This window comes from Vigna unguiculata, chromosome 11 (genome assembly GCF_004118075.2).
Source record: "Vigna unguiculata cultivar IT97K-499-35 chromosome 11, ASM411807v1, whole genome shotgun sequence".
NCBI classification, from domain to species: Eukaryota; Viridiplantae; Streptophyta; class Magnoliopsida; order Fabales; family Fabaceae; genus Vigna; species Vigna unguiculata.
In genome coordinates, this window is record NC_040289.1 from 34,101,662 (window position 1) to 34,166,957 (window position 65,296).

The 65,296-nt window shown below is 30.7% G+C and overlaps 6 protein-coding genes and 1 long non-coding RNA gene across 19 annotated transcripts in view; 3 read left to right on the forward strand and 4 right to left on the reverse strand.

The window, feature by feature from the left end:
- Window positions 1-2,096: 2,096 nt before the first annotated feature.
- Window positions 2,097-4,618, reverse strand: LOC114168681 (GDSL esterase/lipase At5g22810-like). 3 transcript variants are annotated; one of them, XM_028053584.1, is made up of 6 exons: window positions 4,543-4,618; window positions 3,553-3,951; window positions 3,307-3,437; window positions 2,956-3,189; window positions 2,613-2,868; window positions 2,097-2,434 (listed from the first exon to the last, which is right to left on the reverse strand). In XM_028053584.1, the coding sequence occupies exons 2-6, from the start codon at window positions 3,830-3,832 to the stop codon at window positions 2,241-2,243; spliced, it is 1,095 nt and encodes a 364-aa protein (XP_027909385.1). In that variant the 5' UTR covers window positions 3,833-3,951; window positions 4,543-4,618; the 3' UTR covers window positions 2,097-2,240. The 3 variants fall into 3 exon arrangements, with proteins under 3 accessions (XP_027909385.1, XP_027909386.1, XP_027909387.1); XM_028053585.1 differs by lacking the exon at window positions 4,543-4,618 and adding an exon at window positions 4,430-4,521; XM_028053586.1 differs by lacking the exon at window positions 4,543-4,618 and adding an exon at window positions 4,452-4,468.
- A 5,126-nt stretch (window positions 4,619-9,744) lies between these two features.
- LOC114170710 (GDSL esterase/lipase At5g22810-like) lies at window positions 9,745-11,332 on the forward strand. The gene is made up of 5 exons (XM_028056250.1): window positions 9,745-9,982; window positions 10,091-10,221; window positions 10,327-10,560; window positions 10,654-10,909; window positions 11,057-11,332. The coding sequence occupies exons 1-5, from the start codon at window positions 9,745-9,747 to the stop codon at window positions 11,248-11,250; spliced, it is 1,053 nt and encodes a 350-aa protein (XP_027912051.1). The 3' UTR covers window positions 11,251-11,332.
- Window positions 11,333-11,648: 316 nt separating this feature from the next.
- On the forward strand, window positions 11,649-13,067 carry LOC114169984 (recQ-mediated genome instability protein 2). Its single transcript, XM_028055411.1, has 4 exons — window positions 11,649-11,819; window positions 11,897-12,005; window positions 12,445-12,506; window positions 12,600-13,067. Exons 1-4 carry the CDS (start codon window positions 11,700-11,702, stop codon window positions 12,711-12,713), a joined length of 405 nt encoding a protein of 134 aa, XP_027911212.1. The 5' UTR covers window positions 11,649-11,699; the 3' UTR covers window positions 12,714-13,067.
- A 603-nt stretch (window positions 13,068-13,670) lies between these two features.
- Window positions 13,671-17,663, reverse strand: LOC114170664 (SRSF protein kinase 3-like). Its single transcript, XM_028056188.1, has 4 exons — window positions 17,354-17,663; window positions 15,659-16,633; window positions 14,589-14,636; window positions 13,671-14,335 (listed from the first exon to the last, which is right to left on the reverse strand). Exons 1-4 carry the CDS (start codon window positions 17,528-17,530, stop codon window positions 13,922-13,924), a joined length of 1,614 nt encoding a protein of 537 aa, XP_027911989.1. The 5' UTR covers window positions 17,531-17,663; the 3' UTR covers window positions 13,671-13,921.
- A 25,492-nt stretch (window positions 17,664-43,155) lies between these two features.
- LOC114169274 (aspartic proteinase-like protein 2) lies at window positions 43,156-46,002 on the forward strand. Of its 2 annotated transcripts, none has more exons than XM_028054346.1 (6): window positions 43,156-43,659; window positions 43,956-44,085; window positions 44,227-44,477; window positions 44,835-45,056; window positions 45,417-45,593; window positions 45,727-46,002. In XM_028054346.1, exons 1-6 carry the CDS (start codon window positions 43,436-43,438, stop codon window positions 45,788-45,790), a joined length of 1,068 nt encoding a protein of 355 aa, XP_027910147.1. In that variant the 5' UTR covers window positions 43,156-43,435; the 3' UTR covers window positions 45,791-46,002. The 2 variants fall into 2 exon arrangements, with proteins under 2 accessions (XP_027910147.1, XP_027910146.1); XM_028054345.1 differs by having other exon boundaries at window positions 45,417-45,579.
- A 717-nt stretch (window positions 46,003-46,719) lies between these two features.
- Window positions 46,720-52,638, reverse strand: LOC114169273 (protein argonaute 5). The gene is made up of 22 exons (XM_028054344.1): window positions 51,983-52,638; window positions 51,636-51,859; window positions 51,359-51,514; window positions 51,138-51,271; window positions 50,947-51,053; window positions 50,551-50,654; window positions 50,235-50,370; window positions 50,013-50,129; window positions 49,825-49,932; window positions 49,676-49,747; window positions 49,232-49,354; window positions 48,995-49,145; window positions 48,800-48,921; window positions 48,531-48,668; window positions 48,309-48,445; window positions 48,175-48,237; window positions 48,029-48,092; window positions 47,711-47,846; window positions 47,550-47,623; window positions 47,354-47,448; window positions 47,226-47,257; window positions 46,720-47,146 (listed from the first exon to the last, which is right to left on the reverse strand). Exons 1-22 carry the CDS (start codon window positions 52,481-52,483, stop codon window positions 46,977-46,979), a joined length of 2,964 nt encoding a protein of 987 aa, XP_027910145.1. The 5' UTR covers window positions 52,484-52,638; the 3' UTR covers window positions 46,720-46,976.
- A 10,508-nt stretch (window positions 52,639-63,146) lies between these two features.
- The window catches only part of LOC114168812, a 3,454-nt gene continuing 1,304 nt past the window's right edge, over window positions 63,147-65,296 (reverse strand). For 7 of the 10 annotated variants that reach the window (XR_003600760.1, XR_003600767.1, XR_003600766.1 and 4 more), the window contains 4 exons: window positions 64,745-65,296; window positions 64,185-64,284; window positions 64,024-64,085; window positions 63,147-63,695 (listed from right to left, as the gene is read on the reverse strand). The exon at window positions 64,745-65,296 is cut by the window's right edge. This is a non-coding gene — a long non-coding RNA (uncharacterized LOC114168812). The remainder of the gene's footprint in view (window positions 63,696-64,023; window positions 64,086-64,184; window positions 64,285-64,744) is intronic. The other 3 variants (XR_003600762.1, XR_003600759.1, XR_003600764.1) reach the window with 2 other exon arrangements.

Below are 65,296 nucleotides of genomic sequence, written 5' to 3' on the forward strand. Positions count from 1 at the left end.
CTGCCCAAATAGACATTGAAATTTTATTTTATGAAACTCTCGTAACTTCAGTATACCAACTTTGTTGTTCACTTTTATTTTAATATCTATCATCCAAAAAATTATTTGATTTCATATATTTGTTATTAAAAACACTTTTTCTTTTCTTTACATTTTTATATCTATTTTATTCTTCTACAATTTATTATATACAATAAAATTTTAACTTCTTTATTCAATTTAATATTATTAGAACCAAATAATTTTTTTTACAATAATACTATTCAACTAAAGTCTTGCCATTATGGAAAGACTTATAAATTCACACTGAAATCGTGTTATTATGACAAAACTTCTCTTATAGTCCAATACACTGAAGTCATGCCATTATGACATGACTTTCTTTGTAAATGAAGTCGTCTCATTTTGGCAAGACTTTGCTTCCCTAAAATCGTATCATTACTTTGATTATTTTGATAATCAACTTAAATGAAGTCATCTCAATCTCTAACGACTTCTACCAACTATATTGTCTTTTTTTTTAATTTGGCACGACTTCAATTCCGCTTAACTAAAATCATCCTATTTTCGTACGACTTTTTTAATTAACTCATCCCATTTTCAGATAACTTATCTCTGTTCAGAATTTAAGAAAAGGTACAGTAGTTTGAAAAATAAGGTTTCAAATTGCACGATTCTCATATAAAAACCAACTTTGAAAGCACCCTGTTACCATATGTATTTAGATGGCTAAAGGATGTATTTTATATCTCAAATAAAATAGATACATAAAATTTTAATTTAAACTATTATCACCCTCAGCCGGCATCACCAGCATCACCGCCATTACCTCCAGGAGCACCAGACCGCCATCACCACCGCAACGACCGCTATTAAGCATGTTTGAAATATCATTGAAAATATGTATTTATGTGCACTTAATACTTCTTCTACCATCGAGTTCCATGAACCAACCACATCTTAATAATTTGCATTTGGATTTTGTAATGATTTTTTTTTTTTATTTATGTCTTGTCTTCAAAATATACAATGGTCATTAATTTAAAATTTTAAAATATATTAAAATGATTTGTAAAGTACTAAAAGAATGTATTTTTAATGTTTAGAAAAGATATAAATAGTACTGTCCTCATCACACGTCTCCTCTACCTGCACTATGTTGTTTCCCTTTTGCATCATGAATCCACATATTCTAGTATGGTATCAGATGACCCCTTGTTCTACGGTTCTTTCTTGATTCTTCGATCTTGTTTTTCTTCTCCTTTTCTTGCTTTTTTTTTTCTTTGCTTTACCATGGCTGACGAAAATACTTCTGCAAGTTTTGTTTATCTTCACCCCAACGAGAATCCTCCAGCTTCCCCTGTTTCTCCCGTTCTTGATCCCACCAACTATCATACATGGAGTAGATCTATTCTGACAGCCCTAAGTGCCAAGAACAAGATTCAGTTTGTTCTTGGCACTGCGCCTCAACCATCCGCTGAATCAAAAGACCTCTCTGCTTGCAATTCAAAACTCTTAACAAATAAAAGAAGATAGTTCAGAAGATGAAAAAGAAGATAGTTGGTCACAAAATGGTGTTTATTCTGTGGATGGTGATGCGAGTGTTCTCACTGTAAGCTCAGGATTGGCATGGAAGAACTCGGTTCAATCCATCTGGCTTGGCTACCTATGCAAGAGAGTATCAGATCAAACAAAGAGACAGTTTTATTGATAGGAATTCCAACATTGTGAGAAATGTTGCCTTGATTGAAGATGTTTTACTAGTAGCTGCTGGAGCTACAGGAGTAGAAATTGGAGGTGATAGGATATAACTATGTTTAATGATTGAATTTTCTTGAATTATAAGAGATTGAGGAAAATGCGAGGCTAATGTAGAAATAGGGTGATCACTAACAAAGGTATGTAGGTGGAATTTGATGACAAATTGTGTAAGTAACAACCATATGCATCAAGAGAACTTCATCATATGATGCCTCATTATGTTTAAATCTTTCTAAATTGATCTCAATAAGAAATCTGCACTTAGCAACCAGTCAAAAAGAGGTAGATGAATTGAGAAGATTTTGCTATACAAAATCTGAAGCATAGAGACATGATTAACAAGGAACATAAAAGCATACATTTTTAATTAAGCAATTTAACATACAAAATATCCTTTAGTCTTTTACATAAGCCATCTTCATACAACTCCAGCAACCGCAAGTTTAGAAAATCCAGAGTATGAACTGTGAAGTTTTTGATTAGGATATGAGAGAGATTCCAGCAGCAATCAAACTATCAGCCAAAACCTTGTTAGCAGCTTCTGTGGGATGAAAACTATCCCAGAATACATACTCAGATGCATTGGCACATGTTCCTATGGACTTCCTATTGCATAATATAGATGTCTCTATCAACCCCGTTCCACAACAAGCCTTCCTTGCTTCAAAAAATCCTGTGATGACACAATGCATCACACACATGGGAATAGATCAGATAAAACTTAGATGCAGAATTAGAGTTTTTGATTAAGTGGTGATTTATGTTAATGATCATTTGATGCTTCATGCAAACTTTTTTGCCAGAAGCATCTAAAGAACTATATCTAAATTTTATCTATTTATATGCTGTACCATTTTCAGAAGGCTTGGTGACCAAGTCATAGAGAGGTTGGTAGATATCAAAGATAACCAAATTGAGGCCTGGAAGCATGTTTTGCAGGTTATTAGATGTGGTGTTGAGCTTTTCATTGAAGCTAATTGCATCACTGTTTAAACTGGCCACACATTCGTTGCTGCTAAAACCAAAGAGAGTGATGGCTCCAGGTAAACAACCTATTGGAGGCAATGATGTCACACCAATCCTCCTTGCTCCCAGTGCATGTAAACTCTGTTAAAGCCATGATTACAAATGCAGATCATAATCACCAAAACAAGTTTTATTTTAATCAATGGCAAGGTTCAGAGAAGTGCATGCCTGGATGAAGTCTGAATAGAATCTCAAGAGGGTGTCTGAGAATTGATCAATTGTGTAAAACTTGTTAAGCAAAGGATTTATGTAGTAGTTCTGAATGAAATCACTGGTTCCAGCACTGACAAGATATATGGCATCAGTTATAATTGATGAAGCATTTGATTGTCCTGCTGCTTCCACCAATTTGTTCTGGCATTCCTTGTAGTATTGCAGCTGCTGGCTCAATGGAATTGCATTCTACATCCATGAAAAAACACAAAAGCATTTACCAATTATATGAAGAAGAAGAAGAAGAAGAAGAGAAAAACAATGAGATTGAGCCTAAATCTTCTAGAAACTTCTAAGAGTGTTTACATATAGTTTGGCTGTGGGTTCATAGTAACCAGAAGCAGCTGAGGCAAAGTTGGCACCATTCAAGAGGTTATTTCCTTTGGTGTTCAAGTTAAGGTAAGCTGGGGGATAAGAGGTAAATCCAAGAACTTCAGCTGCAGTGAATGAATCAATGAAACAGATATCAAATCTAAGTTCAGAAACTGAGTAACAGAGCTTTAGGATTAAGATATTTAGCAAAATGGGAATTGGTAAAAAGAGAAAAGGTACCTGTGAAGTCTGTGGCAAGCTTTCCATTGCAGAACCTTCCTGTTGGATAGTGATTCTCAAAGTCTCTTCCATAAGGAGGAAAGTTTGCTTTTATAACAGTTAATTTGTGATTATTATTGCCCACATCAACAACCGAATCCCCAAATATGAACAATGCAGGTACCAGAGGCTGGCCATTGGTCACATTAAGCAACAAAGCAAGAAGAAGAAAAGCCAAGAAGGAGCTTGAATACCCCATACTCTTCAATTTCCCTTCAGCAAAGGCCTTCTTTTTGTTCATGCAAAAAGACACAACAGAAAAAGCAACTCTGAAGATGGGTTACAGTTTTGGGAACTGAGAATCTGACTCTATTCGTTTGCTTTGAATCTGGTGCACACAGTGTAGCTGGTTTAGAAAGGCTGCATTTCCAAGAACTTCATTAATGATCAAACTTAAGTAAAGGGTATTGTATAACATAAGTCAACATAGAAAATACTGTATCTGCCACTGTCCAAATTCCTCTAACTTCAAAAACACTATTTGCATTATTAGTTTCAGGAATTTAGAAAAGAGGTTGCATGCTTGAATAATGATGCCAAAATTTACTGTTGAGATGGAATTACTTAGGTGGCAACATGATAGCCTCAACTATCTTAGCTGTATCCTCTTAATATGCCTCAATTCAAGGAAAAGTTAACTCACTCTCAATTCTCAAATGAAACCATAAACATGTGCTTAGTCTAATAGAATCATAAAGAGCCATAAGTGAGAGCACAGTTAAGACTGAAGATGAGTGTATTGATGGATGCATACTCTCCATGCTGAATCATTTCTAAAAAAAATCATAATTTTCTGAAAACATGACAGAATTGAACTATTGACACATGATGTCTTCACCTGTTAATGATCCTAAACTTACTATTTTTCAACCATACCAAATGGATACAATACAACAGAATACAACATGAACTAAAGCAGAAAACCGAAAATGAAAAGGAGAAAGAAATTACAGAGATAGAGAGAGGGTGGTGGTAGAAACTCGTAGTGTCCATGTTAATGCGGTTGGTGACCACTTAGTTTTGTATTGCGTGCCTTATTTATTCAAGTGGCAGCACCATTTTAATCACAACCTTTAGGTGTCTTTTCCTCACTTCAACACAGGATACTGTTGCAATATTTTTTTCTGAAAAAGTTTACATCCAGATTATTTTTTTAGTTTTGATTGCAATATGTGAAATGAAAGATTCATTGAATAATCATTGCGTATTCCAAGGTGACATTCTAAATGTGATTGGAAAACAATAGTTTACTACTTGTAAGATGAATATACAATAATTAAACATCTAAGTTGTAAAACAACAATATATTTTTGTCGAGCAATCTTAATTATAAACAGGCAAAATTTTGTAGGTTTTTTCATATTGGTAAATCCACTGTCTTTATTAAAATGAATGAAAGGGTGCGAGATATTTTGATTTGTGTTGCATTATAGTGATGAAAAAATAAAGAGTGTTTGAATTGGATGTTGAATGTCTTGTTTAGTTACTTTCAAGTTTTTCAAAGGTCAAATACAAAAGCAACTAATAATTGAAATTATTATTATTAGTATAATTACTAATTAGTAATATATAAATTAATTTTAATCTATAACAAGAAATTAGTTTCAATCTGGTTTTATTTGAAATTATTATTATTATTAAATAAATATCTATTATTTCCAATGTTATTCTATATATTTTTAAATTAAATTAAAACTATTATTATAATTTATTTTATTAGTTAATTACTTTCTTTTGGTAGGAAATTATAATTATATTTGTGATTTTTATTTTATTTTCTTCGTAAATTATTAATTGACATTATTATTAACAGTATAACTAATAATTAGAAATATATAAATTAGTTTTAATCTATAATAGGAAATTAGTTTTAGTGTAGTTTTATTTGAATTAAATTATTAGTAAATACATATCTATTATCTCCAACTTTATTATAATTTTTTCTATGAATAAATAAAAACTATTATTACAAAGTTTGACATTCTTAAATTAATTATATAGTTCATAAGCTAATTTTACTTTATGAAAAAAGTTATTTTCAATAATTTGTTATCCAAACAAAATTTGACTCGTGCCAAAATTTAAGAAATGTAGTGAAAGTTTGAAATATGTGTTTGGAAAATTTTATCTAAAATTTTTTAAAAATACAAAACTAAATATTATTTTATAAATTCAATTAATATAGTTTTAGATAACTTAAATGTGAAAAACTCACTTATTTTGTTGTATAAAAATAACAATAAAAAAACTAGGCAGTTTCTTTCTACACCTCATTAAATTTCTTGTCACCCCATCAAAGCTTTCGGAAAAATTTTATCCTGAATAAGATTGTGATGAGTGTCTTCCGAAAAAAATATTTCAGAATAGATTTAATGTGTTCTGGAAAGTAAAAATTGGAATTAAAGGGGTGTAGGAAGAAGTAGGCATGTTTTGATTCATTTATTTTGTGCTGGGTTTTCAACAATTTTATTAGGTTATTACTTCTTGCACCCCATACTTTCTAACTGTATCCCCGTGCTTTCTAATTCTCTTCTAAGTTATAGCCTCCAGCACAACACAATGTCTTCCATGAAAAATACTGTTTGAAATTAAAAACAGAAGGATAAAACAGGAATTTGGTATGATGTTTGGGTGCAGGTAGAACTTGGAGGGGTGCGGGAAGTATCTGCCCTTTATTATAGTATGGAAATGGAGCTGGGCTTCACTAGATTTAAAAAAAAAAAATCTTATTTTTATTTATTTATTTTTAAGGGAATAGAATAGAAACGTGATTAGAATACAGCATAGGAAAGAAAGAGGTTTAAGTATAGAATAATCGAATATACATACAAAAAAGTGTCTATTCAACATGTTTCTCAGCTATGCATAAATTTACAAGTTTAGGTCTTATTCATTTACTTAGGAGTAAATTAAACAAATATTTCTTCGGCTTTTTTGAATTACACCGAGATCCCAAATTTAAAAAAAAAAAATCACTTGTTTTAAAAATATTGCCAGATATTTTTTTTATTTTACACCCCCTATTTGATATTATACACCATTTGAGGCGGAAGATCATGTAATAATGCAAAATAAATAATATAAATGTAATTTGAGGAAAAAACAAAAAATCTCAACGTATTTTATTCTTTCACTTTATTTCAAACAAAATAGATAATACATAACACTTTATTTTAATTCCATAAAGTTTTAGTTTTGATATTATTTCTATAAAATTTAAATTTCAATTATAAGAATTAAGTAAAATAAATTTTGAAATCTCTAATATTTTATATCAGTTTCATATTAAACTTACCAAAACATCACATGTTAGAAGGGCGTCAAAACATGAAGATACACTGTACATATTTAACTGTGCACTCATTTTTATTCTATTAGATAAGAGGTAAGAAGAAAAGAAATAGGAGGTCCAAGAAAGGAAATCTCAGTCCAATGTCATTCATTTTCTTCCCAGCATTCAAGCAACAACAACAATATATATATATATATATATATATATATATATATATATATATATATATATATATATATATATATATATATATATATTGGTTTACCAATTTATTACATTGAAAGTGTTGAATTTTTTATTTTTAAAATTAAAATAAAACTATTGATACAAATTATTTTATTAGTTAATAATTTCTTTGTGGTTGGAAATTTAACTACATTTACAATTTTTGTTTTATTTTTTGCTTAAATTATTATTTATTATTAAATTAATTAATAATTAGTATTGTATAAATTAGTTTAATTTACACAGAAAATTAATTTAAATCCAATTTTATTTGAAAGAAAGTATTATAAATATTACTTATTATTTCGAATTTTATTATATTTTTTCTAAAACTAAATTAAAACTATTATTACAATTTAGTATATTAGTTAATTACTTTTTTTCGGTTGGAAAATTTAATTATATTTATGATTTTTATTTTATTTTTTGCTTAATTTATTAATTATTAATTGAAATTACTATTATTAGTATAATTTAAAATTAGTAACATATAAATTACTTTTATTCTATAACAGGAAATTAATTTTAATCCAGTTTTATTATATGAATGAAATTATAATAAAATCCATATTTATTATTTCTAATTTTATCATATTTTTTCTAAAATTAAATTAAACCTGTTATTTCAATTTAATTTATTAATTAATTACTTCCATCAGTTATATCTACAATTTTTATTTTATTACCCCCTTAAATTATTAATTATTAATTAAAATTCTTATTATTACTTTTATTAATAATTGGTAATATATAAATTTGTTTTAATTTATAACTATAAATTAGTTTTTTCCAGTTTTATTTGAACGTAAATATTATTAAATACATATCTACTATTTCCAATTTTATTATATTTTGTTTAAAATAAACTAAAATATAATTACAATTTATTAAATTAGTTAATTATATTTTTGGTTGAAAATTTTAAGTATGTTTACAGATTTTATTTTACTTCTTACTTAAATTAATAATTATTAATTGATATTGTTGTTATTAATTCAGTTTTATTTGAACGAAATCATTATTAATACATATCTGTTATTTTCAATTTTATTATACTTTTTCATAAAATAAGTTAAAACTGTTGTTACAATTTATTTTATTATTTCCTTACTTTTTTGTTGAAAATTGTAATTATATTTAAATTTTATTTTATTTTGAACTTAAATTATTAATTATTAATTAAAGTTATTATTGGTAGCATAATTAACAATTAGTAATATATAAATTAGTTTTAATCTAAAACATAAAATTAGTTTTAATCAAGTTTTATTTGAATGAAGTTATTATTATATACATACTATTGTTTCCAAATTTATTATATTCATTTCTAAAAATAAATTAAAACTATTATTTTATTAATTAAGTACTTCTTTTTGGCTGAAAATTCTAACAATATTTTCATTTATTATTTTATTAATTTAATTTATTGTTATTAGTATAATTAATAATTAGTAATATATAAATTAGTTTTATTCTATAATAGAAAATTAGCTTTAATCCAGTTTAATTTGATTATATATATATATATATATATATATATATATATATATATAATTTCTAAGTTAATTATATTGTTTTTCAAAAATTAAATGAAAACTATTATTAAAATTTTTTATATTAGTTAATAACCTTTTCTTATTATAAAATTTAAATTTATTTACTATTTCTATATTTGTCCTGCTTAAATTATTAATAATAATTAAGATTATTATTTTTAGTATTATTAATAATTGGCAATATATAAATTAGTTATATTCTATTATAAGAAATTAGTTTTAATCAAGTTTAATTTGAATGAGTTTAAAATTATATACATATCTATTATTTTTAATTTTATTATATTTTTTTAAAAGTTAAATTAAAATTATTACTAAAATGTATTTTATTAATTAATTACTTTTGTTAATAAATTTACGATTTTTTTATATCCCGCTTATATTACTATTTGTTAATTGAAATTATTACTATTATTAGTACAATTAATAATCAATATTATATAAATTATTTTTATTTTATAATAGGAAAATAGTTTAGTCCAGTTTTATTTAAATGAAATTATCATTAAATACATACATAGTATTCCTAATTCTATTATTTTTTTTTCTAAAATTAATTCAAAATTATTATTACAATTTATTTTATTAACTAATTACTTTCTTTAACTATATTTTCTATTTTTATTTTATTTCCTATTTAAATTATTAATTATTAGTTGAAATTATTATTATTACTATAATTAATAATTAGTAATATATAACTTAGACTTAATATATAATAGAAAAATAGTTTTTAGTACAGTTTTATTTGAATAAAATTATATTAAATACATGTCTATTATTTATTTCTAATTTTATTATATATTTTTTTCTATAAGTTAAAACTATTGTTAGTGTTTATTTTATTAGTTAATTATTTTTATTTTTATTGGAAAATTTAACTATTTTTATTATGTTTATTTTATTTCCCGCCGAAATTATTATTATTAGTATAATTAGTACAATTTATAATTATGGATAGATTTATTATATTAGTTAGTATTAGTTAATTTATTATAGTAGTTAATATTAGTTAATTACTTCATATGCTTTTCTGCTGTAACAAATATAAGGTCTTTTGCTGAAGAGGAATTGAGAAGCATGGCGTATTCAAGCTCCTTCTTGTGTTCTCTTCTTCTTGCTTTGTTGCTCAATGTGACAAATGCACAGCCTCTGGTACCTGCATTCTTCATATTTGGGGATTCGGTTGTTGATGTGGGCAATAATAACCACAAATTCTCTGTTGTAAAAGCAAATTTTCCTCCTTATGGAAGAGACTTTGAGAATCACTATCCAACAGGAAGGTTCTGCAATGGAAAGCTTGCCACAGACTTCACAGGTACCTTTTCTCTTTTTCCCTATTCCCATTTTTCTAAATATCTTATTCTCTATCACTCATTTTCTGAACTTCGATTTGATATCTGTTTCATCCATTCATTCACTGCAGCTGATCTTCTTGGATTTACCTCTTATCCCCCACCTTACCTTAACTTGAACACCAAAGGAAATAATCTCTTGAATGGTGCCAATTTTGCCTCAGCTGCTTCTGGTTACTATAAACACACAGCAAAACTATATGTAAACACTCTTAGAAGTTTCTAGAAGATCTAGGCTCAATCTCATTGTTTTTCTCTTCTTCTTCATATAATTGGTAAGTGCTTTTGCGTTTTTTCATGGATGTAGAATGCAATTCCATTGAGCCAACAACTGGAATACTACAAGGAATGTCAGAACAAATTGGTGGAAGTTGCAGGACAAAAAAATGCTTCATCAATTATATCTGATGCCTTATATCTTGTCAGTGCTGGAACCAGTGATTTCATTCAGAACTACTACATAAATCCTTTGCTTAACAAGTTTTACACAATTGATCGATTCTCAGACACAATCTTGCAGTCCTATTCAGACTTCATCCAGGTGTGCATTTCTGAACCTTGCCATTGATTAAACTAAAATTTTCCAAAGGTTTTTGGTGATTATGATCTGCATTTGTAATCATGGCTTTAACAGAGTTTACATGCACTGGGAGCAAGGAGGATTGGTGTGACATCATTGCCTCCAATAGGTTGTTTACCTGGAGCCATCACTCTCTTTGGTTCTAAGAGCAACGAATGTGTGGCCAAATTAAACAGTGATGCAATTAGCTTCAATAAAAAGCTCAACACCACATCTCAGAAGTTGAAAAACATGCTTCCAGGCCTCAAGTTGGTTATCTTTGATATCTACCAACCTCTCTATGACTTGGTCACCAAGCATTCTCAAAATGGTACAACATATAAATAGATAGAAAATTTAGATACAGTTCCTTGGATGCTTCTACCAAAAGTTTGCATGAAGCATCAAATGATCACCACTGAATCAAAACTCTAATTCTGATATATGTTTTATCTGATAATGCATTGTGTGATGACAGGATTTTTTGAAGCAAGGAAGGGTTGTTGTGGAACAGGGTTGATAGAGACATCTATATTGTGCAATAGGAAGTCCATAGGAACATGTGCCAATGCATCTGAGTATGTATTCTGGGATAGTTTTCATCCCACAGAAGCTGCTAACAAGGTTTTGGCTAATAATTTGGTTGCTGCTGGAGTCTCTCTCATTTCCTAATCAAACACTTCACGGTTCATGCTCTGGATTTTCTACCTTGTGATTGCTGGAGTTGTATGAAGATGGCTTGTGTAAAAGACTAAAGGAGATTATTTTGTATGTTAAATTGCATTAATAAAAATGTATGTTTTTATGTTCCTTGTGTCTCTTCTATACTTGTGTCTCTTTTATGTTCCAAATTAAATCATTAAAAAATATTTTTTTACTTTTAAATGGTACAATTCTAAAGTCACGCTTAATTTTCAGAAATAATTTACAAATTGTATAATTCAAAAAAGAGAAAAACGATTTTTTTTATGAGGATGAAATTTATAGATTTGACATTTTTCAATTAAAAAAATTCAATATGTGTGTTCTTACTCATTTAAGGAAACAATTTTTAGTTTATATATCTATTTGATAGAAAAACAATAGAACGTTGGTTAGGGGTGCAGTGAAGAGAGAAGGTAATGGACTATAGCTTGGCAGCGTTGAAGCTTTTGTGCTCGCAGCTGAAGCAGGTTGGAGAAGTAGCCTCTCAGAACAGCTTCACGCTCGGTGGCCTCCTCTTCCAGCGCGTGTGGTTGCAGGTTTCGACTTCCCTCTCCGTTCGCATTCCTTAAACGCGGCCGTTTTCATCGTCTTTCATTTTTGCCTAATTTCTCAGGGCGTTCTTGTCTCCGTCTCCGACACCGGCTCTCTGCTTCTCGACGACGGCACCGGCCTCATCGAGCTCTCCCTCACCGGGGAGTTTCGCCAACGTAGCTGGCAACTCGGTAAACTCCACCCCTCTGAATTCGATCAATGAATCTTAGAATTTGTATTTGTACAACTTGTGTAGAAAAAACAACTTGTAACATTTGTAAGATTACTCCTTTTCGATATTTTAATTTGAGTTGTATCGAATATCATTTGTAAAGCAAAACATCCTCACACAGTTAAATTGATCGATCAAGTGTCTGCATAGGTAAAAGTGAGCAAGAAAAAGGTAATGTATACGGGGAAATGACCTACATAAGATTTTTGGGGTGAGAGAAGTGTAGTAATTGTGCCAAATCATCTGGAAAATAAAAATAATAACAAGTTGGTGGTAGAAGTAAGGTTTTTGTGTGGTTGAATTGGATTTAAATCGAAATTGTAATAACTAAGCGTGGGGTTTTCTCAAAAATTTATACTGTTTCTTCAATTGCTCATTGTATTTATTTACTTTGTCAGGGATGTATGTAATGGTGGTTGGAGGATATGTTGCACGTGCGGGAGAACTTCCTATGATCAAGGTAATAATAATGTACACGTATGTTTATCATTTGATTGTAACAAATGGTTTAAAGTGGTCAAAATAGTCTGATTTAAACTGATAATGGTAACAGATTCACAAGATTGTTGATCTTTCATCATCTCCTGACCGAGAGGCTATGTGGTATCTTGAAGTGATTGAGGCATACAAAATGTTCTATCAGCCTCTTGTTGAAGAATTTACATGATGTGAGTATCTGAGTAAACAGAGAATGGCTATATTGAGGTTGGCATCTGATATCGGGAAGTTCCATTCTCTGCAATTTAGCAGAGTTTTCTGAGATTGAGTTTGTATTCAGATACCTATATCTTTATTCTGAGAAATTTACCAACAAAGTGCATTGTAAAATGACTGCTACAATGATCCAATTAGGTATTAGCATTTTAATCTTGATTGTATATCTACAGATTTTAGTTTAATTTAGGGTAATTGGTATGCATTACCTTTTGGGCATTATCTTTATCTTGCGTTTAGGGATTTAATTTTTCACTTTGTTGGTCATACATCGTGGTATCTAAATTGAGTAAAATGATGTTCCTCACCTAGATGAACGCCCTAGGGCTTTCTTTCCTCTCTCTTCATTCGCCGTCACATTGTCTGACATATACATATTTGTAATACCAATCTATTTAATCATATTTGTTATTGTAACTCTTCATTCAAAAATCTATCATTCACTTGTGATTAAATACATGTAATGGAAATTTATAGGGAAAAAAGTCTTATATAGACAATTCAGGAACCATCTCATTTACTTTTGCACAATCCATAACCCTTAGCACGGTGTTTTCGGAAGATGAAAATAAAATCCTAGGATACACGTTTGTTAAACTATATTTTATTGACTAAGAAAGCTCATACCATTTTAATTATAGCGTTGTAGCACCCTGTCGCTTCCAAGGGTCATCGATATGGTAATCCCATATCTTCTGAAGTTTTTTGCGACTTAGAAGTATAATTCAAATCCAGGAAAATATTCAATCTCTTTTTTTTTACATACAATAAGCAGAATCCAAAGTTAAATTTCCCACAAACTAAGCATGCAACAAAGGCTGATGCAGACAAATCAAGGATCAACTCGTTTAAAATGTACAATTTGAAACAACCCCCCCCCCCCCCCCCCCCCTCCCGAACAAGTGTTGCGTTTCCGAAAGACAAAACTCAAATATAGGAAGAAGTTCCAAGCACAAAAAGAAATCATAGTTTGTATAACTGAGCACACTTGATCCATTGAATTTGAAGCTACACCTACACCTGTAAATGCCAGTAAAGGTGAAATAAGTTAGGTTACAACAATTCCATGGATATCAACCTCAAAGGACCAGCAAAACGTATCCATGAAAACAAAACGGGTTGCATATAATGATATAACCCCCCAGACAAGCCAATTTATATCTATTTGGATGATTTTAGAGGTTGGGTGTCTTTGAGAGGCTCAGAAGTTCCTTTAATGGCTATATTCCTCAAACCAATTTCCACTGACTCTTTTTCAGCAGCTTCTTTTTTCCTTCTTTCAGACAATTCCTCATTGATGGCATCAGGTTGAGTGGAAGTTATTGAGGGCTGAAGAGTACGAGGGCCTGCGTTCAACCATGGATGACTAAGGCACTGAGCAGCTGTTGGTCTCTTTTCTGGGACGAAATCAAGTATTGGAACAAGGAAGTCAACCATGTCCTTTGTGTCTTGCTCACTGAAATTATACTTGTCCATCAGCACCTTATCCATTGGCCAGAATCTCAAATTGCTTATGTGCCTCAAGTCACCATGTCTATTGAAAAATTCTCGAGAATAGCGGCCACCTAGTGCAATCTGAAGACATATACAGATGAAATATCAACATTGACTGATTTTCAGAGTGAAATACAGTAAATTATTATCCTATTTTTCAGTTGTTTTTTTAAGTAGAAAAACTCAATGAAAGTAAAATGGAGTACACAAAATGACGATCTGGAAAATAGTCTGAAACGAAGTTTAAATTTGAATATTGATTCTTGAATATAAGTATTTAACAAAGATACCAATAAACTTCAAAAATTTCCTGCAGTGGAAATAATATCCATACCTTTGGAGGTATCTTCCCAACAAGCTCCATCATCAATGCCAGATGGTCCTGTAAAACAAACGCCTAAATATCACCAAAACAATCCATTGATTGCAGTTTATTTTTAGGTAGCCATCATTGTTTTCAAACATGGTTTTCCACTAAAATAGATATCAAAATTTCCAGCAAGTATAAAGTAAGGAAAAATATATAAAGTTTACACAGAACAACATGGGCCTAGAGTCCCAGTGATTTCAATGTATATCTTTTTTTTTTCCCAAAATTTGCTTTAAAATTTCATTGATTAGAACCAAACAGAAGACTGATGAAGCCCCAATTCTAACCAGTAGCGTAACTTCACAGACTGAAAGCTAAAGCCTCCATTTCATCCTCCAGAAGTTAAAAACGAGTACAAAGTGTTGAAATATCCTTAGTAGGTATAAGTGTTCTGCTTACACAAGTTAGCAATGTTCCCAATGAACTTTTTCTTAATTTCCAAATACAAAATGAATTCCAAAAAATGCTGATATAAACGAAAAAGAATTAAGACACAAGCATGATAATATTATTGATCCATGGAGAAGAAGAGAAATAATCTGTTTAGGAGGCAAAATGCTATTCAACTGCCATGGGCATGTCCTTTGTATTATTGCTCCCAGCCCCAGGGCCCATAATATATTTCCCATTGTCAAATTAGAAATTACAAACTGTATAGTTTAAGCAAGGCTTCCAGCAACATAATTTTTAAATTTCTACGAGAAAGAAGTATATTTTACCCAGCCTTCACATGGCATTATAATTGTTTCCAAAAGATAGCATTTGCCTTTTTCCTTTCGAAAAAACAGATATTTATTTAAAGTACGACGAAATATACTCTTCTGCATTCACTCGCATGTAACAAAAGCATGAGGATACAGAATTGAATTGTAATAGCAAAGCAACCAAATGAAAAAGTTAAGCACAAGTGAACTTCTACACTGTTAAAAACACTCAATAGAAAAAAGTTGATGACAGTTGTAAGCATGATGGTGATACTTGATAGCACAATAAAGCAAACCAGCTTGTTTTTAGTAGAAAAGTGGTGCAGTTACCTCATCTCTATCATAGTTGTCACCGCTGTGAGGATCAAAAAGAACATCACCGGTGGCAAGCTCAAAGCAAATGCAAGCAAAGGACCATAAATCTGCTGGGGTTGAGTATTTGGATCCAAGAAGAACCTCAGGACACCTATATTGCCTTGTCTGAATATCATTTGTGAATTGTTTGTAAGTCCAACAAGCACTACCAAAATCAACCAGCTTGCACCTAAGATCAACAGCTGCAAGCAATTTCTTTTTCATGGACCGGCTGCTACTCGTATGACTATGACTTCCTTGTGAAGCATCCTTTTCAAAATTCTTTGTTGATTCATCTTTACTCAGAGAACTATCAGGTTTATCTTCAACAGGTTCAACACTTGATTTTACATCATTGCCACAATCTTCTTGCTCAGGTCCTTTATAATCCTCAGCTTCCTCTGAAGTTTCCCTCCCAACAAAGCCTTGAGCTACCTTAGCCTTCCTCTTCATTTTCTTTTTCTGGTTCTTCAGTGGATCTCCATTCAAAATTTTACTGTCTTGGTAAGTCCCATTCTTAGACGCAGCCTTATCCTTGGTATTCGGAAGGATGAGTGAAGCACCTGATTTCCTAGGATCTTTGGATGGATTTATCAGTGACTGAAGCAACACATTTTCTGGCTTCAAATCAGTGTGTATAACAGAAAGCTCACGATGCAAGTAATCTAAGCCCACCAATATATGAAAACAGATTTCTTTAACCATGTGGAGTGGAATCCCACGATAGTCAGTATATTTAATAAGGGTGAGAAGATTGTCACCCAGGAATTCAAAAACCATACACACATGCTGTCCATTAGGCCCCGAATGCTTAAAATGATCCAAAAGCTTCACAACACATTTCTTATCTTCCAGGTCCCCCTCGGCTATTTGTTTTAGAATCTTTATTTCATCCATTGCAGCTTCAGTGTAATGTTGCGCACTCTTTTGAATTTTAAGGGCAACAAAACGCTGCAAACAAAAAAGAGAGTTCAAACTCCAAAGTTCAACATTTACAAACAGCGACAAGTGAAACATGGTGGATGGTTCGTTTGTTAACTTGTGTCACTTTTGCATTTCAGTTTACATGTTTTCACTGATGAAGGAATCCAATAACAATTAGTCAAATTTAGTAAGCTTGTTGAGTTATTCCGTAACTTATTAGAAAGTTATACTTATCGCGACTTCTGAATAATTAAGAGTGTAAATTTTATACTAACAAGTCTATTAAGTAAGAGAATCTCAAAGGTTTCAGCACCATATTTTAGCACTCTAACATTATCACTTCCTTTAAAAGTCCACGGAATCCTTTCCCTACTCCAACCCAAATGGTCCATTTCCCTTTCAGGGCTTCACTCACCTAGAGTCACTCAATGTAGGACTCCTAACAAATATTTTCACATAATTTTCATTTAGCTCCCTACGTTCAAGGTTCTACAAAGTCTTTTCTCATTTCCCACCCTTCCCTCGCAACTAAAACAAGAAACTGGAACACAAAAACAAAACTGTAACATTCTCATAATCATTACTCCAAAAACATCACAGGAAGCAACTAAACGCAAAGGAGTTCTCGAAAAACGAGGAACTAACAATTCAACATAGTGAGTGATCGAAGTACAAAACATCAAAAAAGCATAATGTAGGCAATTATAACATGAAAACCAAAGTAACGGAGTTGAAAAATGGAGGCACCGAGACGAGAGTGTCCCAAGCGAGCCAGACAGTGGAAAAATGACCCCAACCGAGCTTGGACTGCACGACGTAACGGCCATCGTTGAAAGCATCGCCGATTCTAACGGCATGGTACCCTCCACGCCTGTAATCCTCCATGCATTCCTCCTCTGAACTGTAGTTTTCGTTTCTCTCCATCAAATGTTTAGGTTAGAAATCCCAATTTGATTTGTTTGAGTGAGAGAAGGGATCGGAGTTAGGGTTTTTGAACTTTACCGGGAAAATAAAACCACCGGAATTTATTTGAGAGTGAGTGTAAGGGAAACTATAATTATTATTATTGCGGCTGCCATTAACGAATTAAAAATTCTGAAAAAAGGTTTTTCTTACTCCTTCCCTTCTCGTTTGTAACAGTTGGATTTTAAAAAATTCTGACTGTTATTTCTAAAATTCAAAACAATGGCAACAATCCCGGTTAAAATTATTTTAGGTACAAGTAACGGGAAACACATGCACTGTTTTTTATTGTAGTACAAGTTTTATAAAATATAAAATAATTTTATAAAAAGATAATTACAAAAATAAATAATTTTTATAATTTTAGTATGGATGATTTTTTATTATAAAAAGGTAAAATCGAAAAATAATTTTTCATTATAAATAGTTATTTAAATTTAAAAAACTATGGACGTAGAAAAGGTGAATCATTTATTAATAATATAGATTTAAAAACGTAATTATTAAAAGGTAAAACACAGAAGAAATTATAAATCAAAAAGGTAAATCTTCTTCATTAATAATTTAGATTCAACTTTTTTGTGTTTATAATTTTTTTTTCAATTTTACCCTTCAATAATTACTATTTTAAATTCAAATAATTATTTATAATAATTTTTTTTTCTAATTTTACTCTTTGCACATTTGTGCTTGATCCTTTGAAATTCATTGGTACCGGTAATTGTGTTGAAATTTAGTTTGGTATTACTTAGACAGGACTGGAATAACATAATTATCTAGAATTAGGTTATGTATAATTATGCAGATTCACTGAACAAATCTAAGTCAGAGAGTTTCTAACTTGGTAGTCGCTCGCTTTGTGAGAATATACTCGTTGAGGGAACCTAAAGTCAGGGAGCTTCTGACTTGGTAGTCACTTATTGAGTATATGCTCGTTGAGCGAATCCAAAGTTAGAGAGTTTACTAACTTTGTAGTCACTAGTATACACTCGTTGGACGAATTTTGAAAGAAGGCTTAAATACCTTTTTGATCCTCATTTTCGTAGTATTTATTGCGGATGGTCCTCATTTTGACAGAATATTTAAAATGGTCCTCATTTTTGCCGAATGTTTAAAATGGTCCTCATTTTCACAATTCGTGTTTTATTTGGTCCTTTTCTGTAACGCCGTTTAAATCATTAACGGAGGATCGTACAGGTGGCACGGTTTGTATTAGGGTGTGTTACGTGTACTGTACATATGGCTAATTAACGTCGTTAATTTTTCAATTTAGGGGAAATTTTGCAATCAGGGAAATTTGTTCATCTTTGTTTTTCTTGAACTCGAATTTGTAAAGGAAGTAGCTAATACTTGTCATTTCATCATTGGATTGCAGTTGCACTCTTCATTTCAATTTTCCAGTTAATCATCATCAACGAGTTAAGTGGGTTTAGGATTTTCTAGGTTGTGTTTGCTCGTGGGTTAGGGTTTTCGTAATTCTATTTCGGGGTTTGTTTGCACCAACTGCTGAAACTCAAACAACTCAACGACCAAGGAATTAAGTGGAGAGTCAAGCAGCACCACTACCAACACCAGAAGAATCATCTCAGCAGTTTAGGATGAAATTACAAATTAGGAGGAGACCATGATAGCAGCTACAAACGTCTTAGTTATTTTTTGGAATTTCTGATGTAGAATTCATTATTGATGTACTGCATTTTGACTTTCCTTAAACTTCGTTCAATTTCACTTTTGCCAAACATTGATGTAGTGCATTTTGATGAGGATGAATTAATGTTATGAATTTAATTTCTTCCAGACTTAGATCAATTTAATTTTTCCCAAGCTTAGATCAATATCACTTACTTCAATGCTTAGATTAAGAAGTCATTTTGAACATGTTGGGACTAATATCAACATAATCAAACTAATTCATTTCTTCATTTAACAATAGTACAAAACAGATTCGCCTTTAAAAGATTACATACAATAGCAGTACGAATAATACAATAACAACTCAAGTGAACCCTATTACTGATTGCAGCCTCTTCTCAGCAACCTTCAATGACTTCTCCAAATCATTAATCTGCCTCATTTGTGTATGATGATGACATCCTTCTCATTAACACCACCATTTGAAAAAGTTGCAGTCCACCTTATTGGAATCACCACTCTGTAAATCAATAAACCAAAAATTAAAATAGATTGTACCCAAAATTTTCTACCAATATTCTTTGGAGTTTTTGCCATCCTCAAAGCTGCCATCTCTCCGCAGCTACAAATCGGGGTTAATCCATTTCTCGTTGAACCACCAACAGTGCACGAAGTGATACAACACAATTGCCTCCAACGATTACAACCAGAGGTAAAGGAAGAAGATTGGGATTGTAACATACCTATATAATGGGATTGCAGGAAGAAAAAATTGCAGCAACACCAATTGGGAATGGAGGAACAAGATTGTCAAAACTCACCAACTGCTCAAACATTCCTTACCGAAACCCTAGTTCACTTATTTATCCCCAAATATCTAATTATCACACATGTACAGTACACGTAACACACTCTAATATAAACCGTGTCACCTATACAATGTTCCGTTAATGATTTAAACGGCGTTAAAGAAAAGGACCAAATAAAACACGAATTGAGAAAGTGAGGACCATTTTAAACATTTGGTAAAAATGAGGACCATTTTAAACATTTTGTCAAAATGAGGACCATCTGCAACAAACACTACGAAAATGAGGACCAAAAAGGTATTTAAGCCTTGAAAGAATTTACCTCTGAGAAGTTTTAGTGATTCACTCGTTGGGCAAGTCATTTAGTCGTTGGATGAGTAGGGCCTATAGGCACCACTCCCTGAGCAAATGGATGATTTCGCTGAGCAAATGCGTAAGAGTCTAGTAGTCATTCTTATGCTCAATTTCGGTGTGTTGTAGCAGATGTGGATTAATGCTTAGGAAATGGTTGGTGATGAAATTAAATTGAGATTGAATATGTGGTTGTTGAGCATGAAATATGATTGGTTGAAAGAATTTCAAGAAGAAATTTTAAGTGGTGGTATTTTAGTATATGCATAGATATAAGGACTCAATATGGAGGTATCTTTTCTTTAATAACTACTCACACTCAAGTAGAGTCGAGTATGTTATGTGGTGAAAAGAAGAAGGAGGTGTATATATATATATATATATATATATATATATATATATATATATATATATATATATATAATTTTTTCAGATTTATTTGTATTAGATTTGAAAAAAATTTAAAATATAAATAAAATTATATAAAAACAAAGAAGATAATAATGTATTAAAAAAGTAAAAAAAAATAATTATATATATACACAAATTTTGAAATGTGTTTGAAATTTTTGAAATCTCCTTAATTTGTTTATGAAATCTGGTAATTTCTTTAACCGTATTTCAAAATTCAGTGCATTTAAATTTTATACGGATTTTACTTTTGTGTATCGGATTTCGAAATCTAGTATTTTCTAAATAGGATTTCATTTTAATTGAAAAATTAATTTCATATTTGTCTATCAAATTTTGAAATTCGATAGTTTTGTAGTTTGGGATGTGGATTGAGAGAGAGAGGGAGAGAGAGAGAGAGAGGAGAGAGAAGGGTATTAAATAGTTATTGGTCAAAGTAAGAGGAGTATTATGGGAAAATTAAAAAAATTTAGAGGTTCAAAAGAATTGTTTGGAGGTTCAGGGGAAAAGCCCCAAACTGTAATGAATACCTCACACAAACCAATTTCATTTTTTCTCATTAATTGAGGTAGAAAATTACTCCATGAAGCACATGCAAAAAGTTAATGAGTCAAAATCAATAAACCAAGATAACGGTAAAAGTAAACACCTATACTTTTCTAAGAACAAACCTGCCCTCTCATAAAGGTTAGTCGAGCAATGAGCAGGTCACATATAATTTCCCAAGAATACTACATCACAGTAGTAGTCTTTTTGTTTCTCTCTTAAGTCACACGCGACACAATTGTAAACATCTTTAATCCATCCAGCCAATAAATCACAGTATCCAGAACGATACCTTAGACTGATACCTTAGAAAATCAATAAAACAATGACTCGTAATTAAACAATGTTAATGTTTCAAATTGGTTCCACTTTTGAAAACCCATCATAAAATCGATAAAACAATGACCTTGTAAATAAATAGTGTTAAATAGATGTTCAAGTACAATAGATGAGTATATATATATATATAAAGTGTGTGTGTTTTCGGATTTTGAAATCCGTTTGAAATTTTTGAAATTTCCGTAATTATATTTTGAAATCTGATAATTTCTTTACCCGAATTTTGAAATTCGGTGCATTTAAATTTAAAACAAATTTCACTTTTGTGTACCAAATTTTGAAATTCGGTATCTTATAAAAATGAATTTAACTTTGAAGAGCGTCTTCTCTTAGGTTTCTTTTTTTTCAGTGCAACACAGGAAAGCGCCCTCTTTTTGTCATCCCCGCAGCTTTCCAGATTTTGTATTGAACGTATGGCGTAGCTAGGATCTTCAAATCATGATTGTAAACAAATTTCATATTTGTCTACAGAATTTTGAAATTCGATAGTTTATTAGTTTTGGAGTGTAAAGTGAGGGCAACGATAATGAATAAATAGGAGAGAAGAGAGAGAAGGGTAATTAATATTTATTGATCAAAGTAAAAGGGTATTGTGGGAAAATTTTAAAAATTGTAGGTGTATAAGAATTGTTTAGAGGTTCAGGGAGAAGCTCCCAAACAGTAATGAGTATCTCACACAAACCAATTCCATTTTGTCTCATTAATTTAGCTAGAAAATTAGTTCAGAAAACACATGAAAAATGTTAATGAGTCAAAATCAATAAACCAAGACAACGATAAAAGTAAACACCTATAGTTTGCTATGAACAAATATGTCCTCTCCTAAAAATAAATCGGTTAGTCGAGCATTGAGCATGTCACATATCATTTCCTAAGAATACCACATCACTATTGTAGTCTTTTTGGTCTTTTCTTAAGTCACGCATGATACAATTTTAAACATCTTTAATCCATCTAGCCAATAAATCATAGTATCTACCTTAGGAAATAAATAAAACAATAACCTCGTAATTAAACAGTGTTACATGTTCAACTATAATAATAAATGTTTGTCTTAAGTTTGATCCTCAATTTGGTCGGAAAGTTTCAAATTGGTTCCACTTTTGAAAAAGTTTCATAAAATCAATAAAACAATGCCTCGTAAATAAACAATGTTAAACATATGTTCATGTACATTAATAAATGTTTGTGTGTGTATGTGTGTGTTCGGATTTTGAAATATGTTTAAAATTTTTTAGATCTCCGTAACCAGATTTTGAGATCCGGTAATCTCTTTAATCGAATTTTGAAATTCAGTGCATTTAAATTTAAGACGAATTTTAATTTTGTGTATCGAATTTTGAAATTCGATACCTTCTAAAATTGGATTTCACTTTAATTGGGAAACAAATTTCATATTTGTCTACCGAATTTTGAAATTCGATAGTTTAATAGTTTGTGTGGAATGAGGGCAACGATAGTGAATAAATAGGAAAGAGGAGAGATAAGGGTAATTAGTATTTATTGATCAAAGTAAGAGGAGTGTTATAGGAAAATTAGAAAATTTTGGAGGTATAGAAGAATTGTTTGGAAGTTCAAGAGAAGCCCCCAAACAATAATGAATACCTTACATAAACCAATTCCATTTCGTCTCATTAATTGAGCTAGAAAATTAGTCTAGAAAGCACATGCACAAAGTCAACGAGTCAAAACCAATAAACTAAGACAACGGTAAAAGTAGACACCTAAAGTTTGCCATGCACTGTAAGATCCGGGAAAATTAAATAGTTATTTAATTAATTATTTAATTAGGACGGGTAATGAGAATATTCAAAGTAATAAATGCGGAGAACTATGACATGGAAGAGTATTAGCTCAAGTGGTTGAGAGTACTTTATTGTGTGTGAGGACTTGGGTTCGAGTCCTATGTGTGCCACTTGGATGTTATTTAAATTGTGTGTTTTTGTGTGTTTTTATATTGGATGCGTGTTGTCATGATAAATTCTTAAAATTGTAGGATTTATCATGAAATCTGGATTGGTTGAATGGTTTGGCTTTGGTTTGTTAGGTGCATGGGTGTGGGTTCAAACCTTGTTGAGAACTAACTTACTTTTCTTTTTTGCTAAATTTCATTAATATGAATATGAAGGAGTTTGAGAACCCTAGCAGCCAATGAATGGGCAATTTAGAGGGCTGGACGTAGCTTGAGAAGCGGCTTAATTAATCATTAAGCTTTATTTTACTTAAATTTTCGTTTAGTGGTAAAAAGGGGTAATTAGAGAGGTAGTTAGTAAAGGAAAGGAAGAGAATTATCAAGAGGAGGGGTATTGAGACAGGAGAGTGGGCGTTGGGTGGAGAACATCTGGTCTGGACGCATTACAGAGAGGAATTGGGAGGAAGAACGGTGTAAAGGGTACAAATCAAGAGAGGAGAAGGTTTTTACTTCAAAGCACACTCATCAATTCGTGTTTGGAGCAAGGAATCCAGGTAAGGGGAGTTGCTTCGCGTGCTATTATTCGTATTCATCTTATTATGTCTTGCGTAATCATAAGTGCATGAATTCTCTGCCTGGTGTGTACTGATTTTGCGTTTTCTGGGTTCTGCCCAGAAACCGCCTGGCGGGCATGCATGTGCCGCCAGGCGGTTCATCAGTTTGTGTGTGGATTTGGTTCCTGATGGCTTAAACCGCCTGGCAGGGATGAATGTCCGCCAGGCGGTGCGACAGTATTGCGTTTTTTTGTTAGGTTTGCGTTTTATACAAGAGTGTTGGGATTTCTGATTGTGTCTGTATGCGTTGATAGTATGAGTTGGTTAGAATTGGGGTCTGGGAAAGTTTGAGTATACTCATTTATAATTTAACATGGATAGGGGTGGATTATTGGTATGGGTGGAATCCGAGTTGAGTTATTTGGGTTCATAGGGTGGACGAAATTGAGGAGATTAAGTCAATAGAAATTGGGACAGTAAATTAGATGAGATTTATTGGGTAATATTGTCTGTGAAAGGATGGCTTGAATTCTGGATAACTTGGCATATCACGGGTACCGCAACCTGGAGTTTCTTTGGGTTCTGATACACCGCCCGGCGGTGACCAGCTTGCCGCCAGGCGATAACGGGAACAGTGGTGTATTTAATGTTGTTTCGGGCAGTTGTGAGGGAAGAGGCTAAGAGTGATATTGAAACTAAAGAAGGGCACTGTAAGGAATAATGTACATAGGTAAGTGTGTATGGTAATGGAGAGTGGATGATGGGGTGATTACGCGACGAGTTCTTGATAGTTGTGTTGAGTAAAGGAAGAGAGTTGGATAGCATTGGCTGGAAAATTAGGAATGGGAAGTTCGGAATTCTGCCTAAATGTTGTTAAACAACTTTAATTATTGGTTATAAGCTTTAAGTGTTTGGGGACTTGTGAGTTTAAACATAAGTTATGTGATTAGGTGAGATTGTGTGGGATAAGATGCATGGTAGTGCAGCGTGGAATGAGTATAATGAGAGGAGATTTGATAATGTCCTGAAACTGTAGTATTTGATGGTAAATGGCGTGCCTTGTTATTGTAGTGATGATTAACTGTGATAGAGGAGTGGAATAGAGTGTCAAATGCCTTTAGTTGGGTACATGGGCTATACATGGGAAGGTGTGGGATTGAAGAAATTATGGATTCTGATAAGAAAGTTGTGTTGTACGCTCTAGGACATCCTAGAATTTGCAGAGTTAACCATTTTGGGTGCCAAATCAGTAGCAGGAAATTACTGGTATGGCGCCTGGCGGGCTGTTGATACCGCCAGGCGATAGGAATCACTGAGAAAGACTCCTGTGCCGCGTGGCGCCTGGCGGCAAGGGAGTACTCTGCCAGGCGGCATTGGAAAAATAGTGGCGCTGGAAGAGCGCTAGCGCCTGGCGGTGGGCAGGTACCGCCAGGCGGTCTGGGCCTGTTTCGCCAGGCGGTGTTGGCTGGTGCACCAGGCGGTCGTACGCCAGGTCACGAGTTGGGTGTGTTGTTTTAATTGATAATGATGCTTTGCTTGGATCGGGAGATGCTGTGCCATGAGCGGGTAGGTTCATGGATGGTGTGACATGTGATGATATGAGCGGGGAGGTTCATATCAAGTTACTCTCACGTGGGGATACGAGCGGGGAGGTTCGTATGTTCCGTGCTCACGTTGAGAGATGCCACGTGCGGGGAGGTACGGGGGCTGGTGGATCACATGTGTTGGACTACGGGCGGGTAGGTCCGTAGAGCAGGACTACGAGCGGGGAGGTTCGTAGAGGCAGGACCACGAGCGGGCAGGTTCGTGTGAGCATCAGATTCCCGAGTCCAAGGCTAACCATTGTATGATTGAAGACTGTTAAGTCTTGGGGTTAGGGTCTTGGCCAAGATTTATAGATAATGATTAAGATGGGTAAATGAACTATCTTGTGTTTATATTCTTGTTATTTTATTTTTCTCAGCTCACCCTTTCTGTTTGTGTGTGGCGATGATCGTGTAATTCGTTACACGGGAGCAGATGTTGATACAGGTGGTGCTGAGGATGCTCAGATGACGGAGTGAGGGCTAGCATGGGAGTAGTGCTAGGGTTTTATTAAATTGTAATTTATGTTTTAAATGCAAATTTTGGGAACTTGTAATGAATTACGAACCAGTTATGAGTTTTGGCGCGATAACTTAATGAAATAAAATTTTCCCGCGTTGGGATTTTTATCGAGATGATTATTTAATGAAATTATTTATTTTAATATTTATTTTTAAGTAATATTCCCTAGGGATGTTACATGCACAAATATGCCCTCTCATAAAAACAAAATCGATCAGTCGAGCATTGAGTAGGTCACATATAATTTCCAAAGAATATCACATCACACTTGTAGCCTTTTTAGTCATTTCTTAAGTCTCATGCGACACAATTTTAAACATGTTTAATCTATCATGCTAAAAAATCACAGTATCCAGAGTGATGCCTTAGGAAATCAATAAAACAATGACCTCGTAATTAAACAGTGTTAGACATTCAACTATAATAATAAATGTTTGTCTTAAGTTTGATTCTCATTTTGGTCGAAAAGTTTCAAATTGGTTGCACTTTTGAAAAAGATTCATAAAATCGATAAAACAATGATCTCGTATATAAAAAAGTGTTAAACAGATGTTTAGGCACATTAATTGATGTGTATGTGTGTGTGTGTGTGTATATATATATATATATATATATATATATATATATATATATATGTGTGTGTGTGTGTGTGTGTGTGTGTGTGTGTGTGTGTGTGTGTGTGTGTGTGTGTGTGTGTGTGTGTGTGTGTGTGTGTGTGTGTGTGTGTGTGTGTGTGTGTGTGTGTGTGTATGTGTGTGTGTGTGTTTGGATTTGGATTTTGAAATCCATTTGAAATTTTTAAAATCTCCTTAACCAAATTTTGAAATCCAGTAATCTTTTCAACTATTTTTTGAAATTCGTTGCATTTAAATTTAAGACGAATTTCACTTTTGTGTGTCGAATTTTGAAATTTGGTACCTTCTAAAAACATATTTCACTTTAATTGGGAAACAAATTTCATATTTGTCTATCGAATCTTGAAATTCAGTAGTTTATTAATTTAGAGGAGTGAAGTGAGGATTTTGAAATCCATTTGAAATTTTTGAAATCTCCTTAACCAAAATTTGAAATCTGTAAAACTTTTCAACTAATTTTTGAAATTCGTTGCATTTATATTTAAGACAGATTTCACTTTTGTGTATCGAATTTTGAAATTTGGTACCTTCTAAAAACATATTTCAGTTTAATTGGGAAACAAAAATCCAGTAATCTTTTCAACTGGTTTTTGAAATTCGTTGCATTTAAATTTAAGACAAATTTCACTTTTGTGTATCGAATTTTGAAATTTGGTACCTTCTAAAAACATATTTCACTTTAATTGGGAAACAAATTTCATATTTGTCTATCGAATCTTGAAATTCAATAGTTTATTAATCTAGAGGAGTGGAGCGAGGATTTTGAAATCCATTTGAAATTTTTGAAATCTCCTTAACCAAAATTTGAAATCTATAAAACTTTTCAACTGATTTTTGAAATTCGTTGCATTTATATTTAAGACGGATTTCACTTTTGTGTATCGAATTTTGAAATTTGGTACCTTCTAAAAACATATTTCACTTTAACTGGGAAACAAGTTTCATATTTGTCTATCGGATCTTGAAATTGGGTAGTTTATTAATTTAGGAGAGTGAAGTGAGGACAAGGCAGTGAATAAATAGGAGAGATGAGATATATGAGTAATTAATATTTTTTTAGTTAAAGTAATATGTGTATTGTGGGAAAATTAAAAAAATTAGAGGTGTAGAAGAATATTTTGGAGGTTCAGGGAGAATCCCCACACAATAATGAATACATCAAACAAACAAAATCCACTTAATTAATTGAACTAGAAAGTTATTCCAGAAATCACATGCAAAAAATTAATGAGTCAAAATCAATAAACCAAGACAATGATAAAAGTAAAAACCTATAGTTTGCTATGAACAAATTTGCCCCCTTATAAAATCAAAAATGATCAGTCGAGCATTGAGCTGGTCACATATCATTTTCCAAGTACACCACATCAAAGTTGTAGTCCTTTTGGTCTTTTCCTAAGTCATGCGCGATACAATTTTAAACATCTTTAATTCATCTAGCCAATAAATCATAGTATCTAGACTGATACCTTAGATTGATACCTTAGAAAATCAATAAAATAATGACCTCGTAATTAAATAGGGTTAGATGTTCAACTATAATAATAAATTTTTGTCTTAAGTCTTATTCTCATTTTGGTCAAAAATTTTCAAATTGGTTCCACTTTTGAAAAACTTTCGTAAAATTGGTAAAACAATGACATCGTAGATAAACAGTGTTAAACAGATGTTCAAGTACAATAATTGATATATATATATATATATATATATATATATATATATATATATATATATATATATATATATATATATATATATATATATATATATATATATGGTTTTGGTCTCTTAACTTTAAGTGAATTTTGAAATTAGTCAATTTTGAAACTTTGGATCAATTTAGTCTTTCATCTTTCGAAATACATGAATTTAGTCATTTTAATCAAATTATGTTAAGTTTATTTGATATTTCAAACGCATTTCATAATAGTATTTGACTTAACATAAAAGTAAAAAATGTGTCAAACAATATAAACAACTCAAATACAATCCTAAAATGCGTACGAAACAACAAATAAACCTAACAAAATTTGATTAAAAGGACTAAATCCACGTATTTCGAAAGATGAAAGACTAAATTGGTCAAAAGTTTCGAAATAGACTAATTCCAAAATTCATTGATAGTAGAAGGACCAAAAACATATTTAACCCTATATATATATATATATATATATATATATATATATATATATATATATATATATATATATGTGTGTGTGTGTGTGTGTGTGTGTGTGTGTGTGTGTGTGTGTGTGTGTACACACGTATGTGTGTATGTTTGAATTTTGAAATTTTTGAAATCTCCATAACCAAATTTTGAAATCTCATAATCTGTTTAACTGAATTTTGAAATTCGTTGCATTTATATTTAAGACGAATTTGACTTTTGTGGATTGAATTTTGAAATTTGGTACCTTCTAAAAACATATTTCACTTTGATTGGGAAACAAATTTCATATTTGTCTATCGGATCTTGAAATTCAATAGTTTATTAGTTCAGAGGAGTGGAGTGAGGGCAACGACAGTGAATAAATAGGAGAGAGTAGAGAGAAGGGTAATTAATATTTTTTACTTAAAGTAAGAGGGTGTTGTGGGAAAATTAAAAAAAATTAGAGGTGTAGAAGATTGTTTGGAGGTTCAGGGAGAATCCCCACACAATAATAAATACATCACACAAACCAAATCCACTTAATTAATTGAGCTAGAAAGTTAGTCCAGAAAGCACATGCAAAAAATTAATGAGTCAAAATCAATAAACCAAGACAATGGTAAAAGTAAAACCTATAGTTTGCTATGAACAAATTTGCCCTCTCATAAAATCAAAAACGGTCAGTCAAGCATTGAGTTGGTCACATATCATTTTCCAAGTATACGACATCAAAGTTGTAGTCCTTTTGGTCTTTTCCTAAGTCATGCACGATACAATTTTAAACATCTTTAATCCATCCAACCAATAAAGCACAGTATCTAGACTGATACCTTAGACTGATACTTAGAAAATCAATAAAATAATGACCACGTAATTAAACAGGATTAAATGTTCAACTATAATAATAAATTTTTGTCTTAAGTCTTATTCTTAATTGATTTAATTAGTCGAAACATACCCAATTTCATTTCAAAGTTTCAAAATGGTAGCCACTTTTAAATTTGTGTCAATTTAGTACCTAAATTTGTTAGTTTTAATCAATGTAGTACACCCCGTTAATTTTTCACAAACGTCGTTAAGAGTGAGGTGATGTGGCATAGGATAATTGAAACGTGTCACAAATCTTAATTGTACAGTGCCATTTTTGGTGTTATGTGTGCAGTGGTTTGTTTTTAAATGGATGTCTTCATTTTTTTGCCCTAATCTTCGTTTTGCCCCAATCTTCATTTTCCTATGCATTCTTGTTCTTCTCCTCGTGGGTGGTGTGGGTCATTGGTTGGATCTCCAATTTTTAATATTCAAACACACAAACCCTAAATAGAAGAAAAAAAACCCTAAACCCCATAATCGCAACATCACAACCTTCAATCAAAACATAGAAACCAAAAATTGGACAGTTGCCCACCTTTGATTGAAGCTGAAATCCACTTCCTTCTCAACAACAACTTCAATTGTCTTCAACAACGGCTTCTACCTTCACTTTCTTGTCGCCATTAACCCCCCCCCCCCAATTTTTTTTCTGCGATTTTCACTTTTCATTTCTGATCAACCCCACCACTAATACACATTAGACAACCCAAACGTGGCACGTCATACCTACATTAGTAAATTACGACGACTAATACCACAGACGTTATCCAACTTAACGACGTCAAAAGAAAAGGGACTGCATCGATACTAATTAACAAATTTGGATACTAAATTGACATAAACTTAAAAGTGGGTACCATTTTGAAACTTTGGAACGAAACTAGGTATGTTTCGACTAATTAAGCCTTCTCAATTTGGTCAAAAGTTTTCAAATTGGTTCCACTTTTGAAAAAATTTCATAAAATTGGTAAAATAATGACCTCGTAAATAAACAGTATTAAACAAATGTTCTATTACTGCCATGTGGCACAAAGACAACTTGACACATAACAAATTTGTTATTTTTTAAATTCAAAAAATTTAGAAACTGACACGTGACACCTCTTTTAATAATGTTACTAGACCACTAACGAAAAAGACTCAATTACATCACATTTCCCAAAACATGAACTAAATTGAGATAAGAAAAAATAGAGAGTCTAAAATGATATTTTGCTATGAAAATGGAGATCAAAAGCATAATTAAACGTTAGGTTAATTATGCAATTCATAGACCTAAGCCACACAGTTGTTTCTTCTTGCACCTCCTTTCTTTTTCTTACACACCCTTCTTTTTCCCCTTTACCCCATAAAACTTAATAACCCAATTTTACCCTTCATTATAATTATATCAAAATTCCCAAATTAGATATCTAATTCTAATTGATTAAATATGTTATTACTCCATAAAACTTAATAACTCAATTTTACCCTTCATTAAAATTATATCAAAATTCCCAAATTACATATCTAATTGTAATTGATTAAATATGTTATCAGTCTCTAACAAACAATTGAAATTTGTTTATATTTCAAACTTTGATACATTTTTGTTCTTAAAGTTTAAAATTTAATATATATATATATATATATATATATATATATATATATATATATATATATATATATATATATATTAACTCAATAACATTAATTTTTTTTAAGTTTTAAATAGTGTTTCAGATTGACATTTGAACTATTTATACTTTATGACATGTTTCAACCTTGCAACTTGATACACCGTTTAACATATACAAAAAGTGAACTTTGTTGGAATAAAAGAATACATTCATTTATTTTTTAAATTTAGAAATCATAATATATGAAATTTGGAAAAAAACAAAATTTAATTTCACGATGACCTAATAAGTTATTTTTTGACGAAAAAAGAAAGTTGTGTTCCTCTTCATTTTAAAATGTAAATTTTATATACATCCCAAAATGTAAATTGTATAAAATATTTTTTTTATCTCCTTTCAGAATATACATTCTGAAATAAGTACTTGCATAATGTAATTTTCTTAAAAAGATTTCAAATTGTTTAATACGAAAAGTAATTTTAGGTCTCAAAATATTTTTCAAAATGTATCTTTTAGACATATTCCTAAATGTATATTTTGAAATATGTTTCCAAATTTCCAGATTGAACAATCCCAAAATATCTTCCAAATTGAAAATTTTGGAATTCATTAAAAAGGGGTATAAGGATGATTTTTATCTTTTTGTTATAATTTTTAATGAGGGATAAATTTGAGGTTATAAAATATCATAGGGGTACAAGAAAAAAAGAGAGGTGCAGGATGTAAAAGCCGAGTCACAAAAACTCATGGGGGCTTCTCCCTGCACCTCCAATCAATTCTTCTGTACCCCCAAAATCTAATTTATTTCCATGTTTGCCCATGGTAAAAAAAACAGTTACTATCTCTTTCACCGCATCTCCTTTGCACCCCCCGAAGCCATACACCCTGCACCCTCAAAACGCACCCCAACAAAGTAGATTTCCTGCAGCCTGCACCCCAACATGAATCTTTGACCTAGCTGCAAGGTCTTTTATCCCATTGTTGTGCCTCTTCTCCCACACAACCTCCACACCTCCACACACTCTTAATCCTTCTTCTCCCGTTCTTCTCCCACACAGCCTCGACAGAGTCTTCTTCTCCGGAGCGTGCACACTGTTCTTCTCCCCAGCCACCGCATGTAGCCTCCTTTTCTCCTTTCGCGCAACTCCACAGGCCCATCTTCTCCATTTGCGCAGTTAAGTGTGTATATTTTAATTGATTTTAGCGATAGATTACATGATCTCTTCGTTTTAATATTTCACCGAACCGTTTCTAACATGCGTGAAACGGAACACACATTCTGTTCAGGTTTTTTTTTTTTTACTGAAACGGTTTGTGAAATCCGTTTCCTAGATAGATGAAACGAAATACACATTCCGTTTAGGTTTTTTTTTTTGTTTTTTTACCGAAACGGTTTGTGAAATCCGTTTCATAGATAGATGAAACGGAATACACATTCTGTTTCTTAATATTTTTTTTTGATTTTGACTGAAACGGATTGTGGAATCCGTGTTAGAGGATGCTAAAACGGAATATGAAATCCGTTTTGGTGTTTTATGGTTTTTTCTCTGAAACGAAATGTGAAACCCGTTTTATGTTTTAATCCCTATTTCCTCTGACCTAAAGGAGGAGGTCCAAGTCCAATCCTCTAACCTAAATTTCTTAGCCGTTCTGATTATCTCAAGTACAAGTCAGAGAGCAGGATTGTGCCTGATGGTGTGAATGCTAAGGTAACAAAAAGCTGCATGTGGATGTACTAATCGAATATATTGAAATTTTACTGTCCATGCTCGAGGACCTTTATTTTTTTACCTAATTCACACTTGGATATGGATTTGTTTGAAGAACATTTTTGATTATGCATTCAGTGGGTCTATTTTTAGCTTATCTAATTTACAAATTTCTTGATGTTGTCTTGCAGCTTGTTGGGTGCCATGGACCACCGGCAAATCGTCAACCTGGAAGAGCTTTTCTGACGAGTGCTACTGCTTAAATGACTGTTACTTGGCAAAAGTGGGCTTTAGCTAATAGTTGTGTTCAACTCAATTCAAGTTTCTTATTTATTGTACCCGTAGTATATTGAGTTTATCTCATCTTTTACAAACCATCATGAATTGAATGAGTAGTATATTGCATGTGACAGAAAATCCACGATGAACCCTAACCTGCACCCCTCAACCATTCCACTTGCTCATAACAACAACAAAATCCACAAATAATATTTTATGCAAAAAATCCAATTTTCCTACTCAATCATTTGTCCTCACTTTAAATTACAGCACAAATCATGTGTATCAACTCACATTTTTTCTTATTGATATTATTTTAAGAAATGAAATTCTAGTTTTAAATAGTGCAATTATTCAAATCCAATGGTATTTGGGTGATATACATAATATATATATATATATATATTAAGTATTAAATTGAATTAAAAAAGTGTACAATATGGAAACAGAAATGCTCCATCCAATAGAAATCAGTATTCATGAAAGGGAATGCAGTAGCCAATATAGGCCAATCGCACTGCCCGAGCTGATTCCAGAATTCAACATTTTATTATTATAATAATAATAATATGTATATGGTTTAGGGAATAGGGGTGGGTGGTGTTGAATCTCATAATTGCAAAACACAAAATGGTTTCACGAGACAAATCATGGCCAAAAGACAAAAAACTCCAGCTCATAGCGAACTACACAACATTTCCCACAATATTAGAGACGGATTATGTAATCCGTTTGGCGAAAAAAATAGTCATTTTAGGGAAACGGAATACGAATTCCGTTTCGTAAAAAAGTGAAACGAATTTTGTAATCCGTTTCAAAATTTTTTTTTTGAAACGGATTACAGAATCCGTTTCACTTTTTTACGAAACGGAATTCGTATTCCGTTTCCCACAAATCTTTTATTTTTTCTCGAAACAGCTTACGAAACGGAAGTGTGAAACGGAATTTGCAATCCGATTCCATGTGCTTTTTTTCGCAAACGGATTTTGGGATTCGTTTGTGCTTTCCCTAAATGTTTTTTTCTTTCTCTCTGTTTCCGCTTTGTGAGAACGAGAATCTAAGAAAATAAAGTGGAACCAAAAAGTATTACGTAAGCTGTTTCGGGAAAAAATAAAAATTTTGTGAGAAACGGAATACGAATTCCGTTTCACAAAATTTGAAACGGATTCTATAATCCGTTTCGGTAAAAAATTCGCAATTTTTTTTTTTGAAACGGATTACAGAATCCGTTTCACAATTTTGTGAAACAGAATTCGTATTCCGTTTCCCACAAAACTTTCAATTTTTCCCAAAACGGCTTATGTAATCCGTTTCCTAAAAGTGTGAAACGGATGCCGGAATCCGTTTCATATAAAATTAAGTGATGTTTTTTGAAACGGGATGCGAAAGCTATTTCATAGTTTAAGGAACGGAATACGAATTCCGTTTCATATCATAAACAGAAAAAAAATAAGTTCAACTGATATTAAGGCTCTAACCTGGACAGAAGGACGAAAGTACCAAGAAATAAGTGGATGCAGGTTACTCACAATAACACCTTTCTTCAAACAACCAAGAAATACATAACCTAGAGAGGACCACCACCACCAGATAATGAAAGAATGAAGCACACAGAAATGAAAGCTTAGGGACGTCAGGACCACGAGAATGAAACTGAGAAAGGGACCACACGAGAATGAAACGAGAATGAAAGTGAGAAATTTTAAATGAAGGCGCAGTGACACACAGAGACAGACGGGAGAAGAAATACTATTTGGGGGTGCAGAAGTTGGCGCGCAGTAAATGAAATTTACTGCGTCCCTATCCACTTTCAGCTGTATTTTAATGAAGGGCATAATCGTAGCTCTTGGAGGTACAGAAGAAGTGTTGGAGGTGCAGGGAGAAACGCCCAAACTCATTTTCAGGGGGCCTTTAAACAGGACCAAACTATTATACAAATTTCGGAACAGAAGAAAGAAAGAAAGATGTTTGAAAATTATTTCAATTTTGTAAACTTTTATTTTATTCTATTTTCTGAGGAAAATCCCAAAGGCTGCCGCGTGTACTAAAATAAGGTTTTGTTTTAGTTTATGTGAAAACACATTTTAGATGTGTTATTTTAAATAGTGTATAATATCGCTTTTATCGCAATTGATTATTTTTAAGTATCACCTTTTACTTCTATAAGTAAAAGTTGACAGTATAAAATAAATAAATAAAAATTTAAAATTTTAATATTGAAGTTGAAAATCTAAGTGTAAGTCTAAATCTCATATTAAGTAAAAATAAAAAAGTTAAACATTATATAAGGATGAAAATCCATAAATTCATTGTTTTAAGATTTTTGGTTGAGAACAGTGTCAATGTCTTATATATGAATTGAACTCATGAAAAACTGAATTTAATCGGTAACATGATTGACTTTTATAACTATTTAATAAATTTTATATATGATCACCGTAAAGTATTCTACTCAATTAATCACTGGAAATCTATGTTAAATAAACTATTAATAGTTTTATATTAAATTAAGTAACTAACTAAATTTCCAACCACCAAACTAAAGTTTTGCCCTTTAACTTTATGACTTGAGATAGGATAGGAGGGAAACAACTGAAGAAAAAGAAAAGAAAAGAAAAAGAAAAGTGTAGTCTTGCAAAGATAACCCTCTATAGACCCTACTCACTAAAGAATAAAGATAATATTTTTATTTTTCAGCAAAACAAAGCTCTCGTTTATGACAGAAAAAAAAAAAGTCCATAAATATTGACAAAATAAAAAATAAAATAAAAAAGTTCATGGATGTGTTTCAAGCGCCATAATTATGATTCAAATATTCAAAATGTAAATGATGAAGCATACGAAATGTTGATATAAAGGGAAAGTGATAAAGATGTTGCAAACAGAGACTTCTGGTGTCTTCTATAAAACCAATGGTGTTGATGTAATTATGAGTAAAATATTGTAGGGTATAATAAATTTTAACATAAAGGAAATTATATAGACAATTGGGATTAGAATATTGGTGAAGTTTGGATGATATGCACAAATTTTAATTTAGTAAAGTTGAAATCTCATAGGATTCCAAAATAATTACATATAAGATAGTTTTATATTATATAAATGGATACAAAATTTCGCTTTATATTTAGATATTTTAAACTATTTATTTACACTTCCACAAATCTAAAGAGTTTGTCTTGAATACATCAGAAGTATTGATATAATTTCTTGAATCAACTCAAATTCTCCTATAAAATAAATTTTTTTATAACAAATTGATTATTATATAATTGGAATATTCCTTATAAAAATGGGATAATTTTGTCTCTTAACCTCGTTAGATTTTTTTTCTTTCTAACATTAAAGGTAAAGAAGATTTTTCTTATGATTAAGAAGTGAGTACTTATTTATATTATTTATTTAAAATTTATGTAGTAAGAGAAGTTTGTCTTTAGAGACAGATAATGAACTTAATTAATTTTGTATGGAAATTAAATATTATAATCACATTTAATTTTAAGTATGGGTTAAGTATGTTTTTAGTCCCTGAACTTTGACCTAAAATTGGAATTCGTCGCTATCCAAAATTTTAATATATTTTAGTCCCTAAACTTTGAAAATGAATAAATATAATCATTTTAAGTCAATTACGTTAGCTTTTTTTGAAGTGTCGAACATATTTATCAGTAGATACTGAATCAATAATGTGTCAAACAGTGTAAAAAACTCCAATATTAATATGAGAAGTGTTCGACCAAAACAAAAAAATTAACATAATTGGATTAAAATAATTGTATTCATTCATTTTTAAAATTTAGGGACCAAAATATATCGAAGTTTTAGACAGGGACAAATTCTAATTTTGGGACAAAGTTTGGAGATTAAAAACATACTTAACCCTTTAAGTATATTATTTTTGTTCAAAATTATTTGTCATTATTTTTTAAATAATTGGTATTTTTTTTCATAAAGGTATCAATGAAAATATTTATAGAAATGAATAAATTATAAATTTTAAGAAATTTTAAGTGTATCTCAACCATAAAATAAATTAAGAATGGGTCTGTGAACTTTTATTCCATTCACACTTAAATTTTAAATGATAATGAAGAAAAAAAAGGTTCAAAATACGTCAAATTGAAATGGCACTTTAGTGTAGCCACCATTTTATGCAATAATGAAGTTGTCTCAACACTTTTGATGAATTTTTGGGATAAGAAAAGAAGAAAAAAAATTAGCATTAGCTTTATGTATAGATTTCGGTTCTTAAATGGCTTTCAAACATAAATAACAACACCTAAATCATGTTTGAATGGTCATTGACAACTATAATTATTTTTAATGAAAAATAATAATAAAATAGTAACATAAACTTTTTACAAAATTAAAATTAAGTTAAAAATAACTATTAAGAGAAATTACATTAACAGATTTTGCAAATTAGTTTTTATAATATAAACTTGTTTTAACTTACAATGAAACTCATTTTATTTTTTCTTCTTATAGTTTTTCTTTCTAAACATCTTTACGATTTTTTTTTTAATTTTTGTTATGTCTCTTAGTAAATAGTTTGTTTTTTAATATATTGACAAAACGGGTTGAGTTTGACAGTAAAAATAGTATTTTTAGTTCATTAGTCCAATAAGTAGTTTAAATAAATTAAAATTAAAATAAAAAATAATTTAAATATTATTCACTGATTTATATATTATTAATATTATTATAAAAAAAATCCTGAATTCCCTTATAACGTTTATAATATTTTTTATAGCAGTATATATTACAATGTCAAATAAAGAAATTTGTGTAATATACAGGCGAGAGTGTTCTTTAAACAATTGCAGACGAAAATTAAATAAAATCTATCGCCTGAAATATTAAAAATTACAAGTAATTCATTCTTAAATTGTTGCTTTAATAAAATTATAATAAATAGTATTTTAAGTTATTCTTTATGAAGTTAATAGCATATATAATAATTTATAAGGTCAAATTACTCTGGTTTTATAATTATTCAAGAATTTTTAAGATTACAGTAACTTTTAATCGTTTATATAAACCAAAAACCAAGTTTCTGAAAATTTGAAACTTGCAAAACTGATGATATATGGTGATTATGAAAGTCTCGAAATTCAATAAAGAAATTCAATAAAGAAATTCACAAGACCATAAACCAACTAAGAAAATAGTTTGAAAGTCAATTTACAAAATTTCTAATACTTTTTTATTTTATTTTATCGTAATGCTGCTTTTTTATTCATTTTAATAGATTCATTTATATATATATATATATATATATATATATAATATATAAAGAATTTCTTTTTTTTGTTTTTCACATTTTAATACAAATTATACTCTTTATAATATAATTATTTATTAAATTTTTTAAAATTAACAGTTACTTTTATCTATTTTTTATAAAACTATTTTTTTCTATTTATTAATAATTATTTTCTCTATTCATTTTATTTTATTTTTAATAAATATAAATTTATTTATATATTAACTTAATAACATCATATTATTATCAATTATTAATATAATATCATTCATATTTAAATATTTAAAAAATTATGTAGATAACACCTATATGTATTTTAATCGGAATAAACTACAGGTCTTTAACAATAGACACTGAGATAAGTGACGAAGATGGATATTGCAAATTTTAATGTTATTTAAATTGTTCATGCATTATTTATAAAATTCACAGTGAAATCAATTGAGATAGCAGATTCCACATCAATCTTTAGCAATCTTTTCTTTAGATAAGAATTAAATAATCATCATCGAAATCCATTCAAATCTTCATAGCATGCATATCTCTACAAAAAACATTATCCTAACTATACTAACAAGATAATATATATTAATGATTATTTATTTATTTACATTTAGTTTATTGACAATTATTTTAAAAACCGATCATATGTGTGTTTAATTTAACCTGAGAACTATATATCTTTCTCTATTTTGATTTATTGATCAAATAATAATCTATCATTCAAACTTAAATATATAATCACTTATTTATTTACAAATTAACTGTTAATTTATCATCAAAGCAACATAAAACGTTGAACATTAATTGCATTATCTCATGTTTAAGAAAGTTACAAGAAATAAAAATTGTAAGTTACTCGGATTCTGTGTTAAGTTTTGTGTGCTATCTTTGTACAATCTTTGACATTTACTAATTTTAATATATTTTAAAATATTAAATCCAATTTATGTTAATTTATTTTAAGAACATAAACTAGAATAAAAAAACCATTAAAAAATCCAGATTGGATTACGACTAAGTTGGTTGAATAAGAGCAACTAACTGCACTAACTTTGAAAAGATAAATAATCCAATGATAGTGCTTTGGAAGAAGTTAAAAGTCAATTATTTTAATGGGTAATGAAAGACAAGTGTCGACGAATAAGTAAAAGCAATTTACCTTTCCTAGGAAATCAAAAGCAATTTACCTGGAGATTTGTGTCAACTTTCAAAATTAAGAAAATTAAGAAGATGACTTAATCATTAAGCTTGATATGTAAAATAAAAAATATTAGTTTTATAATTTATTTTGAAAATTTAATTCATATCTTAAAGACATTAACACCTTAACACTGAGAATAATAGTTAAAACATAATAAATAAAAATACGCCAGTATCAACTGAAAATATATACTGATAATATTAAATGTCCAATTTCTTAGAATAATAGCGTTTTAACTAAGATGGTTATGTGGGATATTTTTTTCTCCTATTTGTTGTACTATTTTTGTAACGTCTAGTTCGTTTTTATTTGGACAAAATCGTATAAAGAGACACCCAACAACTATACTCTCCACAATTGACCTAAAAACATAACATATTTTGGTCTCTATCATTTTCTCTTCCTAACTTTTAGAATGTCTCTTATGCTATGTTGACTTTTAAATTGTTTAGTTAAAGTATTTGATTTTAAACTTATATGTTGAAGATTATATAGATATTTTTAACCTGTGAATTTTGGGACTTGAGTTATAATGGTATCAAATTAATTGATTGAGACTATCTTAGAATGTTTAACTAAATTATACCCATTAAATGCTTGGTATAACTAACTCAAATATGCTAATGAATCTAATCTTAAATGCATTATTGAATGTTGGTATTTGATGTGATTAGTGGTATGTGATATTGATTGACTTGTTTTGGTTGAATTGAAAAGGTTATTTGTGGAAGTGATGTGATTTTGTTATGACTATCATTTTTGTCTATTTAATGGTTATTTTGAATTAAAACAAGTTATTTTAAACTAAGAAAAAGTTAGAATTGTCTAGATAGGCAAGTTGGATAATCTAACCTAGTTAATTCATGTGTGTTTTTCTGATATGATGTTAGATGGTACCACAGAATAATTGAGCGGTACCCTGAGACTGTTGGACCCTCACTTGCTAGTGAGCTCCATAGGTTTAGGGTGTCGGGTGATACCCTGGTCGCGTTAGACACTCACTTGACAATGATCCCCAATGACTTTGGTGTTGGGCGCCACCTTGGCTTTGATTTTTGGCTATCTCGGTAAAATTATGATTTTCGCTTCGTTAATCGCTAAATGATACTGGAATTTTGTGAGATCATTCTTCGAATATGGTTCTTCACTTTGACCATTGAAATTGGCAATTATAGGTTTGTGGTTAGAGAAATACATCTTGTTTTTTTTATATGCTTGATTGAAATATTGAAATTGAATATTATGCTAATGCAAGAATAAGTAAACGATGAATTATTAACATGTCAATTGAAATAAATAAAATGGGATTGATGATATGATGAATTTGGATTGAGGTCAAATACATATGTATGACATAATTTAAGATTATAGCAGAATATGACATGTGAGTTATGGTGTGAATCTAGTAAATATAGTGACTCATAAAGATAAAACACTACATTTATGTGATGTTAGGTGGTAGTGTATTGAGAGGATTTTTTTATAAATATTACTCTGACTTCCCTAGTATAATATTTATATAGAGGACGATATCTAGTTTTAAGAGTGGAAGAAGGTTCATATCTAGAGCTTCTTCAGTAAGAGATTGAACTCGCAAATATAAACTTCACCCTATCATGTTCTATGGAAGGGATATTGTCTGACCTTAATATATAAATATAGATCTTGTGAGGCAAGAGAAATGACATGTGATAAATATGTGATTGCTTAAATTAGTAAAATGATGGTATTACACAATTGCCTAAAAATATAAATGACTATCCAAGATATATCAAAATTCAAAATCAAATAAATCTCAAAAATATTGATCTAGTATAAATTAAATTTGCAAATATTAAATTAGGTTAATTTAAATATTTGTTTAATTCATTTGAATCATAACATTTTTAACTAAAACTACATATGATTACAAATTACCAAAGGTTATTATAATAATTGATTTAATTTTATATTTTGTTAGAAGTGAGTTTTAAAACTAACTCAATCCCACAAAACCGGTTTGTAAGGTGAGGTTTGCACCCCACTTATATACTATAAGTTAGGTTTAAAACGCACTTCTAATCTGGTATCAGAGTCAAGTTAGAGCCTATCATAGTGAACTTTCTTGGACATTTTATTCCACCTGATATTTGACCGTTAACAGACCACTCATTTCTAAACTCACGCATGAGACGTATATACCTTGGCGTGTGTATTAGAAATCTCACACCGACTAGAGATAAAATCATTTCATAACATATAAGTGGGGTGAAATCTCACCTTACAAACCGATTTTGTGAGGTTGAGTTTTACTTAAAACTTACTTCTAACACATTTTTTTTTATCTAATACTATTAAATGAAATTATGGAACACGAAATAAAATATTGTATTATAACATCTATAACTTTAGATGTTTGATTGTTGAGTGTTATAATAATAATAATAATAATAATAATAATAATAATGTTTATTAATATTTAGCTTAGTCTAGCATACTTTAGTAACTCAATTTAAAAATATTTATGTTGTTGCTTGTTTATAATTCGTGTTTTCCCAATAATTGTTAGTATTACCATTAGTGAAAATAAAAACTTTATATTTTCACTCTTAAAAAATAATTTAATAATAAATAATAAGTGATTTATAATATATTCTTACCAAATATAAATGATATAAGAAAACGATAAACAAAGTTATAGAAAAATAATATAATAGTTAGATACAAACCTCTAAAATACATAAAGAAAACATTTATAAATATATTTTTCTTATAACTGTCTCTCTACATAATTTAATTTACTTAATTATTTTTAGTAAATTCTCTCTTTTGGATCATATTTTTCTATCTTCAAAAGTCCTTGTTTCACTATTAAATTTTCTGTTGTTCTCAAATTTTTTTCAATCTCTCAAACCTGGGTTAATATTCCCCTTCCGGAATTGTGAAGTTTTTTTCTTCACCTAAATATAGTTAACTTTCATTTTGTTTTATTCATATTTTCACCCTTTCGTTATTTTCATTTAACCCGTTTCTTTCTTTCCTGGGTGGAAAACATGTTCTGTTTTACCATGGCATGAAGAAATGTTCTTTAATGTTCTGTTTTTTCATACGAAATTTAGTATATATAGTATAACAGAATAATAAAAATATTCCCGCAGTATAAACTTTTTTTTTTCCTTTAATGGTGGAAGAAGAAGGTGGAGTATATTACAAAAATGTATGTAGCGGTGGTGCAGTAATTGTTACGATGGCTTCATATAAAAATGGCAGTAACTATACGTAATCCATTATTGTTGTGTTATGTGAACCAAATTCGCAACCTGCAACTTGCAGGTTCGTTCAGGTTACAATTCTCTCTCATCACGATCATGAAGAACAGCAACACCAACACCAACAATTTTTGCCCTGCGTTGCTTTTTGTTCTCATATTTCATTAGTGTCACTGTCTCAATTCCGCTTCACTTTCCCTTCTTGTACACTTCCCAACCGACACTAAATGGAAGCGGTGGCCGCCGTTTTTCTGTTCGCCGCCGCGCTTCTGTCGGTGGTGGAGGGGTCGCCGGTGACTCTGACACTGGAAAGAGCGTTTCCTTCGAATCATGGCGTGGAGTTGAGTCAGCTCAGAGCGCGGGACAGCCTCAGACATCGTAGAATGTTGCAGTCTACTAACTATGTTGTAGATTTCCCTGTCAAAGGCATCTTCGATCCCTCACAAGTCGGGTAATTCTATCACCCCTTTTGCAATTCTGGTTTTTTATGTGTTTTTTGGATCAATTTCTCTCATGGGTGTCTTCAAATTTCTTATCTTGGTGATTCAATTACAAATGAAAAATTAAGTGGTTTGGTCATGTATGGCTGGCTCTCAATTCTGAGCTTTCTTTCTATCCTATTTGAATTTCTCTCCTCGCAATTCCAATCTTGTTGTTTCTGTTATATGTTTTGTGTTCTCAATTCAATGTTTTATTTTTTGGAAAAATAAAAATAAAACAAAATAAAACTTTTGGCTTTTTCCACAGGCTTTACTATACCAAGGTAAAAATGGGTACTCCTCCAAGGGAATTTTATGTGCAGATTGACACTGGGAGTGATGTTCTCTGGGTTAGTTGTGGGTCCTGCAATGTTTGTCCTCAGACAAGTGGGCTGCAAGTAAATTTAACTTCCCTGTTCCTTATTTGTTAGTTAGTTGATTCAGTTTTAGTACACAGTTTGAATGAGACTATAACAATGTACTTTTGGGATTTGTGAATGATACTGATTGAACATCATCTTTGCTGGATTTGGTTGCAGATTCAGCTCAATTACTTTGATCCTAGGAGTTCATCAACATCTTCATTGATCTCTTGTTCTGACCGGAGGTGCAGGAACGGAGTTCAGTCCTCCGATGCGAGCTGTTCCGGTCAGAACAACCAGTGCATTTACACGTTCCAGTATGGAGATGGCAGTGGGACATCAGGCTATTATGTGTCAGATTTGATGCATTTTGCTAGTATTTTTGAGGGAACCTTGACAACAAATTCCTCTGCATCTGTAGTTTTTGGGTGAGCTATCATGAATTTGAAATAACCAATAATCTCATGTAGTAGGTTAAGACTGTTGTTATTGTTGTATTGTGAGTCTCAAATGGCTCAAAATAGCATTCCTATGTTTCAACAGGACAATGGTATTTTGATACCAGAAGGTTTTTTACACTCATTTGACATTATCTTTCAGTATCCTTTCTCTCTTTCTTTAAACATACAAAAGTTAACATTGGTTAAGACGATATTGTCAGATGCTGGTCAAATGGTGTCAAAGAACCTTTTACCTCTCAAAAAGCACCTCACCCTTATCTCCCCTTTTGAATTTGCTGGTTTAAACTTGAAAAACATCGTCTTATAATGTTTACTGTGGAACAGTTGTAGCATCCAGCAGACTGGGGACTTAACAAAGTCTGATAGAGCAGTTGATGGGATATTTGGATTCGGGCAACAAGGCATGTCTGTCATTTCCCAACTCTCATCGCAAGGAATTGCACCAAGAGTGTTCTCTCATTGCTTAAAAGGAGATAACAGTGGTGGAGGTGTCTTGGTTCTTGGTGAAATTGTGGAGCCAAACATAGTTTATACTCCACCATCGCAGTACGTTTATTTGTTAGAGTACATGCTACATTTCAAAATTTCTTTATGCCAATTTTTATTTGTGGTTCAGTCATGTGCTGTATACATTCTGCTTAATGGATTCAGTGAAATTTCAACATGGTATTTATCCTTTAGATTATCTGTTTGACTTGAAGATTGAAACTTTTTGTCAAGTGTTGACTTCTGTTGATTTTTTTGTATGAGATGAAAAAAGTTGATGAGTTGATGGAGCTTCTTGTGTTTGTTCTTAGGAGCCTAATAAAACAAATAAATGAAATCAATTTATAACATCTTGGACACTAGTTAGTACTATGTTGTGAAAACTGGTTTGAGTAACTGCTTCCTTGGCAAATATTTCAGGCCTCACTACAATTTATACCTGCAGAGCATCTCTGTCAATGGCCAGTTTTTGCAAATTGATCCTGCAGTTTTTTCTACATCAAGCAACAGAGGTACCATTGTTGATTCTGGAACAACCTTGTCGTACCTTGCAGAAGAGGCTTATACAACCTTTGTGAATGTGGTGAGTTATGTTAGGTAATTTCTTTTCATCCAATCGATTAATAATAGATGATGCTGTGATTCTTCATAAGTGATTAGCAATAGTGGCATTACTTTTTCTTTTTAAGAAATTTATCGATAATTAACAGCAATATTATTGTTGATGCAGATTACAGCTGCTATTCCACAATCTGTACGCAGTGTTCTTTCCAGGGGAAATCAGTGTTACTTAATAACCACCTCCAGGTTAAGTGGAGCTGTTCATATATATTTTGTTGATTTCAAGCATTCTTTCCAGGGTTGTCTGTTTTATAGCTTCAGGTGCTTATGTGAGTCACTCTTTGTCAGCCATGTTTAACGAGTTTTTTGCTTTTCTGGTACATAGTATTGTAAATTAACATGTTTTTTTTATTAAAGGAAGACAAGTTATAACACATTTTTGGAATTTGACAAACTCGATTTCTGCATAAAAATCATCGTTGTTAAGCTTTTGGTCAACATAGTTTTTGTTGTAAATGGCTTATTGTAAATTGTAGGAGCCTTCTTTAGAAAAATAATAATGCAGATCATGTGGATGTAGCACTAAATTAACATCATTATTATTAGCAAAAATTAATCAAAAGAAGTGTATCCAGTCAAATTATAAGAATTACAGCAATTTACATACACATTTTACCAGATCTACAACATAAAACTTTGATTATATTATACGCACCCGTAGTTATCTACAGCCTCAAAATAATTACATTAACAATGAAAATCACAACTCATGATGTGATAAAGCAATTTTGCATATTCCGTCACATCCACATAAAATCAAGAACTAGAACAAAAGCAATCCCAACATATCATTTCAACTTCGGTTAATTCACCTTCACCCATCATAAATTTGAGCATATTTTAATTTTTTATTATCCAAAAATCAGAAATCAATAATATATTTGTTGTGCAAAGTAAACCATTAATTTGATCGTATTCAGATATGACCTACCATAACATTTTAGGATGATATATTACTCATTTTGATTACATAAAAATAATATTTCATGTCTTCATTATAAAACACTATCAATAACACATTTAATTAAATCATAGCGAACAAGAAACTAACTAAGAAACACAACATATGTTGTGCCCTTGCGATGACAATAATTACAATAAATTGAAACGAGAAAAGGTGGAAATATTCGTGCACTCCCAAGAAATGTTAACAAATCATAAATAATAGTTAATAATGAAGCTGAGATTTTTCTTTATAACTTGGGTATTACTATCAGAATTGTTCAAGAGCACCAGAGCAGCTATGATAGAATAAAAACACAAGATGCCAAAATGTTGTTAACACCAAAAAAGGTACGTAGACAAAGATTTGGAAACAGAGATTTCCACACGGATCTTTACAAAACAACGCCTTCACCTTCAACAGAAAAACATGACGTCGGCGACATTACCCTTGACGGAGGGCAATTTTACCTCAAAGCTGGCTGTAGTACTCTTGCCTCCAGTTGAAGAACCAGCATCAGAGGTGTCACCTTCAATGTAATAGCGAGCACGGAAAGCTGCCAAATGGGCATAGTATGCGGGAGGAACTGCAAGCAAACAATAAAACTCCGAATGAAAGTGTGAATACATCGTCAAGATATAGGAAACGAATTTGATGTAACTAACCTATTGAAACTGATCGTGTACACCTTGCATAGCTGAAAAAAGAAATTCAAATTTCAATCAAACTTGACAAGAAGATAAACCAAAAGAAACAGCAAAATAGGAAAAATAGCATGGGAGTAGAATTTTACGTATAACACAAATTATTAGTTAAAATTTGCAACTCGTCAGCAGTAAACTTATTCTCATCGAACAATACGTGGTAATGAGTTGGTCTGCTTGTTCCCTGCAATATTCAGACGGTACAATCCAAGCAGATAACTTGTCAAATGCCTTTAGAAAATAAATAACAAAAGTTGAATGCGCGTCTTAAGAGTACTGCATTACTTGGATTCCAGCATGACTATTCAGATAAAAGTCAAACTCCCGAGGATGACATATGGTTGTGTCAACTACAGTCCCTGTAAGAAAATGTACACAAAATTAGCAAATTCAGGCGTGAACAAACGAACCTGCAATGTAGCCAAACATAACTTGAGATATAAAACCTGGCATTATATTTCCACTTCTATCTGTAGAATCACGACCTCCGTGATCCATAGGGAACAAACGAGTGTGGTGCCTCTTCTGGACCACCACAAAAGTAACCGGGGGTAAGTAATCCGCTTCTAGAGAGTTACATGCCTGAAACAAGATGTATCAAACTCGAAATTAATAAGGATGGAATAAATATCCAACTACCACGTTAGGCATACACACAAAAAGAGTATTGCTCAAGAGTTTCATTTGAGTGTGCAATTTGACGTGGATGTTATAAAACATGTTGCTTATCCTCTCTTCAAAAACATTACCCATATCCAACATACCCGTCTTATGGCATCCATCTCATAAAGAAGCACTTGATTGAACTGTCCTTCGCTGACCCCATCTCTGTCGAGAACAATTTGAAAAAGGAATTACATACACAGAGCCTAATAGCACAAATGTCCCATTATGTTCAATCAAACCCAACCTGTAGAATATAATTCTCTCCGGTTTACGACGAGTTGAAAGCCGGAAAGCTCGAAACAACTCCCTGAAAAAGAGTAAAAATAATATTAATTGGGTTGGCTATACAAAAGTGGCCACAGCGACAATCAACAATACCTGATAATTCCTGAATGTGCATTTCCCCCGGCCGGATCCTGAATAAAAAGATCTTGTATAATTTCTTCCCGATGTTTCTGAGCAGACACAACTCCTTTGTACCTTGTTACGAAAGGCCAATCCATGGATGCCACCACCTACACCATTGAGCAATTAAACACAGCAAAATCGTCACCCAGTAATGCATCTACAAATCAAATAAGACAGAAAAAGAGAGCTTACTGCAGCAATGGAAGGACTACTGTCCTCTCCAGGCTGGGGATGCGTAACATCTGCACCAAATATTATAGTCGGTACATCGGATACATGAGGTATTCTATTAGCAAATGCATCATTCAATATCGTGTTCGTTCCTCCCACCTATATATAGTCAACAAAGACACGTTTACAATTTAAAAGAAACAAAAGGTTCACAGAAACATATATATATTGTCTAGCTTAAGCAACAATATGATCAACTCAAACAAGGTTTTTAAGTGAATAACTTCAACCTTCACATTTATCTTGAGGGCCACATTTTCAAGATATTGCTTGTTCATTTTGACCACTTGCTTGGGCTGACAACACTGAGATACTATTCCTAATTCTGTTTCACAAATGCGCTTTATTTTCCCTGTCAGAACGAAATGATTACACATGATAGAGCCACATTAAGAGTACAATATTTGATAATAGAAATCACTCACCATAAGAACCCTTGATGTCAGGTAAAATTATTATTAAGAGTTGGAGCCCTACGTTCGCCTGTCTGCACTGCTTATGCAGGTTCATAAGAGCATTCTCTATTTGACCACTTGGAGATGATGTTATAGGCACTACAGGACTTTCTTTGAACCGCTGGCATAAAAATCAGTTCAAATAAAAAATACTCAACAATCTATCCATTAGATAATCTCAATAGCAAACTGTACAAGCTACCTTACCATTCCCTTGCTGTTACACATTTCAGCCAAATTCTGACAAAGTTGATATGGCAGATCCCTGTGTATTCTTCCAGATAGGTTTAGGCAAGTCCAGTGTTCAACAGTGCCACCAGCAATCATTTTCTACAAAATATTACAAGTGGTTACATCTTTTTTTTATGGTGTAGTAAATTATCATAATAGTACTTGGAATACAATACTTAATTGACATTAAATTTACTTTATAATTCCCTGTGTATACTTGAACAATGTATAATATTAACCATATCTAAGGTACATGATAACACAACTTCCACCAGAAAAATAACAAATGATGATGAAGAATGAGATACAAAAAGGTATTAGGCTATGGAACATTGTAATCAATCATACAAACAGCACCGAATTAAACCACATTACTCACGTATTAATGACCACCAAACACGAAATTATTCACAGATTTACCTTATTAATCATATTCCATTGACCCATCCTTGGCTGAACCTGTGATTCACCACCCGATCCATGGTATTTAAGCTGCAGAAACAAAAATAAAATCAGATATTCTAAACAAAAGAATTGGCCAAAACGTGTCAAGTATAATCATATCATACCATAGGGGGAGGTAAAACACGAGCTTCAAGCAATGCCGGATCCTCCCTGACTTTAATTTGAAAGTGCTGGGCAAATTTGTCCGTACTGAACTTGCTCTGCCTCACAGTCTGTCAAAACAGGAAAAAAATATTAACACGAGTAAAGAACTAAAGAAGCAACACATGCCAATTCATAACGATGCAGGTACCTGTCTGATGGAATCCTCCCTATCACGAGGACGCTGGCATGTTGCCCTTAAAAGGGCGGTTACTTGATCCTCATTTAATTTTTTGGTATATCTCTGTCCAGCCACAATTTGACAAAGCTACAATATATAAAACAAGTACATTGAACCAATGTTAAGTCTCAGCAAAAATATTCATACATAATATATACACTCGTATAAAGATGGAGTAATGCAGAGAGAAACCTCCATTGGCAAAAAAATTGGCTTGGTGTCACTACCAGCTTGAAGAGCAGAAAGCTGGGTATACTGTAATGAAATATTATATTTCTCTTGAAAATACTGAGGAACGGATTTTTTTGTTCCATTGTCATCAGTAAACCTAAAACATACAAATAACAAAATCAAACACTTGGATTATTCATACTGAGATTGCGCACTTTATATATAAGAACAGAGAACAGTTTTGTAAGCTAACTCATGAGCGGACTAAATGAGAATGTGATTAAAATGTAAATGAAAAACAACAATTAAAATGGAAACCAAAGCAAAAGTTCCTTACATTAAGGCTCTGAGGGGTTCTTTGGAAAGTCCACTAACTTTGTAACGCCTAATATTCTGTCCATGATTAACTTGGACCTTGACTCCTCTCAAAGCTTTCTTAATCTGTATATTAAGAACCAAAAGACATACATGATTTCTAAATTAATTATATACATTTCAACATGCCCGGACCGAAAATCAATCAAACGATCTCAGGAAAAATTTGGTAACAGATCTTTACTCTCAGCACAAACGAAAAGATCATTAGTATGTATTCAAAAGCAAAATATAGCTCAATACGAATAAAGAACCACACAATCTACGAGCACAACAGAAAAAAAATCATAGCTATGCATTTATGAGCAAAATGTAAGTCAATAAGAACAAAGAACAACACAAATTTCCAGAACAATACCTTAACTCGGTCCTGATCATGCAAAGGCCTGCGAAGATCGAGTCTAAAATTCTTAGAAATAAAGTCAAGGACAGGAATGGGCTCATAAAACGCCCTGGCTGACACATCTGCAGGGCAAAAATAATCAGTTGTCAAAGACTGTGTTATTCAAGACACTCGTAACTTAACCAGCATTGAAGAGTTAAACCAACCAATATTAAGAGACAGGCCCATCTGAGTTGGGCGGAGACTTTGGTAATACCCCCGCCAATATTCAGTCCCATTACCCAAAGGTCCTTTTGGTCCCAATGCGGGAGAAAAAAAGGATCTCCCAACCACATCAAACCTATATTTTAAAAAACAAACAAATCAGTAAAAGAGAACACAGAATGTTTCAAATCAAAATTCAAACAACACAAAATTAAAAAACAACTTCTCAGAAGGTGTAGCCCGGAGTACAACATCAAGAGCCTGAATCGTTTCCTGTGGGCAGTCCAACTGCCGGCGAGCAAGAAACTGAGTCAGATGATGAAGGTCGGTCTTCGAAGCAAATCGTATTGTGACCCTAAACTCACGTTCACGCTTTTTCCTATGCATTCAGAAACAAAACCGACCATTAGTCAATGAAATCTTAAAAATATATTTACATTTAAATACATGTAAACAATAAGAAATTATTACACATAATAATAATTAAAAAAAAAAAAAACCTATCAGAAGTAGGAGTGGCAGAAGACCCTGGTTCATCGTTATCTCCCAGCTTGACCTTAAATTCCTTAACTTCAAAAGGCAAAGGTCCAGCGGTGAAAAGACTCTTCCGTCCGTCATACGCGGGCATGCGATTTCCCAGAATCGATTCACGGTGTGCTCGAACCAACAAATTAATAATATCTCTGGAGATCGTTTTCGAAGTAATCTCAGGAGAGATCGCTACCTAATCACACAATGAACTCACTCAGACACACATCTCACTTCACTCTCAACCGCATAAGCAACAAAAAACACTAACATGCAGCGACTAAAGCAGAACAGAATAAATACGATTCAATTAACTAACATCGTAGTGATAAATGTCCAACATCGCAACTTGGACTTGAAAATGATTGGCTCGCACTTGGATCTTCCTTCCCGCTCTTCCTATTCCTGGCCGGTCCGGGAATCTCACAGCCTTCGACGACGACGGTGCCGACGGCGCCAATGACAGTTGCTTCTCGAGCGCCGAAGTAACTGCTTCAACCGCCGGAGACGGCGACGTTGTTGTAGCAACCGCTGGCGATCCAGAAACTGGCGCCGGCGAGGATTGAACCGGCGGAGGGCGGGATGGACCCGGCCCCGTTGATGCAGGGACAGGCGCCACCGCTCGGGGAGGAGCGGCGGTGGGCGGGGCCGGAGAAGCAGCGTATGAAGGAGGGTGCGATGTTTGAGTCGGAGGAGACGGCGAGGAATGTGCGCCGCGGCCGCGACCACGGCCTCGGCCTCGGACTCCGGCAGCGGAAGAAGAAGCCGCGGATTGCGGCGGACGGTTGAAATCCGATTGCTTAGAGCCGCGGCCAGACATTGTTGCAGGTGAGGGAGGTTTGGCAGTGTCGTTTGCGAGTTTTATGGAAAATGGCTTGTCAAGTGATTCCTTTAAGTACTGAAATGCATTGCGGGGAAGGTAACCGTTTGGTATGAAACATAGAAGCGAGGAAGAAAGAGAGAAAACCAATTGACAAATTTCAAAATTCTCCCATTTCTTTCAATAACAACTTTTTCTGCAAATTAAAAACTGCTTGCAGCTGGTAAAATCTGAAATAACAAATTACAAATAAAAGAAAATAAGATTAATAATTAAAAAAAAAATAGTTTCCAACATTGAAACTCATTCTTTCATGATAGTTCAATTTCTTTTCTTCCTTCTATTTTATTTATTCTTTCACATGAAACTGACTAGACTAGGGTGTATTTAAAGCAAAATATATATGTACTTGATAATAATAATTATTATATGTTTAGAATAAACAGCAGCAGAGTTTAATTTTTTTGTTTGGTTTTGAAAGAGTACTAATATATGTTTGGAATAGAGTGCCAGTTTAAAAGGTAATAGAAATAGTAAAAAATAAAAATTTCTAAAATTACAAGTAAAGAAATAGATAATATAACATAATATTTATATTGTTTTAATCAATGCTATAGTTTTTTTGTATTTATTATCATTGAAGAAATTAGTAAATGAATTCATTACACAGTTTTCTACATTAATCATTTCAGGAAAAATATTAAATGTGATCAAATTGAAGAGTAAATGTTATTAATCATTTATCATTAATCATTTATCGTCCCTGAATACTAAAATTGCAATGAGAATAGAAAAAATCTATTTCATGTATGACTGTTGCGTATGTAGATTGGTTTTTTTAATAACCATAACTTTGAGCAGAAAACATTCTCTATCCAAATTTAGTTTACCGGAAAAATAATTCCGGTATAATATTTTTATTTGTTTATATTAAATAAATATGATTATTAAAATTATTTGACGAAATAAATATGACTATTAAATAACCTTTTTAGAAGTTAAAAGGTTAGGCAGCTAATTTTAATTGAGGAATTACAAAAGTCTATATGAATAAAAGTAAAGAGATTATTTAAAAAAAATACAAGTACTTATAAAAATGATATCCTTTGCTGGATTATTGGCTAAAGTATAACAAATATTCCGTATTTATTTTATTTTATTTTAATTTATAATAATTATAATTACGTAAAAACCAAACTCCACACGTAGCGGAAAAGGTTTACCCACACTCTCACGTTCAACGATCTTTGTACTCGCGCATGAATCTCTAAGCGTACCTGAGAAGTTTTTTGGTTACACACGTTTCGCGAAATCAGCGCGAGTAGATGTGACTTTCAAAGGAGGCGCGTGAGGAATTGGAAAAACCACTAGGTTATCATTCTTTCGTGCTACATAGGCGGCGTTACTGGACACAGACACGATTCGCTCACTCCTTGTCGAGGTCGACCAGTGATTATGAATCTTAGTGGACCCTACAATTGTTTTTTATTTATATATTATTTATTTATTATATTTATATTTCAATTTAATATTTTTTCCATAGTATTTAATAAATTTATGTATCAATTTTTCTTTCATTTATTTTGTCTTCTATCACAAATTGACGGTTATATTATAAATATTAGGGTTGGAATTCCAAAAGATTTTCTTAGGCTCTAGAATATTACCCCGTTCCGTACAACTTCAATTTTTGCTGTCTGACGATAACTTTACAGAGTGAAGCCTCGTAGGAAAAGAATTTACTTTTTTCTGTTTCATTAACTTTTTCCTTTTTCTCTCTATTATCTGACGACGTGTTTCGTGTTTCGAGGAAAGAGAAAATTGAGGACAAAGATATGTCCTCATTTAATTTTAATTAAAATTATTTTTAAAATAATATTTCAAGCGTTTATTCTATTTTTCTTCTATTTCAAGTTTTCATGTTTGATAAATAAAATAGAAAAAATTCCATCAACAATGAGATAAAAAAAGTTCAAATGAGAAAGAAAGAAGAATGAGAATATTTGTTGTCATTTTGTTATGTTTCTCTTTTATTCCTTTCAAACAGCAATTTCTTAAGTTACGCGTATTACTATATGCTTGAATTCTAGTGGACTTTTCATTCACGCGCTTATACAATTAAATATTATATTTAACAAGTTTTATTTATTTCACTTCATTATCATATACAAGTAAAAACGCAATTTTTTAAGAAAATAATAAAATTGGACAAAAGTTCAATTTAGTTAATTAATACATTTAATTTGTTTTGTTATGAATAAAATATGAAGAAGTAGAGTATTGTTGTGACATATTTTATAATAGAATTGAGACTATGAAGATAGGAAGAAAACAAGGTAGTGGTTGAAATGCCACGCTAATTTGTGAGTTCTGAAGTTGGGTGTCCGTACAATTGTCTCCTTGCTATGGAAGTTTTGGTGGGCCCTAAAAAGTTCGAAAGACGAAGAGGAAACGAAACGTTGACGACGTTACCGTTTACCAACGCACCTGGAAGGTGAAGCGAAAGAGGTGTGAAACAAACAATGTTGATGTTGGTGTTTGTGATCGTGACGCTTCCCTTTACCTTTTTCTCTTTTCTTTTTTTCTATCTTCACTCGTACCAGTATGTTTGACTCGTGGGACTTTTTTTTTTCTGAAAAAAAAAAAGTTTATTGTTTATTATTAAAAAAAATTATTACATATAAAAAATGATAAAGATTTATATAATAATTAGTTTAATATTTTTAATCAATGAATATCGATTGGAGTGTTTCTTTCGGTATATCTAATAAGTCTTATATCATTTAAAAATTGAGATAAAGTGAAATTTAAATATTTTTAACTCTTTCCATCTTTCGAGACATCTTTTAGAAACAAAATCATGACGAAATTGTTGTTTCTAACTTCAGTGCATCTATTTGTATTTCATCTACTAGGCAAACAAGAAAAAAGAATAAATACAAATTATATATATTATTACAAATTTATGCTTTTTATTTTTATTTTTCGAAATAATTAAAGTTCAGTGTCAACTTTTTTTAAAATGTATATTTTTGCATTATATAGTTTCTTTTTAACTTTTAATGTGGTATGTGGATGGATGTGTAGTTAGGCTTCAACAGAACACATGTAAATATGCTCAATATCGTAATGGTAACGTGTGTAGCCCTACGAGATGTTGTTATATAAATAGAGAAATTATTTTGGTTTTAAAAAATAAAAATTTGTTTTTTTTAGTTATACAATTGTGAAATCTGTTTTAGTTTCTAAATGTTTGAAGTGTTGTTTTGGTTTCTGAATAAAAATTTTGATCAAAGGCTTCCCAAAATTAAAAATGTTAATTTTTAGTTCTCCAAAAATATTTTATTGAAATTAAAAGACTACCTTGTTCAATCATTATCCACCAATAAAAGGTTATTCACTGAAAAGCAAAGTAAATAGAAGAAAAAAAGGGAGTTTTATATGATCTGAACTTAGCGGTGGATCTGTGTACATCAAAATAAAGTGTAAGATGTCAAACAAGCCCACATAAATTTTGTATTTGATCTGTATGTTATAAATTTAAATTGGAATAAATGCGTGTTTTTTTTCCTTAATTTTCGGTAAAATGAAAATTTGTTTATTTTTAAAAATTTAAACAAATTTAATCTCCCATTTTTAAAAGTTTTTCAACTATCATTGAAACAATAATAGATCAAACGAGGTAAACAACTCAAATATTATCATGAACGTGAAACATTACCAAACTTATAAAAATTTAGTTAATATGACCAAATCCACACATTTTTTTAGACTAAATTAGATTAAAGTTACAATAAAAAAAATAATTTCAATCTTCACTGAAAGTTAAGGGATTAAAAACATATTTAACCCATTTAAATTTAATTCCAGGGATTGATAAGTTATTTTGAATTGTTTTCTAATAATAAAAATTAAGTCTTATTAGTAAAATTAAATTATATATATATATATATATATATATATATTGATGAAATAATACTATTTAAATGTATAATTATTGATTAGGTTAAATATATTTTTAATATCTAAACTATGATGCAAAATTAAATTTTGTCTTTGTCCCAATTTGATACATTTTTTATCCTAAAGTTTAAAAATGATGTAGTTTTGGTAACCAAACATCGTTAAGGATTGTTGATGTAGCAAATTACGTTGGTACTATTGTATGTGGTCACTGGTTTTAAATCAATTGATTTATTATAACTATTTTTCTTTGAGCACACTAGCTTACCCTAGTTTGAAATTGTATTTATTTCTACCATAATTGTGTGTTAGATGTGTTAAAATAGGTCAACTCAATTAGTTTTGACTCAGTCCATTTTTGACCTACTATAAACGGGTTGGGTTGACCCGTAAATGGAAAACGGGTTTGTTTATTCAACCCGGCCCATGGGCTGGCAGGCTGGACTACCAGCTTTGAATTTCATTTATTTTTTGAATTGGAGGCCCAAAAGCTTTGATTTTTTTCCTTATCAAATCGTTTTTTTTTTTCATCAATTTTTTTGTTAATAGTGTTAATTTTAATTAATGTAATGACAAAACCTAGGATAGCAACAAAGATAGACTTATGTGCTTTTACATATGGACATGTTTTACCGCAAAAACAAACAAAAAAAAACTTAAAAATAGTTCTACCCAATATAGAGTTTAGGAAAAACATTACAATCATTTAATAAATATGTAAAAGTTAAGAAGATTCATACATTCGAACAAACAGTGAAAGTAAAGTAAAAACATAAAAAAAATGACAAAAACAAAAATAAAACAAAACTTGTGTTATGATTATTGGTTTGTTGTAGATAAAATCCCAAAAAACTTATGATTGAACTAAGTGTTGTAGGTGTGTACATATATAACCTCAAATGAAATGTGTTCCTAAATTTAACTGAGGTAAATATATATATATATATATATATATATATATGTATATATATATATATATATATATATATATATATATATATATATATATATATATATATATATATCATATGGTGTGAATGAAATGTGCATCTTTTTTTAGCTTAGGAGGCTCACGGGTTGGCTCGTCGAACTGGCGGACTAAGTGGATTGGGTTGGTATAGGTTGGCAGGTTTTATTCTCTAACCCGACCCGCTATTTTTTGACAGGGCTGACCCGTTTTGACAACTCTATGTATTACAGAGGAATAAATGATGACGCAGGTGAGGAACTTAGCACTGTGATCTAGTTTTAGAATAGAGTAGATGTAAACAACTACTAATGTATGTCTTATTTCATATTACATGACATTCTTCATTTCTTTAAAAAAATATATATTTAAAGAATTATGCATATATATTTTGAGGAATATCGTAATACATGATAAAATTGAAAAAATAAATGTTTGTGAAGTTTGTAGGTTTTGTTTGAATACAAGTAGTGTCTAACAACTTTGTTTAAGTTGGAGGGGTGAAAAGATTTCATAACAACTCGCTATATGTCTTATATACAAGTTTTGGCTTTTATATTGTGCACTTCTACAATAAAGATAAATAAAACAATGGATTGGGTTTTGTAGACTTTAGATTGCATATATCACATTTTAGGTTTTCCTTATTTTAATAAGAACACAACCACCTCCTCCCTCTTTATTTTTTTTCAACATTTCCTTCTTCCTTCCACACAAAACCATGCATTTTCTTGTTCTCTTAACTTTGTTATATAATTGATATAAACTAGTAACTTTATTATTGCTGGATTTTTATGTGTGATGATTTTAATCAAATTGAGATTTTGTTGGTGCTCTCGTATGAATGAATTTTTTCCTCAAATTTATAAATCGATGTTTGAAAATACGAAAAAACTGATAGAAGATAATCGAGTGTTGTTTGGACTATATTATTTGATTAGTAATGATTACGACGATGTTTTAAGACAATAAAAAAATAAAAGTACAAATATATTATTTGGTTTTATATAATATATATAGAAAGCCTATAATTTCATTTCTTATTTTAAAAACCAGGGGCGAGCTTAACAGGGTCCCCAATCCGCTGCATAATCTATTGTTTCGGATTTTTTATTTATGTTTTAAGTAAAGTCAGCAATTAGTTTTGCTAGTAATTAAGGAAAAAATAATTATTTTAATCATTTATTCATCTTCAATATAAATATATGTAATATATTACACGTATAGAAGAAAGAAAAATTTATTTATATTACCTTGAGACTTAAAGAAAGAAGACTTTCGCATAAAAAGTATTAATTTAATTTCTTTAAAATTATTAATCAAAATTCACCATTATTTTGAACAGTTTGACTTTAGTTATAAAGTCTAAAGTCCTAATTTTTACTCATGTCTCATGTCTTGAGTAATACTGTAACGATTTGAATTTGCATAATTTATTTTCTCTAAACAGTGCATTGATCTGTTAATCACTTAAACTATGTAAAATTGGGTTGATATATCTATTTTTTTAATATAAATTAGGGTATTAAGAAGATTCATAGTTTTTCTATCTCAAAATCTTAATTTCACGAATGTGTTAAGGTATCTGTGGTTTGGTTCTCAGGATCATTCAGAGGCAAAATGAAGAAATGTGGTAAAAAGTCAACCTGACTCAGCATGCATAAGGAACTTCATTTTGGATTAAGGAGACAAACATTAACAGAGCAATATCAGAACAAAAACAATAAGGCAAAGAAAAACTATATTTGGAAAACATTGGAAGTTGAAGGAAGAAAAAAATACAGCACAGCAGGAGTTTGAAAAAGTGTTAGGAATTTTGCTCTTATCTGAAAAAGATATCGTTTATAATAATTTATTGGGTTAAATATTTTTTTTCCTTAATTTTTAATGGATTTTATAATTAGTATATTTTAAAATTTTGAATTAATTTAGTCATTTATTTCTCGAAATATATGTATTTAGTCCTTTTAATCAAATTTTATTAGGTTTATTTGATGTTTCGTACACATTTCAGGATTGTATTTGAGTTATTTATACTGTTTGACACATTTTTACTTTAATGTTAAATCAAATACTATTATGAAACGCGATTAAAATTTAAAATAAACTTAATAAAATTTGATTAAAATTACTAAATTCACGTATTTTAAAAGATGAATAACTAAATTGGTCAAAAATTTCAAAATAGACTAATTCCAAAATTCACTGAAAGTTAAAGACAAAAACTGTTGAGAATGTTACTTAATATCTTTCTTATTAGTTTTTTAGGAAATATTTCAGTTTTAGATATATGTTTCAGTTTTATAAATTAATTATTATTTTATATTAGGAATGAGATATTCTAAATATTTTATATTTGATATTCTGTTATATTTTGATATATATATATATATATATATATATATATATATATATATATATATATATATAGGGTATGTCAATAAAATACAATATGTTCTTCCGTAAAAGAAAAGAAAAAAAGAAAAAAAGAAAAAAAAAACTAGATCTCCCCTCAAGGGTGAGTCTTTTGTTTTTTTTTTTATGTCATATGGGTTATAGATATATTTATTGGGAGAGTGTGATTCCATATGATTATATGATATTAGTCTTACCCATATAAGGTATTTGACACCATTTTTATACTAAAAACTTAAGGTAATGATGTTATAAATCTTTATTTTTATATAATATTTAACTTTGTTTATTCTATCCAATATAAAACTTTTAATTCATACTTGAATTATTCTCGACAAAAATATATTTAACACTAATTTATTACATAATACTGATATATATTACGCTTAATTTTATTTAATTTGATTTCTTAATATTTTTATCTTCAATTCAATTTTTGTTTTATTTTAAAAATAATAATTTTGTTTTTTAATTAAATCGGTGTTAACAAAAATTAAATCTCTTACACAGTGCCTAGTCAAAAAATTTCATTTGTAGCACTCATTTACTTTTTCCTGTAACACTAGCATGAGACCCGTGCCTACGCACGGGTCTTTTTTTTTCCTTATAATTTAAATTAAGAAAATTAATATTTTTATTGTTATGTTTGAAAAAAATATTTATTTATATTATTATATTCTATTATTACAATTACATATATGATATTTAAAATATAAATTAAAAATTAAATAATTAATTATTATTATTATTATTTATAATGAATTAATTAAGAGTACATAGAAGTTAATGTTAAAATTTTAAATAGAAGTACATCTAGATACAATGAGATTAAAAGAAAAATAATATTGGAAGGTATTGACTTATGGGAGTAGAAAAAATAAAGTTAAACTTAAATTATTTTAAATAAAAAATAAAATGAAAATATGAATAAAGTGCAAATATATTGTGAAATGTAATTTTACTAAAATTTTAACACGAATCAAGGTTAAAATTAAAAAAAAATACATAAAATATTTTTATCAATGTAAACATTGACCCTGAGTTAATTGTTTGATATGTATGCATTTATGATTAGAGTTGTTAATTATATATTATATTAGAATAAAATGCATATGTAGATATGGTTGTTAAAATAAAATGTAAGTATATTGTGAACTTTGGTCCCGTGCAAAAGTATTGCGCACACATGAATAATCAACTTAAAGAAAAATGAAAAAAATGCAAATATATTGTGAGATGATATAATTTCTATTAAAAAAAGTTAGAGTAACTTGAAACTGATGTTAAAATTTGTAAACAAAAATACATGCAGAGGTATTGTTATCAACGTAGACATTGAATTTATAATAAAATTTAAACATAATATAATAAATATGAAAGTATCATAGTAATTAATTTTATTTTGAATATTCAATAAATAATAATAGATAAAATAAAATATATTAATACTAATAGTAATAAAAATAATTAAATAATTATGGTATTATATTGTAATATATATTAAAATATTTTTATATGTACATTAATATAATAGTATGCATGATTATAAATTTAAAAAATTGTTCAGGTAATGTTTGGATAAATGAATAATTGAAATGTAAAAGTTAGAGTATAATAAAAATTATTTATCGGCGTGATTATTATAATAAAAATAGAATAATTATAACGAATAAAAATTATAAAATGATGATAAAAAAATATTTTAATAAATAAAATTAATGGTTACTATTGTTTTTTTACTTTAAGGACGAATTTCAGGATGACAAAATATTATCTAAATAGATAAAATTGTAAGGATGTTCTCGACATTTTAAATAAATTTTAATAATTACATAAAATTGTGTTTATAAGAGTGTTCTCAACATTTTTAAATTTTATTTATAATTAAATTTCAATTACAGAGGTTTGGTTCTAAGTAACAATGAAACATAAAAAAAATTATAAATATATTGTATAATATGATTTCGTACAAATTAAAAACAACATGCAACTGATGTTAAAACATAGCTACCAAATATAAAATTTAAGTTAAAAGTTTAACTCTCATATCAATTCAAAATGATGACTTATACAAACATTTAATTAATTTATAACAATATATAAAGAAAGAGTATAAAGGAAGAGATATACCTCTTTTTGTATCCACATTTGGTTATTCCAATTTTACTTTTAGTTATTATTTTAAACATTAATTATTTTATAAATAGTTGATCTTTAATCGTTATTCTAAAAACTTATTTTGTCTTTAAAGCTTTTTATTGATCTTGATTCAAATCTTTATGAAAATTAAAAAAATGCGAACACATGGGCATTGGACGAACTCATATGCACATAATCGAAATATGGTCCCATAAAAAATAAAAACAATATGATGTTAAAATTTATAAATAAAAACATATGTAGGTATCAACAAACACATACAAAATTATTGAAATAGATTGATATATAAAATCAAAGATATAATTATTTTTTAGATTATAAATATTAAGATTAAAAAATAGCATTTGAATTAATAGTTAAATATTAAAATATTTAAAATTAAATACAAAATTACCGATATAAAATGTAATAAAAATTATTAAAAATAAGTGGATATGATAGCTAGAATTAGTGTTTAAACATATTTGAAAGTATTGTATATTAAAAAATAAACTTAAAATTAAAATTTAAACTAATTCTTTTATACTTTTCTATACTTTATCTATTTCAATTATAATGCAAATACTTTTTTACTTTTCTAATTCAAGTACTGCATTTATATTATTTTTAAAACCATTTATAAATATACAATTAATAAATTTCAACCCAATATTGTAGAAACTAAAGTATCCTCAAAAGAAATATATATTCTCAAAAATATTCACAAAGTTATATTTGTTTTTATTAATAAAAATTCACTGAAAGTTAGACAACACTGTAATTTTCTAAAATTTATGGAGACATTTTGAATTTTTTTTCATAGGAAATCATTTATATCAATGCATTAATCCTCACTTTCAACTCTTCATACTCCTTCCGTGTCAACAAACATGAGTGAGAACAACAGTATTAGTTGATGCCAAATAGAAGAGATGAAAAATGATAGGCAAAAATAAAATACAAAACTTATGTACAACTTTTTGTGTTTTTAACATTATTATTCAATGAGTTGAAATTCATTTAAGTGACTTTATTAATCTGTAATGCTAACATTTACTATGTAAATTTTCAAGTAGAACTTTAATTCTGATAAAAAAAATACCAAAAATAAATAAACAACTACATTTAAACATGTAGTTTTATAATGATAAATTATAAAAATATTTATATAATGCAAGAGGGAGTCATTATATTGACTTTTAATGTACTGACTAAAACATTACTGGCAGCAGCAGCAAAATATAATGTAAATAGTGGACACGATTACAAGCTTTCACAGTTTAATTAGTAGCCATCTAGAACATCTACAATGGTAATAGTTAAGGGTTAAAACTTAATTAAGAAATTCCTACACTGTAGAACCATGAAAGTTATCACTTGGTTGCCTTGAACTATAATTTCCAACCTTCCTGTAGGATTTATAAAGCAACTTGTGAATACTTACTTTTCTCTGAAGAAAAAGAAGCCAGAACTGCAGAAAATGTGAATTTAAGCTCAGATAATGCCACCAACAAACCACCCTTGATGGAGGAAATTGCTACTCCTTCAGTCACGAAACTCTCAAAATCTGGGGTTTGTTTCATGGCCACCAATGGAGACATATCAACCATTGAATTTGATGTGAAAACAATAACATTGTACCTTCCAACAAATGGTTTAGACGTAAACAGCGAAGTAGTACTGAGAAACTTGGTTGTTTACGAAGCATCAACTGCATCAGGTTTTCACCTGTTACACATAATTGATGCATGGGATTATGGACTATTAGGAAGATGGAAGATTCTTAGAGAAAAAGGGGTTATTTTGTCAATTTTCTAACGTCTTCTACCTTTTAGAGAAACAGCAGCAGGAAAATATTTAGCTTTGTCTTAAGTTTGGTTTATACTAAGTAATCTCAAATCTACAACTCAATTTCTTCAAAAAAATAGAAAAAAAGAGGGACATGATTATAAATGGAATCTATATTTTTCTCTCAACCAATTCTTGAAATGTATACCATTTCTTTAACGGATTCATTCCTTTTCACTCAATACAATACATACAAATGCCAACAAACCTTCTGTACATATTCCATGACATCTCTCTTTAGAATCTCCTTCATCCTTAATCCACTGGTCACTAATGTCAATATGTAAGTTATAGAAAATTAGTTTCATAAGAGCAACTGAAACAGAACTAAAAATAAGGATATAAAAGATGAAATGACAATGAACTTACTTCCTGAAAGCGGCTAAGGCAAGCTAACATATTTGGGACAAGATCCTTTTGAAGTAACCATGCCAATTTTAACATCAGAACTAACAGCAGAATCTCGGGGCTGCAAAATGGCAGACAATATATTCTATACATAAATAATGGTCAAATTACTGTTTTGAATAGAATACCATGAAATCATAGAATTAATCGGGATTCTCTCATAATGTGCATGAAAGTTTGTTTACCAATGGCATATTTCTTAAATTTCTAAAAGTAAACCAAATTCCAGCAATTCTATACATTGAGTTAAATGTTTATGTCATACATGTCTAAAACATCTCAATGATCTGACAACTATTACATATATTTTATGCAGTATTACATTAAAATTGACCAGAGTACAATACTGGTATCAATAATTGAGAAGTCTAGCTACCAAAAGACTAAACTATTTATCTCTCAACTCATCAAATGATATATCTAAATATGCCAATCTCCCGCCATAAATAAGACAAATATTTGCACATATTTTAGTTTCTTGTGTGCTAAACATATATTACAGAGTAGAGCAGATTTCATACCTGGAAGTCCTTGTAAAAGCATAGATGAAGTTCCTCAATACAATCTTTTGAGCAAATTATTAAAGGAGATGCATGAAAAGCATTCTCAATGGCAGAGATAATGCCTCCAAGGGAATACCTTTCTGTATTAGAGGGAACATATCCAACACCATTTAGAACACTCTGGAGAAGTGTGAAAAAAATAATTCTCAAAGTGTGTCCCAATGCAAGCGAGCATCAATTCTTAACAACAACAAAATTTTACAAACACAACTGGTAGTTGTTCTTAAAATAGAGTAAACACCAAACCAATTATGCAGAAAAATGAAAATGTAATAGCTGCAGAACAGAGAAAAAAAATGACTGTATTCAGTTAAGCCAATTTGTGAGAACTTAGAGGCAAAATTGAAAGCACTCCCAGAGTACTTGAGAAACCTTAAAGTCTCCTCCCAATACTTCCTACTTTGAAACTATTATCTCTCGTGGCTAGCTTCTCCTTTGTAGTCATGGCCTAACTATCTCTTACATATTCTCAAATGCACCATGGCTAAAAAGATAGCTAATTAATGAATT

Excerpts from the sequence above, each read along its gene's own strand:
- LOC114168681 (XM_028053584.1), bottom strand. The coding sequence starts at position 3,832 with ATGAACAAAAAGAAGGCCTTTGCTGAAGGGAAATTGAAGAGTATGGGG. Across the intron at positions 3,438-3,552 it reads GCTTGCCACAGACTTCACAG|CTGAAGTTCTTGGATTTACC; the intron begins GTACCTTTTCTC and ends CATTCACTGCAG. Across the intron at positions 2,435-2,612 it reads CACCAAGCCTTCTGAAAATG|GATTTTTTGAAGCAAGGAAG; the intron begins GTACAGCATATA and ends GTGTCATCACAG.
- LOC114170710 (XM_028056250.1), top strand. The coding sequence starts at position 9,745 with ATGGCGTATTCAAGCTCCTTCTTGTGTTCTCTTCTTCTTGCTTTGTTG. Across the intron at positions 9,983-10,090 it reads GCTTGCCACAGACTTCACAG|CTGATCTTCTTGGATTTACC; the intron begins GTACCTTTTCTC and ends CATTCACTGCAG. Across the intron at positions 10,222-10,326 it reads AACACACAGCAAAACTATAT|AATGCAATTCCATTGAGCCA; the intron begins GTAAACACTCTT and ends TCATGGATGTAG.
- LOC114169984 (XM_028055411.1), top strand. The coding sequence starts at position 11,700 with ATGGACTATAGCTTGGCAGCGTTGAAGCTTTTGTGCTCGCAGCTGAAG. Across the intron at positions 12,006-12,444 it reads CCAACGTAGCTGGCAACTCG|GGATGTATGTAATGGTGGTT; the intron begins GTAAACTCCACC and ends TTACTTTGTCAG. Across the intron at positions 12,507-12,599 it reads GAGAACTTCCTATGATCAAG|ATTCACAAGATTGTTGATCT; the intron begins GTAATAATAATG and ends TAATGGTAACAG.
- LOC114170664 (XM_028056188.1), bottom strand. The coding sequence starts at position 17,530 with ATGGAGAGAAACGAAAACTACAGTTCAGAGGAGGAATGCATGGAGGAT. Across the intron at positions 16,634-17,353 it reads CTTGGGACACTCTCGTCTCG|CGTTTTGTTGCCCTTAAAAT; the intron begins GTGCCTCCATTT and ends TTTTGTTTGCAG. Across the intron at positions 14,637-15,658 it reads ACAACTATGATAGAGATGAG|GACCATCTGGCATTGATGAT; the intron begins GTAACTGCACCA and ends TTTGTTTTACAG.
- LOC114169274 (XM_028054345.1), top strand. The coding sequence starts at position 43,436 with ATGGAAGCGGTGGCCGCCGTTTTTCTGTTCGCCGCCGCGCTTCTGTCG. Across the intron at positions 44,086-44,226 it reads CTCAGACAAGTGGGCTGCAA|ATTCAGCTCAATTACTTTGA; the intron begins GTAAATTTAACT and ends ATTTGGTTGCAG. Across the intron at positions 45,580-45,726 it reads ATACAACCTTTGTGAATGTG|ATTACAGCTGCTATTCCACA; the intron begins GTGAGTTATGTT and ends TTGTTGATGCAG.
- LOC114169273 (XM_028054344.1), bottom strand. The coding sequence starts at position 52,483 with ATGTCTGGCCGCGGCTCTAAGCAATCGGATTTCAACCGTCCGCCGCAA. Across the intron at positions 49,933-50,012 it reads GGGAGGATTCCATCAGACAG|ACTGTGAGGCAGAGCAAGTT; the intron begins GTACCTGCATCG and ends CTGTTTTGACAG. Across the intron at positions 48,238-48,308 it reads GCACATTCAGGAATTATCAG|GGAGTTGTTTCGAGCTTTCC; the intron begins GTATTGTTGATT and ends ACTCTTTTTCAG.